Source organism: Abramis brama (genome assembly GCF_963993115.1).
Source record: "Abramis brama genome assembly, chromosome: 19".
In the NCBI taxonomy this organism is placed as follows: domain Eukaryota; kingdom Metazoa; phylum Chordata; class Actinopteri; order Cypriniformes; family Leuciscidae; genus Abramis; species Abramis brama.
In genome coordinates, this window is record NC_139981.1 from 29897128 (window position 1) to 29958075 (window position 60948).

At 38.6% G+C, this 60948-nt stretch overlaps 1 protein-coding gene across 3 annotated transcripts; it reads left to right on the forward strand.

Moving 5' to 3' along the window:
• Positions 1-44962: 44962 nt before the first annotated feature.
• On the forward strand, positions 44963-60137 carry lrrc73 (leucine rich repeat containing 73). Of its 3 annotated transcripts, XM_084093415.1 has the most exons (7): positions 44963-45553; positions 49911-50071; positions 50468-50590; positions 50971-51071; positions 57723-57918; positions 58032-58058; positions 59931-60098. In XM_084093415.1, exons 1-7 carry the CDS (start codon positions 45282-45284, stop codon positions 59957-59959), a joined length of 909 nt encoding a protein of 302 aa, XP_083949541.1. In that variant the 5' UTR covers positions 44963-45281; the 3' UTR covers positions 59960-60098. The 3 variants fall into 3 exon arrangements, with proteins under 3 accessions (XP_083949541.1, XP_083949540.1, XP_083949542.1); XM_084093414.1 differs by lacking the exon at positions 59931-60098 and having other exon boundaries at positions 58032-58264; XM_084093416.1 differs by lacking the exon at positions 58032-58058 and having other exon boundaries at positions 45263-45553; positions 59933-60137.
• Positions 60138-60948: the final 811 nt, after the last annotated feature.

The window sequence follows — 60948 nt, forward strand, 5'->3', positions numbered from 1 at the left end:
GTTTTCTGAGGAGAATTGTGTTTTATTGTATTTTTTGTATTTTGTATTGTATTTGTATTGTTTTTATTACAGTTTGAAGGAGGATGCCAGGCCCCAGCCAGGCACAGAGCCAGGAGCTTATTCCTGGATATTTAACACCTCTGTCTTGTGAGTTTGTTTCTGTGTCCACAGGTCCGGCTCAGAGGAAGAGAGAGTTGCAGAGGCCAGATGATGGACGTCCGTCCACTTCATCCAAACGCAGAGGTCAGAATAGGCTTTTATTAAAGTTCATAAATTATTTGTCATTGAAAATAGAAAGTTGCATTTTTTTGGGGTGTAACCACTGACATTGGTTATTAATATTATTAGAAATGTTCCCAGAGTGGATGTGTCTTCCACTGCCTGGTCAAGTTCCCGTCGAGCCAATGAAGACTTCAGACGTCCCGACTGCTCCGGGTGCCATGGAGGATGTGAACAAGAGCTCCACAGGTGAGACTGAAATAAGGCAGAATGATGACTGCTTAAAATGGAAAGTTGCATTTTTTTTTTTGGTGTGAGCAATGACATTGATTATTAATATTATTAAAAATGTCTGGAATATTCCAGCCTCAGGCGGATCCAGTGGAGCTGCTTCCACAGATTCTCCACCGGGCATCTTTGTCCCGCTCCTCACGCTCGAGTCCACACCATCTTTGTCCCGCTCTGTGGGGAATGTGAAGAGGTGGTTTTGTGGGTTGTCGTCGAGCTTGAGCAGCACAGGCACGTACATCGTCGAGAAGAGGAGCAGTAACAACAGATCTGAGAGCCAACATGAACAGGGCAGTGGCGGAAACAGAAGTTTGTCCAGATCCGACAGCTTCCAAGAGTGGATGTGTCCTCCACTGCCTGGTCAAGTTCCCGTCGAGACTTCAGATGTCCCGACTGCTCCGGGTGCCATGGAGGATGAGAACAAGAGCTCCACAGGTGAGACTGAAATAAGGCAGAATGATGACTGCTTAAAATGTTTGACAAGTTAAGGTCTGGTCACATTTACTGTTTCTTAGCGAAATTTTTCTGAAATATTTTAGTTGGACAAAACGTTCTTTGAATATATTTTTGTTAAGCCAATTAGCCATGAACTCACTTGCGCTGTCTGACACACACCCGAACACACACGCACGATCCTGAATAGAGTTCTGTATTGCGTTTGTATGGTCAAATACTGACAAAATTGTGACCAGTATTCATGTAAACAGAGTCGGTTAAGTTATGTCTTTAATAAGACATTGCTGTATTTAATAAAATCAATGTTTATTTAAATATATTATATTTCATAAAAAATAAATGTGAAATATATTTTAAGACATGATGGCTCATATGACCTTTACCATTGCCAGAACTGTGCCAAATGAGGCCTGGAAATGTATGCTCTCTTTTTAATAAAAGATCAAATAAAATAAAAATAAAAATAACTAGCATTATCGTGAAATAAAATAAAATGATTATTACTTAATATTGTGAAAAAAAAGTTGGTCACCGCTAAGGGACGTTTCTGCAGGTATTAAGCAGAAACAGGGCGTCGTCAGGCGGATAGCTTGGAAATATTTGCATTACTTTGGATTTGTGACATTAAAGATAAGAATTTAACAGTAAAATGGAAGTTATATCATTGTTAAATGTGAGGTCAGAGATGTTTCTAATTATTATTTTTTTTCAGAAAAACCTACAAAACGTAAGAAGATGGGAAGATTTTGCTCGTTCATCAGGAACTTGTGGACGAGTCTGTCCTGCTGCTGTTCTGACAGTAAAGCTGTGGATGTTGTGGAGCCTTTCGTTCCTCCACTAGATCTGGACTCAGAGCCAGATTCTGATCCAGATCACTCCGGCGTCGAGCCAGATCATGGTAAATCTGCAGTCATTATTGTTTTAAACAGTATTATCGTCTTGTTTTCCACTAAAGATATCTTGAGGCTTGTTTTCAGAGAATATTAATATTATTTTTTTGACCTGCACTGATATTTTTAATATAAAACAAAGGATCTAGCAAGCTCATATATTTCTCATATTTTTCTGTTTGTTTTTCAGACTCCTTTGAGTCTCTCTATAACGCGGGAGAGATGATTGGATCCGGAGGATTCGGAAGAGTGTTCGAGGGAACACGCAAATTTGACGGCAAAAAGGTTTTTGCTGATTTTGCTGAATTGTATAAACATTTTGCTCTTGCATGCATCAAAACATATTTAATAACACATGGTTTAATACTTAGATGCTCAAATCGTAAATGTTATGTGCAAGGTCAGGCGCTTGAATGCTGTTACTGTTATTGAATAGTGTGTTTCTTTGTCATTTTTGCAGGTTGCCATCAAGCGGATGCGCAAGACTTGCGCCGATCGTTATCTTGCTATTGTAAGTTGGCCAAAAGCTGAATGTGTATTTAGTTGTTTAAGTGCTGATTACTGTAGTCAATACACCTGTAGGAAGCATTAGGTGTAAATGTAATGGACAAATAAGCCTGGAAAGGCTCTGTTGATCGGATCTACAAAGATCAAAGAAAAGTACCTTTAAAAATGAAGTTTTCTTCAGATTTTTACCCAGCTAATCTTCTGTCTTCTTTTCTTTTCTCTAGCCTGGGCGTCCCGAACCTCTCATTACAGAAGTGGCTCTGCTGCTAATGATGAGGCAAGAACCCATAAGCCCCTACGTCATACAACTACACGATTGGTTTGAGCACCCTCGAAAATTCACCCTGGTGATGGAGTATCCCGAACCCTGCGAGAGCTTGCTGGAGTTTATCGTTTGTAATCCTCAACTGGACGAAACGACCGCACGGGTCATCATGCGACAGGCTGTGCTGGCAGTGCAACACTGCATTGATCATGACGTTTTTCACAATGATGTTCATTCGCACAATTTCCTGTTGAAGAAAGACACGTTAGAGCTCAAGCTGATAGACTTCGGCTCTGGTCAGCTGCTTAGTAGTGATGGCTATGACAGCGACATTTACATTGGTGAGCATTTTGGGAGTGTGTGGAAACCTGGATGTAATGACTTGCTGATTATTTGACACTTTGAAAGAATTGCTCAACAACGCACAAATGTCTTGCTTACAGGAGTACTGGATTACTGCCCTCCTGAAGTCTTCACAGAACCTCGATTTCACGCCGTCCCAGCAAATGTCTGGGCTCTAGGAGTGTTGCTGTACGAGATGGTGAACGCATATCCTCCTTTTGACAATTCAACGGAAATCAAAGAAGCCAAAGTTACATTTCAGAACACCAGCTTATCCAACGGTGAGTGAATGATATTAATAACATTGATAAACACACACATAAAGCAAAAGGCTCAGTACAGACACAGTTAAAGGTGAAGTGTGTAACATTTTTGATATATAGTTAAATACTATAAGAAATGTACCAAAATTCACTGCATTTCTACTTTCGGAGATTAAACAGGTCATTAACTCGTCAAAGTGAACAGATCATTGTGATGCTACACGCTATAAAGCATGCTTTAATACCATACAGCATCATCATGCATCCGTTCAGAAAGACAAATGCAACACAGCTAAAAGTATTCCTAATATGTTGGACCTGAAACATGCCTTCACAAGAACCAGTAAGAGCTGCGTTTGTGATGTTTGAGTTGGGGATGACGTGATGACGTAGGTTTTTTAAAATATGCTTTATTTTGTAATTTCGCAATGTGCCACTAGTGCAGAAGACAATACATACTTCACCTTTAAAGTAAAGATAAAGAACACTTTACCTTATATTAATCATGTTTCAGATGCTGTTTTCATAGATGCCAACATTAGTGTCACATGGTCATGACTAACCAGCTCTCTCCTTGATAAAATGTGTACAGAATGCAGTGATCTGATTAGCCAGTGCCTAACCCTGGATCCAACTAAACGCCCGACGTTAGAGCAGATCTTACAGCATAAGTGGATTAGAAATGATCTACTGTAGGATGGAGAACTTCAGGAGATTCAGGAGATCAGTGATTTCAGGAGTGAGGAAGAGTAACAGAGAGAGTAGATTATTAGCATTTGTCTTCAATTCTGGATTATTTGTAGTGAGGTTTTCAAATTTTTGTTCATTGTAATGTTCTTTTTTTAGTCAAGTCACCTTCATTTATATATATATATATTAGTATATTATTTTGTGCCACTTAATGATTTTTTTTTTTTTTCAGTAGTTTCTGACTCTAAACACGCTGAAGAAGAGAAGGCTGAGTTCAGAAGGAAGCTCCAGGCCTGGTTTCCTGGCATTGAAGGTAAGAAATTCAGCCAGCGCCACAACAACAAAAGATACTGTTTTCTTTTAGATTATTAATATATTATTTCCACCAATTGTATCTTATTATTTTTCATTTCACCAGTATCTGAATCTAAACCAAGTGAAGAAGAGAAGGCTGCCGTTTTATAATACTCGAAGGTGAGAGGCTTTCTAAGCGAAACCCCATTCGTCGTCACAACGTAACGTCTCCGTTCCCTACTCAGGGAACGAGGGTTACATACATAACCGAGACGATTTCTCTTAAACATTTAGGATACTCGTTAATTTGTTTTTTTCCCCAGAAATAAATTCTTGAACGTAAACATTTGTTCTCTCTTAATATTGATTATTTCCATCAATTGTGTCTTAATGATTTTTTATTCCTCCAGTATCTGACTCTAAACCAAGTGAAGAAGAGAAAGCTGAATTGAAGAGAAAACGCAAGACTTGGTTTCCTGTCCTCCAAGGTAGAAACTTCAGCTAAGGCTGCAAACACCATAGACATTGAGAGGGACCCACATTTCCCCCAGATATTCAGGATAATTGTCGAAAATGATCTCTTATTATGATAAATTATTTTCAGATTTATTAAAAACAAACAAACAACTACCTTCAACTAAGCTACTTTGTTTGTTATCCTCAGTTTAGAATACTTTGTATATTTCAGTAAAATTCATAGACCCCTCATGGTAAAACAAGTTAAGTGATCTTTTTTACCTCCTTCCAGCTTATTAAACCTGATTATGTTTATTTCCTGTCACGGTTGGTAGATCCACTGTCTCATTCTGGTCGTGTGTGTGTGTGTGTGTGTGTGTGTGTGTGTGTGTGTGTCTCGTTTGCGCTGATTGTTTCTTGTGGGCGTTACCGCTTATTATCATCATCAGCCAGCTTACTTAATAATAATACTTAATACTTAATGCCCTGTCTTTCGTCTTGTGTTTGTCAGATCGTTGTTGAAGCTTCCTGTGTTCGTGCCTGTTTCCTGTATTCCTCGTGTTTCCCGTCTCACTGGATACCGGATTGCTTCACTCCCGTTCTCACCTCTGGATTATCTTCTCTGCTTCACTCACCCCTGGATCGCCCATCTCAGTCCCTGCGTCACCGCTCTCCTGCTGTCTGTGTTCCTGGTCTGACTTTCGTCATCAAGCGATCATCTGCCTCTTCTGAGTTTTCCTGTGTGAACATCTGTTCAATAAATCATCATTTTACTTGCTATTGCTTCCGTCTTACTTATCATTACATTTCCTCAAAAGGAAAATGTAGGTGCAAGTCAGCGAAGTCCATGTAAAAAGCGGAGCATGCCTAAGGATACCAGCGAATGAACAAGGGAACGAAGCATCACCAACATTTGTACTTTGTAAAATGAACTGAATAAAAAAATGAAACTATTTATTTATTAGGATGATTCACATGAATGTTTACATTTACATTTTCATGTATAAATATACTATATTCTCTGTATTATAAATATACATTGAAGATAAACAGAGTATGCATGTATTTCCTAATTCGGTTTTATTTGATTTATATCATATTTTGTTTAATTATAAATATGCATAAAGTGAAGATAATCATAGTATGCACGTGTTGCCTGAACAACATATTAAAGTCACCATGAAATGGACAATTGGACAATTCTTGTTTTTATTGAATACTGCAATAAAGAAATAATAATTTATTATAAATGATTTATCCATGCACATCATATATATATATATATAAATTAACGTGCCCTCGTCCCAGGGACGCAATTCTGAGAACCGCTTGGAGAAAACTGCATTATACACACATAGGACCACTCCCACCATCACAATGTTTTTGTCCAAATTAATCAAGGCTAGAAATTATGAGAAAAAAGTCAGAATTGCAGGATATAAGGAGGTTAGAAATGTGAATTGTGAGATAAAAAGGCGCAATTACCTTTTATTCTGTGGCGAAACAAGCTTCTATACATCACTGAATTAAAACGGCTGAAGTGGATCCTGTAAAATCTTTTATTAGCTTTATTATAATATCATCATCAACATTATATTCTGAGAGTAGAAAACCAGCTACAATCTCAGAGTCTTGCTCACATGAGGCTTTCTTAAAAATCAATTAGTGGTAAAAAAAAAAACATTCAAATCAGACCATCTCAAAATCTGTCTCTTAAATTGCAATGTCCCTCAACCTGTGACAGACCGGCTTATTGTTTTATAAATGAGCTACCATGCAATGCATTTGGCCTATTTCTAAACACAGCTGACTGTTTTATTCCATCCAAATACAAATGGAAAGAAACACAGTTTCCCATTGCCTAACTGTTGATCAAACTAAACTTAAAACTGGAGCACCGGTGTATGAGAGTTCAGATGCAAAAGCCTCTAAGTGCCATCTGAAAATTTCTTCTAGAATGATCATTTTTATCAAGCTTGCATATTTAAGTTCAAAAATATACATTTATAAGAAATATTTATTTAAAACAGTACTCTTCTTTTTAATATTTTTAAATCAATGTAATATTTTTGCGTTGTGATCATATAGTGAGTACAATTTTGCAGATTGACATTTATAATTCATTTTATTTTCAGTGAATTAAATCACAAATCAACTCAATGAAATGCTGAACAACTCAATTAAACTAAATGTGAAGGGAAACATCCCCACCTAGTGGTGATGAATATGCACAATACTACATTAATAAAACAATTAATCCATTAAACACATTAAATAACAACATATTTTATACATATTACATGCACAATGGAGATATAAAACGTGGAAATAGGGGTTTCACTTCATAGACAATTAATCAGTTCTACATAAAACACAAGACAATGCACAAATTAATCACGGTTGTGCCTGGTCATACAAAGTCAAAATAACTCGATATAAAATAACACACTCGACGCCAAACACATGTCAAAAGTTGCCTAACAAGTTCATTGCAGGATAAATCCACAATAGAGCAGTTATTTATGTGTTTTAGACACTTTTAACAGATAATTCTCCGACTGCTCAAAACGTATAATTTAGCCTGCCCAACTTCATGTCTCGTTATCTCTGCTGTGGGCGGCGCCTATTCCGGACACTAAATGCCATCACGCATCAGACAGATCATGGCGCTGTCCCCATTTATGCAGTAATTTAACATTTTACACTCCGTTACCATTATATTTTTGTTAGCAAGGAAGTGCAATAAGCCATGAACTCACTCGCACTGTCTGACACACACCTGAAACACACACGAGCACAGAAAGCCGAGTTCAGTTTCGAGACTTATTGCTTGAATTGTCAAATACACACAAAATTATGTCAAAATGGCTGTTGTGGCCAGAGTTCATTTTAATGTTCTTGTTATAGTCGAGTCACCTTCATTTATATAGGCTATGGCGCTTTATACAATAGGCCTTTTACAATAGGTTTCAAAGCAGCTTCACGGTAATAAACAGGAAAATAACAGAATCATTTAGTAAAACAGAATTCAGTTCGGCTAAAGAAGCTCTAAAAGAGACATGAGTTACATGTTCATAAAATCTTTGTATTGGATGTGAAATCACAGCTTTGGCTTGCTGAAGTCCAGCGCAAAGACTGGGATGTAATAGACTGTCAGAGTTAAGAATTCTTTTGCTTTTCTTCTCCAGGGTTGGACACACACTATCCAGTCTACAAAAAACACACTGGATTAAACACAGGATTGGATGGATATCATCCTGACGGGAAACTCAAACCTGTCCACGTCTGAGCAAGAACATGAGAGACTGAAAACTGGAAAGAAGTCCTTAAGTCATCACAGACACATTTGCTTTGTTTTCAAAGTCATGTCAAGTTATTTCTATAGCGCTTTATACAATTCAGATTGTTCAAAGCAGCTTTACAGTGATAAACAGGAGGATAATGATCAATGACTCAAACAGAAGTCAGTTGTGCTGTAAAGCAGCTCTAAGACAGTAGTGAAGACAGTTTAATGTTGATTCAGTCCAGTTCAAAAACAGTGTAAAGTTCATCATATGATTATGAAATGACCTGCCAGTGGCCGGTGGCTTAAGAAAATTTACCAGCCATGAAACTTTTTTTGCAAAAACAGACAGTGTGACAGGTATGACACCAAAATTTAGAAAATTCACTATTTTCAATTTAATAAATTATTCAAATGTAAAAGAACACTGCATTAATTAATAAGTTAAACAGATTAATCTTCATTAAAGTTACAAAAGTTTTTCAGTCAAGAGCAGTGAGTGATTTATTTATTTATTCTGCCTTTTGTTGTTCGAGGATTATTAGGCTGCTGTCACTTTAAGACCTAATGCACTGATGCAATATAGCCTACTTATACTGTACATGTGTGTTTTCTTTCTCAGCTGTTTAACTGACTATGATGACCTGACCTGATGTACTCGTAACATCATAAGAAGAATGGCATCTACGCTAATGTTAGCTTGTCCTCTTCCTGTTTATTCCGAGGTTTACTGCAGTCAGCCAGATCCGGGCCGTATCCAGATCAGATGGTGGACCTGCGCCAAGACACGACCACAACGCCTTCCTCAAGGGTCAGCCTCATCAGCCCTGTGAAGGCCTCATCGACACGACAGCCATCGGCACCGATCCTCAACAAACTCGTCTCCATACCGGCGTGACTCCGATCTTCAACCAGATGGAACTGGATAAATATTCTCAATGTTCTGACCCAATCTGACTTCTGACCAGTAATGCTGCCTGAATCATAATCATACACTGTTCGTTCATTGGCCAGAGAAGAACAGTATTCGCGCGCTGTCTGAGTCTCAGCGTTCTGGGCGCACGCTTTTGCGCACAGAAACTTCCCACACCACTTGCGAATAACAAATTGAGTTCAGACTTTTGCTTCTTGCGCTTGCATGTTTAAATTGGCACGCATTAAACTTTCGATGCAGCGCTGGTCCATCAATCCAAGCGTCGTTCATGTTTGTTCTCATGATCTCACAACATTGCATTGTTAGAATTCATAAAAATGTTACTGGTGACTGACACCGTTTCATACTCGGCAACATTGATTTTTACTCGTGTTAATTTAGTGTTAATTTTAGGCCGTATTAATCATTCAGCTTAATTAAAAAAAATTAAAAAATTCTTGAACATTATAAGTGGATCTTAGTGGGCTTCTGAAAAATTATTGACATGGTCCCTTTAAATAAATCCTTCTTTAATATAATCTTTGTGGTTATGTAAAAAAAGAAGAAGAAAAGAAACGTGCATGCAGAGTCAGTCTCTGTTCTCATTTCCTTTCTTGTATTATTGCAAATATTCAGGTAAATCTTGAAACTTGAAGGAACAGTTACCCAAAAACAAATTCAATAATCTAAAGAATTCTATCATCATTATTTACTCACCCTCATGTTGGGTATTGGGGTTTTAAAAAAAATATGATGTGACCCCTTTAAATAAATGCTTTCAAAGAATAAAAAAGAATAAATGCTTTTAAATATTCCCGATCTATGACAAAACTTAGAAGTGAAAATGCAAGGGCCTACTTGTAAAGTTCAAGGAAGACGATGATGAAGGTATACAAGGTTTATTAGATAAATATTTCAAGGATAATAGCCAATGTGCGATACATAACAATACAGGAGCAAGAACTGAACTCAAGCACGAACTTAAATACACAAAGATAATTAGCTAAAAGAGAACAAAGGAACACACGTGACGAGTGAAAACCAAAACAAACTGAACATGACGGTGACACTATTGTGCTTCCTGAAATAAACTGTTTAAAATCTCTATCATGGTTGACTAGACTAGAGCCAGCATATGGACAATAATAATAATAATAATAAAATTAGGTGCATGACACCCCTATTCATGGATATTTAGCTGAAAGAAGCTATTCTTGTATTATTAGAAAGATTTAGGTCAATCTTAAAACTTACAGAAACTTAGAAATAGTTCCCTAAAACAGATTCTATTACTCACCCTCATGTCGGTCCAAACAAAGTCATATAAACTGCTATTTTTACAGTGGAACACAAAAGGACAATTTTGAAGAATCTTTATGCAGCTGTTTTCCATACAATGTCTTTTCATAGTCATCATGAAAGCTCCAAAAAGTAACATAAGTAGTCCATATGTGCGATAAATTCAAGACTTCTGGAGTATCTTTGGATGTTAAACACTTGTTTTTACTCACTGATACCATTTCCATAGACTGAAGTTATGAAATGTCTGAAAATACTGCAGCAAAATGTTGTTGACACTACAATGCCATTGATGTGCAGGATGGAAAATGTTTTTAAGTAGCAGAGGGGAACAACACAAACCACTGTCACTCGGAACTTACATCTTACACACACACACACACAAAAAAAAATCGTTTTAATTTTTAAATGTACACTCTTTCTGTGCCTGGTTGCGGTTTCATTGTGATTGCGATGATCAGGGTAAGCTGAGGTGAGTACATACACATTTTGGTGTGACATTTGAGTGATTTTATCAAATGTTCTGTGAATCCTAACTTTTAATTTACATATAGAAATGTCATTTTGGGTTTTCATGAATGTGAATGTTTTCACTCCCATTATAAAGCTTGGAAGAGCCAGGATATTTTTTTTAAATATAACTCTGATTGTGTTTAGCTGAAAGAAGAAAGAGGAGGAGGAGGAAGAGGAGGAGGAAGAGGAGGAGGAGACGGAAGAGGACGAGGAAGAGGAGGAGACGGAAGAGGAGGAGGAGGAGGAGGAAGAGGAGGAGGAGACGGAAGAGGAGGAGGAAGAGGAGGAGACGGAAGAGGAGGAGGAGGAGGAGGAAGAGGAGGAGGAGGAGACGGAAGAGGAGAAGGAGGAGGAGGAAGAGGAGGAGGAGACGGAAGAGGAGGAGGAAGAAGAGGAAGAGGAGGAGGAGGAGGAAGAGGAGGAGGAGACGGAAGAGGAGGAGGAGGAGGAGGAGGAGGAGGAGGAGGACGTGACGGAAGAGGACATCAGAGAATATGGAGAGTTCCTCGGGATGAAGGGCTTGAAGGGACAGTTGGGCAGACATGTTGCTGATGAGGTGAGCCAGAGGGAGGGCTAGGAACCTGATTGACCTGTTTACACCTGGTGTTAAGATGCGTTTTGGTCGATCAGATCACAAGTGGACAACGCTAAATACAGGTGTAAACGGGGTCTAAAACTTTTTGAGCTTGTCCACTTTTAACCACTTCCAGAGGAAGAAAACACATTCAGCCGGATTGCTTTCGTAGTGTAAACGCTCATGTGATCAAATGTGTTGAAACAGCCACAAAAGACCGTCTACTCTGCGCCTACTGGCCTAATGCGTGAACATTATGGGAAGCGCACTAGCCTGACGGGATTCAAACTTTATCGGCTGAAGACCCAAGTTTGGTTTGAAGATGAAAAATGTATCAAGCACAATGTTCTCTCACCATCATCGTTATTTGTTCATCGTTCTATCATTTGCATCATTTATTTGTTGCAAACACACATTAAATGTTCGACTCGTCGGAGTCTGGCTTTAACAACAGCATAAACTGTGTGCAAGTCCCTTATGGAACAAAAATATATGGGAATATACTGCAAATTATAATGCGATATATTACATAACGTTATGAATTCTCTTGAATAAAGACCCTGACCTTGGTCCAAATCTCTCAGCAGATCAGCCTGGGATGCTTTCAACACAGCCATTGTGCGCAAGGCATCACCAGCCAGACCGGCCGTTGCGTATGCCCTGCCATTAAAGCGTGATGTTTGTTTAAAAGGCAGGGCCGGAGCACTTAGTGTCGGTGCCTCTCCCGCCGCGAGATAGTTCGCGAACCTCGCGTCAATTGGGGCATCGACACATACCCATGTTCGCGCATCCCCTCAAAATAAGCGTAGTTTGCTCGAACAAACAAAACAGTCCCTGAAGACGAAAAGAGGATCACATGTTCTCTAGGCGCCCCTTTTATACTTACAGGTTGGACTAGTAGTGACGTCATAGGCTGTCGCCGGTCAATAACGATTGCTGTGATTGGATCAGGGGGCCAATGTTTCAGAAAACACTGAAGCTTCCCCGGGCGCCGCCATTGATTAGCGGACCCTCACCTGCTGTTAGCATTCCATTGACTCCCATTCATTTTGGCATCACTTTGACAGCGAATAACTTTACATCTGAGGCGTTTAAAGACTCCATTTGTCCACTATTTATTTCTAAAGACACACGAAAATGTATAAAAGGCTCCATTACCTTGTATCTTACGTTATGGCTCCGTAGAAGCAGTTTTTGTAAAAATAGGCTAACGATTGCGTCATAACCACGCGACTCTCTGTCGCACAGTAGAGAGATTACCGTATGGACAGGAGGAGAAGCTCGCGGGCAATCGGGGGGATGTGGAGGCAAAATGACAAAATAATTAATCAGAATACTTAGCAAAAGTTGCTCCTGCTCCTAGCTCATGGACACCTCCTACTCACACTCTCCGTCTCTGCAAGTTTCTGAAGGGAATGATTCAGATTTCTCTACTAGCACAGCTACTAGAAGACAGACAGGTTGCTCACGTCACATCTACGTCGTCAAGCTCAGTTTGAGTCTGCGCAGTACAGTCAGCCATCAGGAAGTGAGAGCTTCTAATTGACTTCACTTTTCTCCGTTGAATCCATTGGGGTCGCTGTGTCCATTTCTTTTACTGTCTATGGATTGGATAAGCTTTCAGACACCGGTTCACGTGGAGGAGGGTGTTCCCCAGAGCATCATCGACGCAGTGCAAGTTCCCTTTCAAAAGCGAACTACAGGGTTCGACATTAACGCTTGTCTAGAACAAGTGGATTTTTTTGAAGGGGAAGTGAAAGAGAATTTTACTCGGCCGACCGGATAAGTAGCCTGATTAAAACTTCAGTGACAAGACATAACTAGGGAGGCATCTTAACACAAGAATGATTTTGATTTTATTACATTCAGTGTAAACAAAGATTGATAATGGATAGTGTAGGCCAGGGATAGGCAACTCCGGTCCTGGAGGGCCACTGTCCTGCAGAGTTTAGCTCCAACCCTAATTAAACACACCCGAACAAAGCAATTAATGTTTTCAGGATTACTAGATAGATACAGGCAGGTGAGTTTTTATCAGGGCTGAAGCTAAACTCTGCAGGACCGAAGTTGCCTATCCCTGGTGTAGGCCATCTCCGGTAACAAGGTGGCGCTGTTGAGGCTCGCTGAGACACTGCTTTCCAATATGTATATAACAAACATGCATATAATTTGCAGCCGTCAGAGAGCCTCTATCAATATGCAGGAGACTCCCGGTGTTAGGTTAGAACACAGACTCAAACTGCAGGCAACAAAAGGTTTTATTCTTCTTCAAAAGGGGAAACACAAAAGTCTGTCAACGACCCTGACAGGAGCTCAATATAGGCTTAACAAATTTAGAGGGAGTCCCAGGGTAGCATCCTCAGTAGATCGACACAACGTCTGAAGAACCAGAACCAGGCGGTGTAGCGCAGCGACGGTCTGAAGCGGCAGGAGAATGGCGACTCTCAGGTAGTATGTGAAGGAAGGCAGTGAAGGAGACGATCCACAAGCAGAGACTGAGAGCAAGGCCAGGGCTGAATGCAGCTGAACCGCCTGAGAAAGTCAGGAGGAGGTAGAGAAAAAATAAAACTAAAAAATGAAACAAAAGGCTAACAAAAGGTCCAACACAAAACAGAGGCACACAAGACAAGGCAACCGGAGCAATAATCACACATAGCTCAAACAACGATCTGGCACAAGACAACACACACAAGGGGACTAAATAGGAGACAGAAGGAATTAATTGATACAGGATCAGGTGAGGGGAGTGAAACAATAACGAGGTAATGAATGGGATAACAAGGGGGCGGGGAGAGACACCGCAATGACAGAGAAGCACATGGTGAACTGCCAAAACAGACCCACATGCTCCAAACAAACACAAAACCACAACAGAGACCGGGAAGAACGGACAGATCAGCCCAGGGACGTGACACCCGGACCATAAAGATGTCCTGAAACTTCTCGCTGTAGTCCCTGGCTGAATCCGAAATCGCTCCCTATACCCTCAAATACGTTATTTGAGAGGACAGCCATTTGTAGTGTCCGAAACCATAGTGGACATTATTGAGTGCACTTATTCAATCCCACATTGCACTGCAACAACGAGTGTGAAACCGATGTACGCTCAACGGCTGTCCGAAATCCTCCGTTATGAGGTTTGATCGACAGTTTGAGGATCCAATGGAGTTATGAGGTTTAGTCACAAGCTCTTTTCAGTAGGTTTAATTGGTTAATATTCACAAGAGAGGTAAAGGCTCAACAATAGTAATTAAAGGGATAGTTCACCCAAAAATGAAAATTCTGTCAGTAATTACTCACCCTCATGTTGTTCCAACCCCGTAAGACTTTCGTTCATCTTCGGAACACAAATTAAGATATTTTTTATTAAATCTGAGAGCTGGATCACTCCTTCATAGGCTTCTAAGGGAATGAAACTTGCCGGCCCAGAAAAGTTATTAAAGACATTGTTAAAATAGTCTTAGTGACTACAGTGGCTCAATCTTAAGTTTATCAAGCGACGAGAATACTTTTTGTGCGCAAAAAAGAAAAGAAAAAAAAAAGACTTTATTCCACACTATTCATTTCCTTCTCTCTGGGCCTCGAGTGAGTTCACGTAGTAAAACAGCGCAGCGCTTCTGTGTTGTATGTCACAAGTAGGCTCACTATTGGCCAACGCTGGTCATGTGTGTGATGCGTGTGACGTACATGACAACATGAGGGTGAGTAATTACTGACAGAATTTTCATTTTTGGGTGAACTATCCCTTTAATTATGATGGGGGGGGGGGGTTGAGTGGGTTCTTTACCTCTTTACTTATTTATCTGTAAATGAAAACTTGCCTAATAATACAAGGCGTTTTTCATTTCCAGCTTTCATGAACAATATATCACTTATAAATGATTCAAAATGAAATAGTAGTTATTAAGATTAATGTGGTTTGGAATTGGTAAAATGTGCCTGGAGAAAAAAAAATACGATCAGAAAATCAACGTGCCTAATTATTCTGGGCCGTATTTTATTTTATTTTAACGCATGTGACTTGAGGCCGAGTTTTAATTGGTTTGTTTCAGATTGGCCTTGTGCCAGTTGTTTTTTAATATTTTGGCCGTGTGTGATTGGACCATTCTCGACTTTCAAGGTAAAGCCAGCCGCAATATCTCTTTCAAGATGAATTTAAAATCGGTTTTATCTTTACAAAAATCCTTTCTCAGGGCGTTCAAACGAAGAAAAAATAAGGATGATGGAGCTTGGACGGAGTTGGCTAGCTGGATGCGATGTAAGTCATGCCTTTGATTGTTTTAGCTGTTTGCCGTTTCAAAGTCCTGTCACGTAAGCGTTGTGGGCAATGACACAGAAGGTAAATGAAACAACAACTTGAGGCGATCGTCGGTGTTCAAGCACAATGGCTTGTGTTGATGATATAGCCTATAGTTATACAATGGACATGTCTCTTTTCAAATAAAATACGAGTTTTTAAGTGTCTCTTTATGGAAGTATTAATATAGGTACTATATAAAAGTAGACAATTAATATAGTGCCTCTTCAATTGGACATACATTCTGTCATGTCTGCAACTTGACAAATATGTTGTCAATATCATTAAAATTAAATTAAAAAAATTCATGGTCTGTAAGTTTTTGCAAACTCATTATTGGGCTTTATTTAACTTTAACTATAATGAATGTATAAGCTATTTTGACTACAAGTTATTGAACAAATTTAGTCATTTTAGTTTTTTAACTTGCTATTCTGTGGCTCCCTCTGGTGGACAACATTAGTATTCGTCTCTGTCTAATACTTTTTTTGAACGATTACACATTTTTTTATATAATTTTATTACTGATATAATAATATACCCACATCAAACTCAAATTCACTGATTCGTGGTACCTTATTTCATGCTTTAACATATCAAATTTTTAGCTAAGCAGTTATGACACATTATTATATCACTTGTTAAATAGTTATTTAACAATAACATTCAGTCCTGATTCAGTGCTCACGCGCGCGACTTCAGGTATTTCGAATAATACTTTAACTGTAATGCTTCAATTTTTGTTGCTATACCGACGCGTGTTATGAATTTGTTATTGCGACGCATGTTATGAATTCTGTCTGCAAATATCAACAGGCTAGATCGCTTTCTGCTTGTTGAGACGAGGCGAATATTTTGCTGAGACTTTTGCTGAATATTTTCTCTGCTGATCTTGCGATTTTGAAGCTGTTTGGAGGATTTCAGAGAGGAGACTTTTATTCTAGAAGGAGATCGGAGGATATAATCATTTACATAGTTTTATTTATAGTTTTATCATATTTTTTCTTGGGACACTTCTGTTTGATTGTTCTTTTCTAGTTGTAGAGGGAGTTTGGAGTTTTATTTTATTTTTTATTTTATTTTTGGGGGAGGGGGGTTTTCTGAGGAGAATTGTATTTTATTGTATTGTTTGTATTTTGTATTGTATTTGTATTGTTTTTATTACAGTTTGAAGGAGGATGCCAGGCCCCAGCCAGACACAGAGCCAGGAGCTTATTCCTGGATATTTAACACCTCTGTCTTGTGAGTTTGTTTCTGTGTCCACAGGTCCGGCTCAGAGGAAGAGAGAGTTGCAGAGGCCAGATGATGGACGTCCGTCCACTTCATCCAAACACTCTCGCAGAGGTCAGAATAGGCTTTTATTAAAGTTCATAAATTATTTGTCATTGAAATTAGAAAGTTGCATTTTTTGGGGGTGTAACCACTGACATTGGTTATTAATATTATTAGAAATGTTCCCAGAGTGGATGTGTCTTCCACTGCCTGGTCAAGTTCCCGTCGAGCCAATGAAGACTTCAGACGTCCCGACTGCTCCGGGTGCCATGGAGGATGTGAACAAGAGCTCCACAGGTGAGACTGAAATAAGGCAGAATGATGACTGCTTAAAATGGAAAGTTGCATTTTTTTTTTTGGTGTGAGCAATGACATTGATTATTAATATTATTAAAAATGTCTGGAATATTCCAGCCTCAGGCGGATCCAGTGGAGCTGCTTCCACAGATTCTCCACCGGGCATCTTTGTCCCGCTCCTCACGCTCGAGTCCACACCATCTTTGTCCCGCTCTGTGGGGAATGTGAAGAGGTGGTTTTGTGGGTTGTCGTCGAGCTTGAGCAGCACAGGCACGTACATCGTCGAGAAGAGGAGCAGTAACAACAGATCTGAGAGCCAACATGAACAGGGCAGTGGCGGAAACAGAAGTTTGTCCAGATCCGACAGCTTCCAAGAGTGGATGTGTCCTCCACTGCCTGGTCAAGTTCCCGTCGAGACTTCAGATGTCCCGACTGCTCCGGGTGCCATGGAGGATGAGAACAAGAGCTCCACAGGTGAGACTGAAATAAGGCAGAATGATGACTGCTTAAAATGTTTGACAAGTTAAGGTCTGGTCACATTTACTGTTTCTTAGCGAAATTTTTCTGAAATATTTTAGTTGGACAAAACGTTCTTTGAATATATTTTTGTTAAGCCAATTAGCCATGAACTCACTTGCGCTGTCTGACACACACCCGAACACACACGCACGATCCTGAATAGAGTTCTGTATTGCGTTTGTATGGTCAAATACTGACAAAATTGTGACCAGTATTCATGTAAACAGAGTCGGTTAAGTTATGTCTTTAATAAGACATTGCTGTATTTAATAAAATCAATGTTTATTTAAATATATTATATTTCATAAAAAATAAATGTGAAATATATTTTAAGACATGATGGCTCATATGACCTTTACCATTGCCAGAACTGTGCCAAATGAGGCCTGGAAATGTATGCTCTCTTTTTAATAAAAGATCAAATAAAATAAAAATAAAAATAACTAGCATTATCGTGAAATAAAATAAAATGATTATTACTTAATATTGTGAAAAAAAAGTTGGTCACCGCTAAGGGACGTTTCTGCAGGTATTAAGCAGAAACAGGGCGTCGTCAGGCGGATAGCTTGGAAATATTTGCATTACTTTGGATTTGTGACATTAAAGATAAGAATTTAACAGTAAAATGGAAGTTATATCATTGTTAAATGTGAGGTCAGAGATGTTTCTAATTATTATTTTTTTTCAGAAAAACCTACAAAACGTAAGAAGATGGGAAGATTTTGCTCGTTCATCAGGAACTTGTGGACGAGTCTGTCCTGCTGCTGTTCTGACAGTAAAGCTGTGGATGTTGTGGAGCCTTTCGTTCCTCCACTAGATCTGGACTCAGAGCCAGATTCTGATCCAGATCACTCCGGCGTCGAGCCAGATCATGGTAAATCTGCAGTCATTATTGTTTTAAACAGTATTATCGTCTTGTTTTCCACTAAAGATATCTTGAGGCTTGTTTTCAGAGAATATTAATATTATTTTTTTGACCTGCACTGATATTTTTAATATAAAACAAAGGATCTAGCAAGCTCATATATTTCTCATATTTTTCTGTTTGTTTTTCAGACTCCTTTGAGTCTCTCTATAACGCGGGAGAGATGATTGGATCCGGAGGATTCGGAAGAGTGTTCGAGGGAACACGCAAATTTGACGGCAAAAAGGTTTTTGCTGATTTTGCTGAATTGTATAAACATTTTGCTCTTGCATGCATCAAAACATATTTAATAACACATGGTTTAATACTTAGATGCTCAAATCGTAAATGTTATGTGCAAGGTCAGGCGCTTGAATGCTGTTACTGTTATTGAATAGTGTGTTTCTTTGTCATTTTTGCAGGTTGCCATCAAGCGGATGCGCAAGACTTGCGCCGATCGTTATCTTGCTATTGTAAGTTGGCCAAAAGCTGAATGTGTATTTAGTTGTTTAAGTGCTGATTACTGTAGTCAATACACCTGTAGGAAGCATTAGGTGTAAATGTAATGGACAAATAAGCCTGGAAAGGCTCTGTTGATCGGATCTACAAAGATCAAAGAAAAGTACCTTTAAAAATGAAGTTTTCTTCAGATTTTTACCCAGCTAATCTTCTGTCTTCTTTTCTTTTCTCTAGCCTGGGCGTCCCGAACCTCTCATTACAGAAGTGGCTCTGCTGCTAATGATGAGGCAAGAACCCATAAGCCCCTACGTCATACAACTACACGATTGGTTTGAGCACCCTCGAAAATTCACCCTGGTGATGGAGTATCCCGAACCCTGCGAGAGCTTGCTGGAGTTTATCGTTTGTAATCCTCAACTGGACGAAACGACCGCACGGGTCATCATGCGACAGGCTGTGCTGGCAGTGCAACACTGCATTGATCATGACGTTTTTCACAATGATGTTCATTCGCACAATTTCCTGTTGAAGAAAGACACGTTAGAGCTCAAGCTGATAGACTTCGGCTCTGGTCAGCTGCTTAGTAGTGATGGCTATGACAGCGACATTTACATTGGTGAGCATTTTGGGAGTGTGTGGAAACCTGGATGTAATGACTTGCTGATTATTTGACACTTTGAAAGAATTGTTCAACAACGCACAAATGTCTTGCTTACAGGAGTACTGGATTACTGCCCTCCTGAAGTCTTCACAGAACCTCGATTTCACGCCGTCCCAGCAAATGTCTGGGCTCTAGGAGTGTTGCTGTACGAGATGGTGAACGCATGTCCTCCTTTTGACAATTCAACGGAAATCAAAGAAGCCAAAGTTACATTTCAGAACACCAGCTTATCCAACGGTGAGTGAATGATATTAATAACATTGATAAACACACACATAAAGCAAAAGGCTCAGTACAGACACAGTTAAAGGTGAAGTGTGTAACATTTTTGATATATAGTTAAATACTATAAGAAATGTACCAAAATTCACTGCATTTCTACTTTCGGAGATTAAACAGGTCATTAACTCGTCAAAGTGAACAGATCATTGTGATGCTACACGCTATAAAGCATGCTTTAATACCATACAGCATCATCATGCATCCGTTCAGAAAGACAAATGCAACACAGCTAAAAGTATTCCTAATATGTTGGACCTGAAACATGCCTTCACAAGAACCAGTAAGAGCTGCGTTTGTGATGTTTGAGTTGGGGATGACGTGATGACGTAGGTTTTTTAAAATATGCTTTATTTTGTAATTTCGCAATGTGCCACTAGTGCAGAAGACAATACATACTTCACCTTTAAAGTAAAGATAAAGAACACTTTACCTTATATTAATCATGTTTCAGATGCTGTTTTCATAGATGCCAACATTAGTGTCACATGGTCATGACTAACCAGCTCTCTCCTTGATAAAATGTGTACAGAATGCAGTGATCTGATTAGCCAGTGCCTAACCCTGGATCCAACTAAACGCCCGACGTTAGAGCAGATCTTACAGCATAAGTGGATTAGAAATGATCTACTGTAGGATGGAGAACTTCAGGAGATTCAGGAGATCAGTGATTTCAGGTGTGAGGAAGAGTAACAGAGAGAGTAGATTATTAGCATTTGTCTTCAATTCTGGATTATTTGTAGTGAGGTTTTCAAATTTTTGTTCATTGTAATGTTCTTTTTTTAGTCAAGTCACCTTCATTTATATATATATATATATATATATATATATATATATATATATATTAGTATATTATTTTGTGCCACTTAATGATTTTTTTTTTTTTTCAGTAGTTTCTGACTCTAAACACGCTGAAGAAGAGAAGGCTGAGTTCAGAAGGAAGCTCCAGGCCTGGTTTCCTGGCATTGAAGGTAAGAAATTCAGCCAGCGCCACAACAACAAAAGATACTGTTTCCTTTTAGATTATTAATATATTATTTCCACCAATTGTATCTTATTATTTTTCATTTCACCAGTATCTGAATCTAAACCAAGTGAAGAAGAGAAGGCTGCCGTTTTATAATACTCGAAGGTGAGAGGCTTTCTAAGCGAAACCCCATTCGTCGTCACAACGTAACGTCTCCGTTCCCTACTCAGGGAACGAGGGTTACATACATAACCGAGACGATTTCTCTTAAACATTTAGGATACTCGTTCATTTGTTTTTTTCCCCAGAAATAAGTTCTTGAACGTAAACATTTGTTCTCTCTTAATATTGATTATTTCCATCAATTGTGTCTTAATGATTTTTTATTCCTCCAGTATCTGACTCTAAACCAAGTGAAGAAGAGAAAGCTGAATTGAAGAGAAAACGCAAGACTTGGTTTCCTGTCCTCCAAGGTAGAAACTTCAGCTAAGGCTGCAAACACCATAGACATTGAGAGGGACCCACATTTCCCCCAGATATTCAGGATAATTGTCGAAAATGATCTCTTATTATGATAAATTATTTTCAGATTTATTAAAAACAAACAAACACGGTCTTCAACTAAGCTACTTTGTTTGTTATCCTCAGTTTAGAATACTTTGTATATTTCAGTAAAATTCATAGACCCCTCATGGTAAAACAAGTTAAGTGATCTTTTTTACCTCCTTCCAGCTTATTAAACCTGATTATGTTTATTTCCTGTCACGGTTGGTAGATCCACTGTCTCATTCTGGTCGTGTGTGTGTGTCTCGTTTGCGCTGATTGTTTCTTGTGGGCGTTACCGCTTATTATCATCATCAGCCAGCTTACTTAATAATAATACTTAATACTTAATGCCCTGTCTTTCGTCTTGTGTTTGTCAGATCGTTGTTGAAGCTTCCTGTGTTCGTGCCTGTTTCCTGTATTCCTCGTGTTTCCCGTCTCACTGGATACCGGATTGCTTCACTCCCGTTCTCACCTCTGGATTATCTTCTCTGCTTCACTCACCCCTGGATCGCCCATCTCAGTCCCTGCGTCACCGCTCTCCTGCTGTCTGTGTTCCTGGTCTGACTTTCGTCATCAAGCGATCATCTGCCTCTTCTGAGTTTTCCTGTGTGAACATCTGTTCAATAAATCATCATTTTACTTGCTATTGCTTCCGTCTTACTTATCATTACATTTCCTCAAAAGGAAAATGTAGGTGCAAGTCAGCGAAGTCCATGTAAAAAGCGGAGCATGCCTAAGGATACCAGCGAATGAACAAGGGAACGAAGCATCACCAACATTTGTACTTTGTAAAATGAACTGAATAAAAAAAGAAACTATTTATTTATTAGGACGATTCACATGAATTAACAATGGTGTTTACATTTACATTTTCATGTATAAATATACTATATTCTCTGTATTATAAATATACATTGAAGATAAACAGAGTATGCATGTATTTCCTAATTCGGTTTTATTTGATTTATATCATATTTTGTTTAATTATAAATATGCATAAACTGAAGATAATCATAGTATGCACGTGTTGCCTGAACAACATATTAAAGTCACCATGAAATGGACAATTGGACAATTCTTGTTTTTATTGAATATTGCAATAAAGTAATAATAATTTGTTATAAATGATTTATCCATGCACATCATATATATATATAAATTAACGTGCCCTCGTCCCAAGGACGCAATTCTGAGAACCGCTTGGAGAAAACTGCATTATACACACATAGGACCACTCCCACCATCACAATGTTTTTGTCCAAATTAATCAAGGCTAGAAATTATGAGAAAAAAGTCAGAATTGCAGGATATAAGGAGTTTAGAAATGTGAATTGTGAGATAAAAAGGCGCAATTACCTTTTATTCTGTGGCGAAACAAGCTTCTATACATCACTGAATTAAAACGGCTGAAGTGGATCCTGTAAAATCTTTTATTAGCTTTATTATAATATCATCATCAACATTATATTCTGAGAGTAGAAAACCAGCTACAATCTCAGAGTCTTGCTCACATGAGGCTTTCTTAAAAATCAATTAGTGGTAAAAAAAAAAACATTCAAATCAGACCATCTCAAAATCTGTCTCTTAAATTGCAATGTCCCTCAACCTGTGACAGACCGGCTTATTGTTTTATAAATGAGCTACCATGCAATGCATTTGGCCTATTTCTAAACACAGCTGACTGTTTTATTCCATCCTAATACAAATGGAAAGAAACACAGTTTCCCATTGCCTAACTGTTGATCAAACTAAACTTAAAACTGGAGCACCGGTGTATGAGAGTTCAGATGCAAAAGCCTCAAAATGCCATCTGAAATTTTCTTCTAGAATGATCATTTTTATCAAGCTTGCATATTTAAGTTAAAAAATATACCTTTATTAGAAATATTTATTTAAAACAGTACTCTTCTTTTTAATATTTTTAAATCAATGTAATATTTTTGCGTTGTGATCATATAGTGAGTACAATTTTGCAGATTGACATTTATAATTCATTTTATTTTCAGTGAATTAAATCACAAATCAATTCAATGAAATGCTGAACAACTCAATTAAACTAAATGTGAAGGGAAACATCCCCACCTAGTGGTGATGAATATGCACAATACTACATTAATAAAACAATTAATCCATTAAACACATTAAATAACAACATATTTTATACATATTACATGCACAATGGAGATATAAAACGTGGAAATAGGGGTTTCACTTCATAGAGAATTAATCAGTTCTACATAAAACACAAGACAATGCACAAATTAATCACGGTTGTGCCTGGTCATACAAAGTCAAAATAACTCGATATAAAATAACACACTCGACGCCAAACACATGTCAAAAGTTGCCTAACAAGTTCATTGCAGGATAAATCCACAATAGAGCAGTTATTTATGTGTTTTAGACACTTTTAACTGATAATTCTCCGACTGCTCAAAACGTATAATTTAGCCTGCCCAACTTCATGTCTCGTTATCTCTGCTGTGGGCGGCGCCTATTCCGGACACTAAATGCCATCACGCATCAGACAGATCATGGCGCTGTCCCCATTTATGCAGTAATTTAACATTTTACACTCCGTTACCATTATATTTTTGTTAGCAAGGAAGTGCAATAAGCCATGAACTCACTCGCACTGTCTGACACACACCTGAAACACACACGAGCACAGAAAGCCGAGTTCAGTTTCGAGACTTATTGCTTGAATTGTCAAATACACACAAAATTATGTCAAAATGGCTGTTGTGGCCAGAGTTCATTTTAATGTTCTTGTTATAGTCGAGTCACCTTCATTTATATAGCGCTTTATACAATACTTATTGTTTCAAAGCAGCTTCACGGTAATACACAGGAAAATAACAGAATCATTTAGTAAAACAGAATTCAGTTCGGCTAAAGAAGCTCTAAAAGAGACATTTATGAGTAACATGTTCATAAAATCTTTGTATTGGATGTGAAATCACAGCTTTGGCTTGCTGAAGTCCAGCCCAAAGACTGGGATGTAATAGACTGTCAGAGTTAAGAATTCTTTTGCTTTTCTTCTCCAGGGTTGGACACACACAATCCAGTCTACAAAAAACACACTGGATTAAACACAGGATTGGATGGATATCATCCTGACGGGAAACTCAAACCTGTCCACGTCTGAGCAAGAACATGAGAGACTGTCTGAAAACTGGAAAGAAGTCCTCAAGTCATCACAGACACATTTGCTTTGTTTTCAAAGTCATGTCAAGTTATTTCTATAGCGCTTTATACAATTCAGATTGTTCAAATCAGCTTTACAGTGATAAACAGGAGGATAATGATCAATGACTCAAACAGAAGTCAGTTGTGCTGTAAAGCAGCTCTAAGACAGTAGTGAAGACAGTTTAATGTTGATTCAGTCCAGTTCAAAAACAGTGTAAAGTTCATCATATGATTATGAAATGACCTGCCAGTGGCCGGTGGCTTAAGAAAATTTACCAGCCATGAAACTTTTTTTGCAAAAACAGACAGTGTGACACCAAAATTTAGAAAATTCACTATTTTCAATTTAATAAATTATTCAAATGTAAAAGAACACTGCATTAATTAATTAATTAAACAGATTAACCTTCATTAAAGTTACAAAAGTTTTTTTTCTTTGTCCTTTGTTGTTCGAGGATTATTAGGCTGCTGTCACTTTAAGACCTAATGCACTGATGCAATATAGCCTACTTATACTGTACATGTGTGTTTTCTTTCTCAGCTGTTTAACTGACGATGATGACCTGACCTGATGTACTTGTAACATCATAAGAAGAATGGCATCTACGCTAATGTTAGTCTTCCTGTTTATTCCGAGGTTTACTGCAGTCAGCCAGATCCGGGCCGTATCCAGATCAGATGGTGGACCTGCGCCTAGACACGACCACAACGCCTTCCTCAAGGGTCAGCCTCATCAGCCCTGTGAAGGCCTCATCGACACGACAGCCATCGGCACCGATCCTCAACAAACCCGTCTCCATACCGGCGTGACTCCGATCTATATATATATACACCTCTTACCATTGATTGCTGAGTGCTCTCCACTTGTGTTAATTATCTGAACGTGCTCCTCCCGAACCTTGTTAATAAAACATCATTAGAATTCATAAAAATGTTACTGGTGACTGACACCGTTTCATACTCGCCGACTTTGATTTTTACTCGTGTTAATTTAGTGTTAATTTTAGGCCGTATTAATCATTCAGCTTAATAAAAAAAATTAAAACAATTCTTGAACATTATAAGTGGATCTTAGTGGGCTTCTGAAAAATTATTGACATGGTCCCTTTAAATAAATCCTTATGTAATATAATCTTTGTGGTTATGTAAAAAAAGAAGAAGAAAAGAAACGTGCATGCAGAGTCAGTCTCTGTTCTCATTTCCTTTCTTGTATTATTGCAAATATTCAGGTAAATCTTGAAACTTGAAGGAACAGTTACCCAAAAACAAATTCTATCATCATTATTTACTCACCCTCATGTTGGGTATTGGGGTTTTAAAAAAAATATGATGTGACCCCTTTAAATAAATGCTTTCAAAGAATAAAAAAGAATAAATGCTTTTAAATATTCCCGATCTATGACAAAACTTAGAAGTGAAAATGCAAGGGCCTACTTGTAAAGTTCAAGGAAGACGATGATGAAGGTATACAAGGTTTATTAGATAAATATTACAAGGATAATAGCCAACGTGCGATACATAACAATACAGGAGCAAGAACTGAACTCAAGCACGAACTTAAATACACAAAGATAATTAACTAAAAGAGAACAAAGGAACACACGTGACGAGTGAAAACCAAAACAAACTGAACATGACGGTGACACTATTGTGCTTCCTGAAATAAACTGTTTAAAATCTCTATCATGGTTGACTAGACTAGAGCCAGCATATGGACAATAATAATAATAATAATAAAATTAGGTGTATGACACCCCTATTCATGGATATTTAGCTGAAAGAAGCTATTCTTGTATTATTAGAAAGATTTAGGTCAATCTTAAAACTTACAGAAACTTAGAAATAGTTCGCTAAAACAGATTCTATTACTCACCCTCATGTCGGTCCAAACAAAGTCATATAAACTGCTATTTTTACAGTCGAACACAAAAGGACAATTTTGAAGAATCTTTATGCAGCTGTTTTCCATACAATGTCTTTTCATAGTCATCATGAAAGCTCCAAAAAGTAACATAAGTAGTCCATATGGCCATATGTGCGATAAATTCAAGACTTCTGGAGTAGCTTTGGATGTTAAACACTTGTTTTTACTCACTGATACCATTTCCATAGACTGAAGTTATGAAATGTCTGAAAATACTGCAGCAAAATGTTGTTGACACTACAATGCCATTGATGTGCAGGATGGAAAATGTTTTTAAGTAGCAGAGGGGAACAACACAAACCACTGTCACTCGGAACTTACATCTTACACACACACACACACACACACACACACACACACACACACACACACACACACACACACACACACACACACAAAAAAAATTCATTTTAATTTTTAAATGTACACTCTTTCTGTGGGTATCAGGGTAAGCTGAGGTGAGTACATACACATTTTGGTGTGACATTTGAGTGATTTTATCAAATGTTATGTGAATCCTAACTTTTAATTTACGTATAGAAATGTCATTTTGGGTTTTCATGAATGTGAAAAGAAAAGTGATATTTATTTTATAAACCTTATTTTTCTGTTATCTAAATTTCACATTCAAAAATGTAAATTTTCTAAATGCAATCCTCTTTTTTGATTTAAGATTTAAACTTGAAATAAAAATGTATTTTGAATCTATTGAGTTCTCTAAAAACTTAAAAGCTATAAGAACAGTGGCTGTGTTTAAGGACTTGAAAGACTGAAGGAACTCAATATGGACTGAAGGACTCTGGAGTATTGCTGTATTATGTTGACAATGACAATAATTGTTGTTAATGTTTTTGTGTGTTTTTTTTTTTCTTTTTTCTTCTACAAGCAGTTAATAAATAAAGAAAAAAGAAAACAAGCGCTGTACAGCTGGCAAAACAATTCACACAAACCATTTTTAATATCAAACTAAAATGAGCACCAGAATTAAACTATAGATTGTAGCGTTTTAATATTCTAAAAGCTAACGTTTTTGCTTATTCTTCGATATTCAATGTCGGCATCACAAGGAAGCAAAAACACAAATATGGAACCATTGATGACAACATTATCCAGGTAATTTACCTCAACTCAACTCAGCATTATACAGTCACATAACGTATGAAAACACATGATTTTTCTGTGAAACAAGCCGTTTGCTCAGTCTGACATCACCGTTGTGATGGTACTATCTTTATTTCTATTGTATCTTGCTCACTAATTACCATATTCATGCACCATTTGTGTACTATTCAAAGCTGCTTGAAATACAGTAAGCGAAACTGTGATGTAAACAATTATGTACATATAATATGTAGGTTAGTATAAGTGGAGGAGATAAATGATCGCCATGTTATTGTTATTATACCATGTTACATGCTCAGAAACATGCTATTAGCTTGACATATGTACAAATAACCATGTTATTACCATTGTACCATGTCCAAAAACATTATTATTGCACTTTAGCATCCACAATCATTTGCCTACCCCTTTAAATGGTAGTTCACCCAAAAATGAAATGTACCCCATCATTTACTCACCCTCAAGCCATCCAAGGTGTTTACGGTAAATTTTGAAGACCAAAAAAGCACATCCATCCATCATAAAAGTGAGTTATTAACCCCTCGGAGCAGTATGAATTACTTTTTATGATGGATGGATGTGCTTTTTTAGGCTTCAAAATTTCAGGTACCGTTCACTCCCATTATAAAGCTTGGAAGAGCCAGGATATTTTTTTTAAATATAACTCTGATTGTGTTTAGCTGAAAGAAAGTTATATACACCTAGAATGGCTTGAGGGTGGGTAAATTATGGGATCATTTTTGGGTGAACTAATCCTTTAATACTTTCTATATATTTGCAGTATTCAGAAAAGTTTAGCAAATGATACAGAAATAAAGGGAAAATAAACCTGTCCTGCTCCATCACATTTTCTAACTTATTGTGGAATGTGAAAATTGGCTTTATGAGTGTTTTACAGACTTTGTGACAGAACTTTCTCTCTTTCTCGTGACCGACCCCAGGGCAGCGGCTCGGCAGTGGTGGACATGGAGAATATGGACGACACCTCGGGCTCCAGCTTCAAGGAAATGGGAGAGATGCATCAGCGCATGGAGGAGGAAGAGGAGGAGGAAGAGGAGGAGGAAGAGAAAGAGGAGGAGGAGGAGGAGGAGGAAGAGAAAGAAGAGACGGAAGAGGAGGAAGAGGAGGAGGAAGAGGAGGAGGAAGAGAAAGAGGAGACGGAAGAGGAGGAGGTGGAGGAAGAGGAGGAGGAGGAGGAGGAAGAGGAGACGGAAGAGGAAGAGGAGGAGGAGGAGACGGAAGAGGAGGAGGAGGAAGAGGAGGAGGAAGAGGAGGAGGAAGAGGAGGAGGACGTGACGGAAGAGGCAGCCACTACGGAAGAGGACATCAGAGAATATGGAGAGTTCCTCGGGATGAAGGGCTTGAAGGGACAGTTGGGCAGACATGTTGCTGATGAGGTGAGCCAGAGGGAGGGCTAGGAACCTGATTGACCTGTTTACACCTGGTGTTAAGATGCGTTTTGGTCGATCGGATCACAAGTGGACAACGCTAAATACAGGTGTAAACGGGGTCTAAAACTTTTTGAGCTTGTCCACTTTTAACCACTTCCAGAGGAAGAAAACACATTCAACCGGATTGCTTTCGTAGTGTAAACGCTCATGATCAAATGTGTTGAAACAGCCTCAAAAGACCGTCTACTCTGCGCCTACTGGCCTAATGCGTGAACATTATGGGAAGCGCACTAGCCTGACGGGATTCAAACTTTATCGGATGAAGACCCAAGTTTGGTTTGAAGATGAAAAATGTATCAAGCACAATGTTCTCTCACCATCATCGTTATTTGTTCATCGTTCTATCATTTGCATCATTTATTTGTTGCAAACACACATTAAATGTTCGACTCGTCGGAGTCTGGCTTTAACAACAGCATAAACTGTGTGCAAGTCCCTTATGGAACAAAAATATATGGGAATATACTGCAAATTATAATGCGATATATTACATAACGTTATGAATTCTCTTGAATAAAGACCCTGACCTTGGTCCAAATCTCTCAGCAGATCAGCCTGGGATGCTTTCAACACAGCCATTGTGCGCAAGGCATCACCAGCCAGACCGGCCATTGCGTATGCCCTGCCATTAAAGCGTGATGTTTGTTTAAAAGGCAGGGCCGGAGCACTTAGTGTCGGTGCCTCTCGCGCCGCAAGATAGTTCGTGAACCTCGCGTCAATTGGGGCATCGACACATACCCGTGTTCGCGCATCCCCTCAACATAAGCGTAGTTTGCTCGAACAAACAAAACAGTCCCTGAAGACGAAAAGAGGATCACATGTTCTCTAGGCGCCCCTTTTATACTTACAGGTTGGACTAGTAGTGACGTCATAGGCTGTCGCCGGTCAATAACGATTGCTGTGATTGGATCAGGGGGCCAATGTTTCAGAAAACACTGAAGCTTCCCCGGGCGCCGCCATTGATTAGCGGACCCTCACCTGCTGTTAGCATTCCATTGACTCCCATTCATTTTGGCATCACTTTGACAGCGAATAACTTTACATCTGAGGCGTTTAAAGACTCCATTTGTCCACTATTTATTTCTAAAGACACACGAAAATGTATAAAAGGCTCCATTACCTTGTATCTTACGTTATGGCCCCGTAGAAGCAGTTTTTGTAAAAATAGGCTAACGATTGCGTCATAACCACGCGACTCTCTGTCGCACAGTAGAGAGATTACCGTATGGACAGGAGGAGAAGCTCGCGGGCAATCGGGGGGATGTGGAGGCAAAATGACAAAATAATTCATCAGAATACTTAGCAAAAGTTGCTCCTGCTCCTAGCTCATGGACACCTCCTACTCACACTCAAGTTTCTGAAGGGAATGATTCAGATTTCTCTACTAGCACAGCTACTAGAAGACAGACAGGTTGCTCACGTCACATCTACGTCGTCAAGCTCAGTTTGAGTCTGCGCAGTACGGTCAGCCATCAGGAAGTGAGAGCTTCTAATTGACTTCACTTTTCTCCGTTGAATCCATTGGGGTCGCTGTGTCCATTTCTTTTACTGTCTATGGATTGGATAAGCTTTCAGACACCGGTTCACGTGGAGGAGGGTGTTCCCCAGAGCGTCATCGACGCAGTGCGAGTTCCCTTTCGAAAGCGAACTACAGGGTTCGACATTAACGCTTGTCTAGGACAAGTGGATTTTTTTGAAGGGGAAGTGAAAGAGAATTTTACTCGGCCGACCGGATAAGTAGCCTGATTAAAACTTCAGTGACAAAACATAACTAGGGAGGCATCTTAACACAAGAATGATTTTGATTTTATTACATTCAGTGTAAACAAAGATTGATAATGGATAGTGTAGGCCAGGGATAGGCAACTCCGGTCCTGGAGGGCCACTGTCCTGCAGAGTTTAGCTCCAACCCTAATTAAACACACCTGAACAAAGCAATTAATGTTTTCAGGATTACTAGATAGATACAGGCAGGTGAGTTTTTATCAGGGCTGAAGCTAAACTCTGCAGGACCGAAGTTGCCTATCCCTGGTGTAGGCCATCTCCGGTAACAAGGTGGCGCTGTTGAGGCTCGCTGAGACACTGCTTTCCAATATGTATATAACAAACATGCATATAATTTGCAGCCGTCAGAGAGCCTCTCTCAATATGCAGGAGACTCCCGGACCATAAAGATGTCCTGAAACCTCTCGCTGTAGTCCCTGGCTGAATCCGAAATCGCTCCCTATACCCTCAAATAGGGCGTTATTTGAGAGGACAGCCATTTGTAGTGTCCGAAACCAAAGTGGACATTATTGAGTGCACTTATTCAATCCCACATTGCACTGCAACAACGAGTGTGAAACCGATGTACGCTCAACGGCTGTCCGAAATCCTCCGTTATGAGGTTTGATCGACAGTTTGAGGATCCAATGGAGTTATGAGGTTTAGTCACAAGCTCTTTTCAGTAGGTTTAATTGGTTAATATTCACAAGAGAGGTAAAGGCTCAACAATAGTAATTAAAGGGATAGTTCACCCAAAAATGAAAATTCTGTCAGTAATTACTCACCCTCATGTTGTTCCAACCCCGTAAGACTTTCGTTCATCTTCGGAACACAAATTAAGATATTTGTTTATCAAGCAACGAGAATACTTTTTGTGCGCAAAAAAAAAAAGAAAAAAAAAAGACTTTATTCCACACTATTCATTTCCTTCTCTCTGGGCCTCGAGTGAGTTCACGTAGTAAAACAGCGCAGCGCTTCTGTGTTGTACGTCACAAGTAGGCTCACTATTGGCCGACGCTGGTCATGTGTGTGATGCGTGTGACGTACATGACAACATGAGGGTGAGTAATTACTGACAGAATTTTCATTTTTGGGTGAACTATCCCTTTAATTATGATGGGGGGGGGGGGGGGGGTTGAGTGGGTTCTTTACCTCTTTACTTATTTATCTGTAAATGAAAACTTGCCTAATAATACAAGGCGTTTTTCATTTCCAGCTTTCATGAACAATATATCACTTATAAATGATTCAAAATGAAATAGTAGTTATTAAGATTAATGTGGTTTGGAATTGGTAAAATGTGCCTGGAGAAAAAAAAATACGATCAGAAAATCAACGTGCCTAATTATTCTGGGCCGTATTTTATTTTATTTTAACGCATGTGACTTGAGGCCGAGTTTTAATTGGTTTGTTTCAGATTGGCCTTGTGCCAGTTGTTTTTTAATATTTTGGCCGTGTGTAATTGGACCATTCTCGACTTTCAAGGTAAAGCCAGCCGCAATATCTCTTTCAAGATGAATTTAAAATCGGTTTTATCTTTACAAAAATCCTTTCTCAGGGCGTTCAAACGAAGAAAAAATAAGGATGATGGAGCTTGGACGGAGTTGGCTAGCTGGATGCGATGTAAGTCATGCCTTTGATTGTTTTAGCTGTTTGCCGTTTCAAAGTCCTGTCACGTAAGCGTTGTGGGCAATGACACAGAAGGTAAATGAAACAACTTGAGGCGATCGTCGGTGTTCAAGCACAATGACTTGTGTTGATGATATAGCCTATAGTTATACAATGGACATGTCTCTTTTCAAATAAAATACGAGTTTTTAAGTGTCTCTTTATGGAAGTATTAATATAGGTACTATATAAAAGTAGACAATTAATATAGTGCCTCTTCAATTGGACATACATTCTGTCATGTCTGCAACTTGACAAATATGTTGTCAATATCATTAAAATTAAATTAAAAAAATTCATGGTCTGTAGGTTTTTGCAAACTCATTATTGGGCTTTATTTAACTTTAACTATAATGAATGTATATGCTATTTTGACTACAAGTTATTGAACAAATTTAGTCATTTTAGTTTTTTAACTTGCTATTCTGTGGCTCCCTCTGGTGGACAACATTAGTATTCGTCTCTGTCTAATACTTTTTTGAACGATTACACATTTTTTTATATAATTTTATTACTGATATAATAATATACCCACATCAAACTCAAATTCACTGATTCGTGGTACCTTATTTCATGCTTTAACATATCAAATTTTTAGCTAAGCAGTTATGACACATTATTATATCACTTGTTAAATAGTTATTTAACAATAACATTCAGTCCTGATTCAGTGCTCACGCGCGCGACTTCAGGTATTTCGAATAATACTGTAACTGTAATGCTTCAATTTTTGTTGCTATACCGACGCGTGTTATGAATTTGTTATAGCGACGCATGTTATGAATTCTGTCTGCAAATATCAACAGGCTAGATCGCTTTCTGCTTGTTGAGACGAGGCGAATATTTTGCTGAGACTTTTGCTGAATATTTTCTCTGCTGATCTTGCGATTTTGAAGCTGTTTGGAGGATTTCAGAGAGGAGACTTTTATTCTAGAAGGAGATCGGAGGATATAATCATTTACATAGTTTTATCATATTTTTTCTTGGGACACTTCTGTTTGATTGTTCTTTTCTAGTTGTAGAGGGAGTTTGGAGTTTTATTTTATTATTTAATTTATTTTATTTTTGGGGGAGGGGGGTTTTCTGAGGAGAATTGTGTTTTATTGTATTTTTTGTATTTTGTATTGTATTTGTATTGTTTTTATTACAGTTTGAAGGAGGATGCCAGGCCCCAGCCAGGCACAGAGCCAGGAGCTTATTCCTGGATATTTAACACCTCTGTCTTGTGAGTTTGTTTCTGTGTCCACAGGTCCGGCTCAGAGGAAGAGAGAGTTGCAGAGGCCAGATGATGGACGTCCGTCCACTTCATCCAAACGCTCTCGCAGAGGTCAGAATAGGCTTTTATTAAAGTTCATAAATTATTTGTCATTGAAAATAGAAAGTTGCATTTTTTTGGGGTGTAACCACTGACATTGGTTATTAATATTATTAGAAATGTTCCCAGAGTGGATGTGTCTTCCACTGCCTGGTCAAGTTCCCGTCGAGCCAATGAAGACTTCCGACGTCCCGACTGCTCCGGGTGCCATGGAGGATGTGAACAAGAGCTCCACAGGTGAGACTGAAATAAGGCAGAATGATGACTGCTTAAAATGGAAAGTTGCATTTTTTTTTTTTGGTGTGAGCAATGACATTGATTATTAATATTATTAAAAATGTCTGGAATATTCCAGCCTCAGGCGGATCCAGTGGAGCTGCTTCCACAGATTCTCCACCGGGCATCTTTGTCCCGCTCCTCACGCTCGAGTCCACACCATCTTTGTCCCGCTCTGTGGGGAATGTGAAGAGGTGGTTTTGTGGGTTGTCGTCGAGCTTGAGCAGCACAGGCACGTACATCGTCGAGAAGAGGAGCAGTAACAACAGATCTGAGAGCCAACATGAACAGGGCAGTGGCGGAAACAGAAGTTTGTCCAGATCCGACAGCTTCCAAGAGTGGATGTGTCCTCCACTGCCTGGTCAAGTTCCCGTCGAGACTTCAGATGTCCCGACTGCTCCGGGTGCCATGGAGGATGAGAACAAGAGCTCCACAGGTGAGACTGAAATAAGGCAGAATGATGACTGCTTAAAATGTTTGACAAGTTAAGGTCTGGTCACATTTACTGTTTCTTAGCGAAATTTTTCTGAAATATTTTAGTTGGACAAAACGTTCTTTGAATATATTTTTGTTAAGCCAATTAGCCATGAACTCACTTGCGCTGTCTGACACACACCCGAACACACACGCACGATCCTGAATAGAGTTCTGTATTGCGTTTGTATGGTCAAATACTGACAAAATTGTGACCAGTATTCATGTAAACAGAGTCGGTTAAGTTATGTCTTTAATAAGACGTTGCTGTATTTAATAAAATCAATGTTTATTTAAATATATTATATTTCATAAAAAATAAATGTGAAATATATTTTAAGACATGATGGCTCATATGACCTTTACCATTGCCAGAACTGTGCCAAATGAGGCCTGGAAATGTATGCTCTCTTTTTAATAAAAGATCAAATAAAATAACAAAAAAATAACTAGCATTATCGTGAAATAAAATAAAATGATTATTACTTAATATTGTGAAATAAAAGTTGGTCACCGCTAAGGGACGTTTCTGCAGGTATTAAGCAGAAACAGGGCGTCGTCAGGCGGATAGCTTGGAAATATTTGCATTACTTTGGATTTGTGACATTAAAGATAAGAATTTAACAGTAAAATGGAAGTTATATCATTGTTAAATGTGAGGTCAGAGATGTTTCTAATTATTTATTTTTTTCAGAAAAACCTACAAAACGTAAGAAGATGGGAAGATTTTGCTCGTTCATCAGGAACTTGTGGACGAGTCTGTCCTGCTGCTGTTCTGACAGTAAAGCTGTGGATGTTGTGGAGCCTTTCGTTCCTCCACTAGATCTGGACTCAGAGCCAGATTCTGATCCAGATCACTCCGGCGTCGAGCCAGATCATGGTAAATCTGCAGTCATTATTGTTTTAAACAGTATTATTGTCTTGTTTTCCACTAAAGATATCTTGAGGCTTGTTTTCAGAGAATATTAATATTATTTTTTTGACCTGCACTGATATTTTTAATATAAAACAAAGGATCTAGCAAGCTCATATATTTCTCATATTTTCCTGTTTGTTTTTCAGACTCCTTTGAGTCTCTCTATAACGCGGGAGAGATGATTGGATCCGGAGGATTCGGAAGAGTGTTCGAGGGAACACGCAAATTTGACGGCAAAAAGGTTTTTGCTGATTTTGCTGAATTGTATAAACATTTTGCTCTTGCATGCATCAAAACATATTTAATAACACATGGTTTAATACTTAGATGCTCAAATCGTAAATGTTATGTGCAAGGTCAGGCGCTTGAATGCTGTTACTGTTATTGAATAGTGTGTTTCTTTGTCATTTTTGCAGGTTGCCATCAAGCGGATGCGCAAGACTTGCGCCGATCGTTATCTTGCTATTGTAAGTTGGCCAAAAGCTGAATGTGTATTTAGTTGTTTAAGTGCTGATTACTGTAGTCAATACACCTGTAGGAAGCATTAGGTGTAAATGTAATGGACAAATAAGCCTGGAAAGGCTCTGTTGATCGGATCTACAAAGATCAAAGAAAAGTACCTTTAAAAATGAAGTTTTCTTCAGATTTTTACCCAGCTAATCTTCTGTCTTCTTTTCTTTTCTCTAGCCTGGGCGTCCCGAACCTCTCATTACAGAAGTGGCTCTGCTGCTAATGATGAGGCAAGAACCCATAAGCCCCTACGTCATACAACTACACGATTGGTTTGAGCACCCTCGAAAATTCACCCTGGTGATGGAGTATCCCGAACCCTGCGAGAGCTTGCTGGAGTTTATCGTTCGTAATCCTCAACTGGACGAAACGACCGCACGGGTCATCATGCGACAGGCTGTGCTGGCAGTGCAACACTGCATTGATCATGACGTTTTTCACAATGATGTTCATTCGCACAATTTCCTGTTGAAGAAAGACACGTTAGAGCTCAAGCTGATAGACTTCGGCTCTGGTCAGCTGCTTAGTAGTGATGGCTATGACAGCGACATTTACATTGGTGAGCATTTTGGGAGTGTGTGGAAACCTGGATGTAATGACTTGCTGATTATTTGACACTTTGAAAGAATTGCTCAACAACGCACAAATGTCTTGCTTACAGGAGTACTGGATTACTGCCCTCCTGAAGTCTTCACAGAACCTCGATTTCACGCCGTCCCAGCAAATGTCTGGGCTCTAGGAGTGTTGCTGTACGAGATGGTGAACGCATATCCTCCTTTTGACAATGCAACGGAAATCAAAGAAGCCAAAGTTACATTTCAGAACACCAGCTTATCCAACGGTGAGTGAATGATATTAATAACATTGATAAACACACACATAAAGCAAAAGGCTCAGTACAGACACAGTTAAAGGTGAAGTGTGTAACATTTTTGATATATAGTTAAATACTATAAGAAATGTACCAAAATTCACTGCATTTCTACTTTCGGAGATTAAACAGGTCATTAACTCGTCAAAGTGAACAGATCATTGTGATGCTACACGCTATAAAGCATGCTTTAATACCATACAGCATCATCATGCATCCGTTCAGAAAGACAAATGCAACACAGCTAAAAGTATTCCTAATATGTTGGACCTGAAACATGCCTTCACAAGAACCAGTAAGAGCTGCGTTTGTGATGTTTGAGTTGGGGATGACGTGATGACGTAGGTTTTTTAAAATATGCTTTATTTTGTAATTTCGCAATGTGCCACTAGTGCAGAAGACAATACATACTTCACCTTTAAAGTAAAGATAAAGAACACTTTACCTTATATTAATCATGTTTCAGATGCTGTTTTCATAGATGCCAACATTAGTGTCACATGGTCATGACTAACCAGCTCTCTCCTTGATAAAATGTGTACAGAATGCAGTGATCTGATTAGCCAGTGCCTAACCCTGGATCCAACTAAACGCCCGACGTTAGAGCAGATCTTACAGCATAAGTGGATTAGAAATGATCTACTGTAGGATGGAGAACTTCAGGAGATTCAGGAGATCAGTGATTTCAGGAGTGAGGAAGAGTAACAGAGAGAGTAGATTATTAGCATTTGTCTTCAATTCTGGATTATTTGTAGTGAGGTTTTCAAATTTTTGTTCATTGTAATGTTCTTTTTTTAGTCAAGTCACCTTCATTTATATATATATATATATATATATTAGTATATTATTTTGTGCCACTTAATGATTTTTTTTTTTTTTTCAGTAGTTTCTGACTCTAAACACGCTGAAGAAGAGAAGGCTGAGTTCAGAAGGAAGCTCCAGGCCTGGTTTCCTGGCATTGAAGGTAAGAAATTCAGCCAGCGCCACAACAACAAAAGATACTGTTTTCTTTTAGATTATTAATATATTATTTCCACCAATTGTATCTTATTATTTTTCATTTCACCAGTATCTGAATCTAAACCAAGTGAAGAAGAGAAGGCTGCCGTTTTATAATACTCGAAGGTGAGAGGCTTTCTAAGCGAAACCCCATTCGTCGTCACAACGTAACGTCTCCGTTCCCTACTCAGGGAACGAGGGTTACATACATAACCGAGACGATTTCTCTTAAACATTTAGGATACTCGTTCATTTGTTTTTTTCCCCAGAAATAAGTTCTTGAACGTAAACATTTGTTCTCTCTTAATATTGATTATTTCCATCAATTGTGTCTTAATGATTTTTTATTCCTCCAGTATCTGACTCTAAACCAAGTGAAGAAGAGAAAGCTGAATTGAAGAGAAAACGCAAGACTTGGTTTCCTGTCCTCCAAGGTAGAAACTTCAGCTAAGGCTGCAAACACCATAGACATTGAGAGGGACCCACATTTCCCCCAGATATTCAGGATAATTGTCGAAAATGATCTCTTATTATGATAAATTATTTTCAGATTTATTAAAAACAAACAAACACGGTCTTCAACTAAGCTACTTTGTTTGTTATCCTCAATTTAGAATACTTTGTATATTTCAGTAAAATTCATAGACCCCTCATGGTAAAACAAGTTAAGTGATATATGTCTTTTTTACCTCCTTCCAGCTTATTAAACCTGATTATGTTTATTTCCTGTCACGGTTGGTAGATCCACTGTCTCATTCTGGTCGTGTGTGTGTGTGTGTGTGTGTGTGTCTCGTTTGCGCTGATTGTTTCTTGTGGGCGTTACCGCTTATTATCATCATCAGCCAGCTTACTTAATAATAATACTTAATACTTAATGCCCTGTCTTTCGTCTTGTGTTTGTCAGATCGTTGTTGAAGCTTCCTGTGTTCGTGCCTGTTTCCTGTATTCCTCGTGTTTCCCGTCTCACTGGATACCGGATTGCTTCACTCCCGTTCTCACCTCTGGATTATCTTCTCTGCTTCACTCAGCCCTGGATCGCCCATCTCAGTCCCTGCGTCACCGCTCTCCTGCTGTCTGTGTTCCTGGTCTGACTTTCGTCATCAAGCGATCATCTGCCTCTTCTGAGTTTTCCTGTGTGAACATCTGTTCAATAAATCATCATTTTACTTGCTATTGCTTCCGTCTTACTTATCATTACATTTCCTCAAAAGGAAAATGTAGGTGCAAGTCAGCGAAGTCCATGTAAAAAGCGGAGCATGCCTAAGGATACCAGCGAATGAACAAGGGAACGAAGCATCACCAACATTTGTACTTTGTAAAATGAACTGAATAAAAAAAGAAACTATTTATTTATTAGGACGATTCACATGAATTAACAATGGTGTTTACATTTACATTTTCATGTATAAATATACTATATTCTCTGTATTATAAATATACATTGAAGATAAACAGAGTATGCATGTATTTCCTAATTCGGTTTTATTTGATTTATATCATATTTTGTTTAATTATAAATATGCATAAACTGAAGATAATCATAGTATGCACGTGTTGCCTGAACAACATATTAAAGTCACCATGAAATGGACAATTGGACAATTCTTGTTTTTATTGAATATTGCAATAAAGTAATAATAATTTATTATAAATGATTTATCCATGCACATCATATATATAAATTAACGTGCCCTCGTCCCAAGGACGCAATTCTGAGAACCGCTTGGAGAAAACTGCATTATACACACATAGGACCACTCCCACCATCACAATGTTTTTGTCCAAATTAATCAAGGCTAGAAATTATGAGAAAAAAGTCAGAATTGCAGGATATAAGGAGTTTAGAAATGTGAATTGTGAGATAAAAAGGCGCAATTACCTTTTATTCTGTGGCGAAACAAGCTTCTATACATCACTGAATTAAAACGGCTGAAGAAACTAAGAGGTGGATCCTGTAAAATCTTTTATTAGCTTTATTATAATATCATCATCAACATTATATTCTGAGAGTAGAAAACCAGCTACAATCTCAGAGTCTTGCTCACATGAGGCTTTCTTAAAAATCAATTAGTGGTAAAAAACAACAACATTCAAATCAGACCATCTCAAAATCTGTCTCTTAAATTGCAATGTCCCTCAACCTGTGACAGACCGGCTTATTGTTTTATAAATGAGCTACCACGCAATGCATTTGGCCTATTTCTAAACACAGCTGACTGTTTTATTCCATCCTAATACAAATGGAAAGAAACACAGTTTCCCATTGCCTAACTGTTGATCAAACTAAACTTAAAACTGGAGCACCGGTGTATGAGAGTTCAGATGCAAAAGCCTCTAAATGCAATCTGAAATTTTCTTCTAGAATGATCATTTTTATCAAGCTTGCATATTTAAGTTCAAAATATACCTTTATTAGAAATATTTATTTAAAACAGTACTCTTCTTTTTAATATTTTTAAATCAATGTAATATTTTTGCGTTGTGATCATATAGTGAGTACAATTTTGCAGATTGACATTTATAATTCATTTTATTTTCAGTGAATTAAATCACAAATCAATTCAATGAAATGCTGAACAACTCAATTAAACTAAATGTGAAGGGAAACATCCCCACCTAGTGGTGATGAATATGCACAATACTACATTAATAAAACAATTAATCCATTAAACACATTAAATAACAACATATTTTATACATATTACATGCACAATGGAGATATAAAACGTGGAAATAGGGGTTTCACTTCATAGAGAATTAATCAGTTCTACATAAAACACAAGACAATGCACAAATTAATCACGGTTGTGCCTGGTCATACAAAGTCAAAATAACTCGATATAAAATAACACACTCGACGCCAAACACATGTCAAAAGTTGCCTAACAAGTTCATTGCAGGATAAATCCACAATAGAGCAGTTATTTATGTGTTTTAGACACTTTTAACTGATAATTCTCCGACTGCTCAAAACGTATAATTTAGCCTGCCCAACTTCATGTCTCGTTATCTCTGCTGTGGGCGGCGCCTATTCCGGACACTAAATGCCATCACGCATCAGACAGATCATGGCGCTGTCCCCATTTATGCAGTAATTTAACATTTTACACTCCGTTACCATTATATTTTTGTTAGCAAGGAAGTGCAATAAGCCATGAACTCACTCGCACTGTCTGACACACACCTGAAACACACACGAGCACAGAAAGCCGAGTTCAGTTTCGAGACTTATTGCTTGAATTGTCAAATACACACAAAATTATGTCAAAATGGCTGTTGTGGCCAGAGTTCATTTTAATGTTCTTGTTATAGTCGAGTCACCTTCATTTATATAGCGCTTTATACAATACTTATTGTTTCAAAGCAGCTTCACGGTAATACACAGGAAAATAACAGAATCATTTAGTAAAACAGAATTCAGTTCGGCTAAAGAAGCTCTAATAGAGACATTTATGAGTTACATGTTCATAAAATCTTTGTATTGGATGTGAAATCACAGCTTTGGCTTGCTGAAGTCCAGCCCAAAGACTGGGATGTAATAGACTGTCAGAGTTAAGAATTCTTTTGCTTTTCTTCTCCAGGGTTGGACACACACTATCCAGTCTACAAAAAACACACTGGATTAAACACAGGATTGGATGGATATCATCCTGACGGGAAACTCAAACCTGTCCACGTCTGAGCAAGAACATGAGAGACTGTCTGAAAACTGGAAAGAAGTCCTTAAGTCATCACAGACACATTTGCTTTGTTTTCAAAGTCATGTCAAGTTATTTCTATAGCGCTTTATACAATTCAGATTGTTCAAAGCAGCTTTACAGTGATAAACAGGAGGATAATGATCAATGACTCAAACAGAAGTCAGTTGTGCTGTAAAGCAGCTCTAAGACAGTAGTGAAGACAGTTTAATGTTGATTCAGTCCAGTTCAAAAACAGTGTAAAGTTCATCATATGATTATGAAATGACCTGCCAGTGGCCGGTGGCTTAAGAAAATTTACCAGCCATGAAACTTTTTTTGCAAAAACAGACAGTGTGACAGGTATGACACCAAAATTTAGAAAATTCACTATTTTCAATTTAATAAATTATTCAAATGTAAAAGAACACTGCATTAATTAATTAATTAAACAGATTAACCTTCATTAAAGTTACAAAAGTTTTTTTTCTTTGTCCTTTGTTGTTCGAGGATTATTAGGCTGCTGTCACTTTAAGACCTAATGCACTGATGCAATATAGCCTACTTATACTGTACATGTGTGTTTTCTTTCTCAGCTGTTTAACTGACGATGATGACCTGACCTGATGTACTTGTAACATCATAAGAAGAATGGCATCTACGCTAATGTTAGTCTTCCTGTTTATTCCGAGGTTTACTGCAGTCAGCCAGATCCGGGCCGTATCCAGATCAGATGGTGGACCTGCGCCTAGACACGACCACAACGCCTTCCTCAAGGGTCAGCCTCATCAGCCCTGTGAAGGCCTCATCGACACGACAGCCATCGGCACCGATCCCCAACAAACCCGTCTCCATACCGGCGTGACTCCGATCTATATATATATACACCTCTTACCATTGATTGCTGAGTGCTCTCCACTTGTGTTAATTATCTGAACGTGCTCCTCCCGAACCTTGTTAATAAAACATCATTAGAATTCATAAAAATGTTACTGGTGACTGACACCGTTTCATACTCGCCGACTTTGATTTTTACTCGTGTTAATTTAGTGTTAATTTTAGGCCGTATTAATCATTCAGCTTAATAAAAAAAATTAAAACAATTCTTGAACATTATAAGTGGATCTTAGTGGGCTTCTGAAAAATTATTGACATGGTCCCTTTAAATAAATCCTTATGTAATATAATCTTTGTGGTTATGTAAAAAAAGAAGAAGAAAAGAAACGTGCATGCAGAGTCAGTCTCTGTTCTCATTTCCTTTCTTGTATTATTGCAAATATTCAGGTAAATCTTGAAACTTGAAGGAACAGTTACCCAAAAACAAATTCTATCATCATTATTTACTCACCCTCATGTTGGGTATTGGGGTTTTAAAAAAAAATATGATGTGACCCCTTTAAATAAATGCTTTCAAAGAATAAAAAAGAATAAATGCTTTTAAACATTCCCGATCTATGACAAAACTTAGAAGTGAAAATGCAAGGGCCTACTTGTAAAGTTCAAGGAAGACGATGATGAAGGTATACAAGGTTTATTAGATAAATATTACAAGGATAATAGCCAACGTGCGATACATAATACAGGAGCAAGAACTGAACTCAAGCACGAACTTAAATACACAAAGATAATTAACTAAAAGAGAACAAAGGAACACACGTGACGAGTGAAAACCAAAACAAACTGAACATGACGGTGACACTATTGTGCTTCCTGAAATAAACTGTTTAAAATCTCTATCATGGTTGACTAGACTAGAGCCAGCATATGGACAATAATAATAATAATAATAAAATTAGGTGCATGACACCCCTATTCATGGATATTTAGCTGAAAGAAGCTATTCTTGTATTATTAGAAAGATTTAGGTCAATCTTAAAACTTACAGAAACTTAGAAATAGTTCGCTAAAACAGATTCTATTACTCACCCTCATGTTGGTCCAAACAAAGTCATATAAACTGCTATTTTTACAGTGGAACACAAAAGGACAATTTTGAAGAATCTTTATGCAGCTGTTTTCCATACAATGTCTTTTCATAGTCATCATGAAAGCTCCAAAAAGTAACATAAGTAGTCCATATGGCCATATGTGCGATAAATTCAAGACTTCTGGAGTAGCTTTGGATGTTAAACACTTGTTTTTACTCACTGATACCATTTCCATAGACTGAAGTTATGAAATGTCTGAAAATACTGCAGCAAAATGTTGTTGACACTACAATGCCATTGATGTGCAGGATGGAAAATGTTTTTAAGTAGCAGAGGGGAACAACACAAACCACTGTCACTCGGAACTTACATCTTACATCTTACACACACACACACACACACACACACACACACACACACACAAATTTGTAATTTTTAAATGTACACTCTTTCTGTGCATGGTTGCAGTTTCATTGTGATTGCCATGATCAGGGTAAGCTGAGGTGAGTCCATACACTGGGCTGCATTAGGAATTAATTGTGTTTGTTTAATTCAGGGCTCACGTTTCCCTGCTCTCACTGAGACTGTCACAGAGATAGGGTCATGCAACCAGAAACGCTGTGGGTACAATTGGTTATACTATCCACCTTCACATGCTCAGACTGTTGTTGAGGGAAAGACAAGTGACATTCATGTGGATCCATTCAATATATTATTCAAAAGTCTCATGTGTGCCACAGAGCTGCAGTTGGATGAAGCTTATTTGTGCGTACGCATGAACGATTAAATGCACCTTCTAATAAGCAGTTGCAACATGTGGACACAATAAACCTACACTGACACATTCAGAGAACAGTCTGAAACACAATGAAGGTAGTGGTTGAACTGTAGCCTATTCTGTATTATCTCTTCACAGGTAATAACAGTGAAAATATATTTTTATCTATTTATTATTGCTGTCAAATCGATTAATCGCATCTAACATAAGTTTGTCTTTATATAATATTTGCGTGCATATAAAGTAGGCTATATAGGCTACAATATATATGTGTGTGTGTGTGTGTGTGTACACATATAGCTTATTATGTTAGATGCGATTAATCAATTTGACATTGCAATTTATAAATATTTATTTATTTGTCGGTATGTGTCTATACAGAAATTCACTTTCAAAAATAAAAACCTACACACAGACAATTATTCACTGGGGTACAATGTGTGACAACTTGTCCCAGTGATCTATTTCCTAATGCAGTATATGCAACCTACTTCCACGACCCAAGTTATAATCGGTACAGTGGAATAGATGTAGAGGCAACACTCGTCACCTCAAGAGCGCGCGCACCATTTTCCGTTCACGCGCGCGCGTCCACACAGACACACGTTCCTCTCTCCTTGTGGCCAATCCCACCATCATCAGCTGTCAGGCGGATTACCTCAAGCCTGAAGTCGCCTAATGCCTGAATGGTGGTGTTAGTGAGATGGGAACCATCTAATGCGAGCGACCTTTAGTGCATGCACAGTAACCGACAGCACCAGCATCGCCATCATCGTTCACGCTGCAGAGACCGAAGCCTTGAGGATCCCCAAGCATCATGTCGGGAGGCAGACACAGGGGAAGCACAAAACGCTGAAACAGCAGCACCACCTTCCGCGTTATCCCGAGCCTGTCGCTGGTGCTCTGGCGTCGGCTGGATACATTGCGGATCCATAATGCGCGTTAGTCAAGCCTGACACCACCGAGATGCTGCCGGGCTCGATCCAGATAACCGGAGAGGCGCTGTCCTGTGCGGAGGTGAAAGACATCTGCGACAGCCTGAAGGAGAACAGCGTGCGTCTGCTGTCCGTGCGCGGCTGTCAGCTGTCGGACCGAGACTTCGGCCGTGTGTGTCGCGGCGTCGCAGAGTCACACTCCCTCGCTCAGCTCAACCTGAACCTCGGCGTGGTGTCCACCATCGGCCGGACCAAGCATCTGGCAGATGCGCTGAAGGCCAACAGATCCATTCAGACCCTCTTGTGAGTGTTTCCGAAAGGAATCTTTATTTAGGCAAGCGAACGACAATGTTATTATCGCGCATACTCACGCGATATTATCGGGAAGTGTGCTAATTGTGTACTTTTCTGTAAGCGAGCAGGCTTTACGACTTAAGAGACTTGATCGAAGAAAGGCCATTTCGAGAGACTTTGACAAGTGAAGTAGACTTAAATGGTTAGTTCAATTCCGTCATTAATTACTCACCCTCATGTTGTTCCAAACTCGTAAGACTTGCGCTCATCTTCGAAACATAAATGAAGATATTTTTGATTGAAATCTGAGAGCTGTCCCTCCATTGGCAGCTCCGCGACTGACACTTTGACGCATTAAAAAGTTCATAAAGAGATTTACTAACTAAACTAATCCACATGAATTTAGCGGTTTATTCCAACATTTTCCGAAGAGACACTATTGCTTTATATGATGAACAGATTGAATTTAGGCTTTTATTCACAAACATTCATCAACTCACAGTAAGTTGATTTGTGGTAAATGCAAGCTAGCTCAAGCATGTTTACTTGATGTGTGAGAACCAATAAAGTTCATTCTCTAGTTTAAGCTTTTTCAAGAACCAATGAGGTTCATTCTCGTGTTTTGCAAGAACCAATGAGCTTCATTCTCGTGTTGCAGCGGCTTCTGTAAGAACCAATGAGGTTTGTTCTCACGAGTCAAGCAGGGGCACGTTCAAGTTCAAAACGGTGCGCAACGTTTTGCTACGGTTTCCGGGTTGACCGTCATGTTTCCTGGAAACGGCGTACACCGGTGTGCAACGGGGTTTGAGATACGTTTTCTCTTGTTTGGTGGGTGTGTCAGAACTGCAGTCCAATCAGCAGCAACATGTATATAAAGCACGCGGTATTAAAGTGAACTCGCACAATGGGTTCAAGGAAAGTAATTTACAAATGTGTTCATGCAGTTCGGTATACGCAACAACTGAGTACATTAGAAGACATGTTTGTCGTAAGTTTTATTGTAAAAATATAGGATATCAACATAATGATGTAGTTGTTTATATTTTTAGCTTCATTGCAAGTGTATGACATTTGGTATAGAAATAAACAATGGTAATTAAGTGCTTTCCCTAAAAATGAGAAAGAAAATACAGGGTATTAAAACAGTATGAACTACAAATAAAGTCAGTATGTGAGGCTAAATAGATGTGTTTTAGTCTGAATTAGGTAAGATGTGTGCTTCCATTTCAGTTCAGCAATCCCTTCACTCGATTGGGATGTTCTCTTTTGTTCTGGGCGGCAAGTGCAGTAACTGTAACATCGGGCATATTTTGTAGTATTAAACACATATTTATACCGACTTCATCAGGCTCCGAAAATTCTTCACAAAGAATGGCCTTCTCAGCTGCCATAGTTGCAACTCTTGCGTCATCAGAACAGTGTGTTCAACGCATCACCGTTTCTGTTTAAAAAACGTTGTGCAACGTTTTGTCGGGGCTGAACGCAGCCCAGGTTCGGTGGGTTGAGCTTCTGTTTATGTTCGCTGATCAATGTTTAAATGTGAATAAAAGTCTAAATTCAAGTTTTAAATTCAGTTTTATGATCTCTTTATGAACTTTGTAAAGTGTCAGAGTGTCAGTTGCGTAGCTGTCAGTGGAGGAACAGAAAGTTTTCAGATTTCATAAAAAAATTATTTGTTAGGCTACAAATCCAAAAAGGATTACCCTATATGCAGAGATACTTGCAATCTTCTTTATTTATACAAGTGCAAAAAAGTGCTCAGTGCATTTTAAAAATTCAACAAACATTCTAAATATTTCAAAAATAAGTTTATGGAATTATTCTATAAATAAAATCCACTTTTGTTGTACAAATTAACTCCATGATGTAATGAATCATATGTTTGGCAGCAACATATTAAAGTCCACATGAAATCAAAATTGACCATATTTACTTTGTTTGCCTAAATTGATCGTTTTGTGGTGAACAATTCATCCATGCATGTCAATCCACACAAAACAATTTTTTGGCTTCGTAATCTTTAATCAGAATCTGAAAATGCCCCTCCCCTCTGCATTGGAGGACCTTCCCTGATGACGTAGGTTTGAGGACTTGGGTTGGGAAACGCTTAACCACTCCCCTCAAACCATTAGTCTGTTATGAGCGAGAGATGGAGAGGAGGAGCGCTAGAGTAAAACCCTGCCCTCTGTTCAATATTCCTTTTCACTGGGAAATACGTCACAACACTGGAGAAAAGTCGTTTGCAACTTCCGGTTCACGCGGACTTTAATTACCGCTCTGCAGTTAAGTGCATACATCATCTACTCTGGCAGACAGCTGCAGGTGTCACTACTGGAGGAGGTGCCACAACATAAGGAGACATGTCAGTTTTAGTGACACATGCCAACTGGCATGTGCCAGTGGATAGTGGCATGTGTCACTGAAACTTGAGATGTGCCATTGGATTGCGTCATGTGCCACTTGCAGAACAATTGGGGAACAATTGAACACTTGCAGAACAATGCTTTATGCTGTCAAACATATGATTTATTATTTCGCTGAGTTAATGTGTATAACAAAAATTTATTTTATTTATTATTCATAATTCCATAAAATTATTATTGAAATATTAAAGCCATGGATGAGAAACTTGTGCTGGCCAGTGTTACACTTAGGCCTACTTATACTGACACCTACCAGCGTGTCCTGCGTCCGTGCAGCATCATGCAAAAAATGATGTTTCATTAACAAAGTTCGGGAGGAGCACGTTCAAATAATCAATCAATCAACTCGTCATCAAACAATTACCATGTCTACCCTATCAGCATGAGAGGAAGCATATTTATTCACTCTGTCAACTCACCTAACATTCCTTGACAGTTTTCAGCATCCCTCCACCACCCCGACTCCTCACTCTCGGCTTGTTCTTTCACAGCCAGGAATACGGGGGGAGTACTTTGGGTTCGGGCCGAATACCGAGCCCGAGCCCTCTCCTCGGACAGCACGCCAAATACGCATTTATTCTATCTGACTTATTTGTAAGTGTGAACTCGTGAATAAAGGTTTACAGTAACGGATGCGACTGTTAATGAGTTATTCGTAGTGACCTATGAGAGATTTATTTCGTGTCTTTCCTAGAATGGGTGAGATAAACAACATAAAGTAGCACGGGTATTACAAAACATTCAGTGGCACATGCCACTCAAATACAGACGTGACACAAATAACATGTTTGAAAAGAATATGCATTAATGCATTTAATTGATATTTAAAATATCACTAAATTAGGCTATTTATTTAGGATTTTGTGTCACAATTACGTCAGCTGCTCAATTCATCTGTCACTGTCAGTCACTACTGGAGGTGTCACAACATACAGCAACATGTTCTGCGACTCGGTGTCAGTCAGGTGTCGTGTCAGTGACCGGATGTGTCATAGCGTCAAGCATAGCGACATGTGCCATTGGCTTCTGTGTGTCAGATGTCATGTCACTTAATGTTAATACCGCTACTGAGTTAAGTTTTTATTAGTTTATATCATTTATTTTACATGGTGTATTTTAACAGTGTTGTTCAATATAACCCATATGATTACTTACTTTGATACTTTATTTGAACCAATTATTATAGCTTGTTATTATATATTTGTATTTTAAGACATTTTAAAGGCTGTTGTTCACTTGGATCTATTTTTATTACCACGTTTCCCCCCCCCAATTACACGATTAATCGAGGGAATAATCGTTAGAATGCTCAATTACTAAAATAATCGACAGCTGCAGCCCTAGTTTCCATCACTTCCATCCAAATTACAGTAGTCAAGGCGTGAACGCAGCATTAGGCCGTGTGTCCACCAAAGCGTTTTCAGCTGGCTAAAAGGCGCTCTGCTGAAAACGGCTAGCTGTGTGCGCTTGAGAGCGCTTTTTTTATTTGAGAAAATGCTTTGGTGGACACAGGGCCTAAGCTCGTTGTTTTGGTTTAAGAAAAGGCGGCTGCTGTTTCGTTTGTGGTGCTCAGTGACTGACGTCTGTCTAACTCTGCATAGCATGAAACACGCAGATGAAGTGTGATGTCTGTGTGAGCAGGTGCGCATGTTGACAGGCAGATAGGACATTGTATCATTGCATTCAAACCTAAAGCAATGGTTGGACAAACATTTTATGGTTCTACGCCTTCCACAGACGATATAAATAGATTTAGACCACTTAACCTAGTGATTGCTATCAGGATGTGAAGAGACTTTCAACCAGCATAACAAAAAACAAATCACCTACCCTGCCTTTAAAACCTAAATGTAAAACTCTAATGTTTTGCCGCCATTTTCTTCAGGGAATGCAAATTTAGCACAGACCGTAATGTCCATCTCTGTTCACTTTGCCCCTTATAGTCTCCACGGAAGTCCACTTTTAGATGCAGGACTGGTCACCCTGAATGGAGCCCTCTCCACTCACCCTTCTCTGGTGTCCTTGGATTTGGGGGACTGCATGCTGGGAGATGAGGCCATTCGCATCATTTGTGGCATGCTTCCTCCGGATGGCGCTAAATCGGGTAAAACATCACAGCTTTCCATACAAAAACCCGTGATACATTGAGATTAACTAAGCAGTTATATATGTTATGTTAAGTGGAGTATATTACAGCACTTTTACGTTGGCTGAATAAATATGCCAATAAATATGTCAGAAATATACAGCGTTTGTGCAAAACTGATATACATGTATTGTAGTTCTGCTGCACTCTCTCAGTAACTCTCAGTAGCTGCACTCTCTCAGATAACTGAAGGAACATTCTATTAATGTTACTGGAAGAAAGTTTGTTCATTACTTTGAGAGAATGTTAGGGAAGTTTTAAGAACATTCCCTGTTAGCTGGGAAAGTAGCTCTAGATCTAGAAGCATGCTGGGAGCTCTTATGAATCAACAGTGCGATCAATAATACTGCGCAGGGCTTAAAGAGCTGACACTGAGTGCTAACCCAGCCATCAGCAGCCAGGGCTGGGCTCGACTGGCCATCGCCGTGGCTCACAGCTCACAGTTACGGGTCCTCAACCTCGACTACAATCCCTTAGGTGAGTGATCTTCTGCGGTTTTGAGGTATGGATATGTGCTGGCCATGATACACAGATATCGCTAAACTGACAGTAAGTTCGATCAGGAATTTGTTTTCAGGCAATTTTACTGTATAGCATTTTTAATCATTTATACGCTTGACAAATAAATACATTTAACAATTAATTCAAAGACGCAAGTATTTTTCTGAAGTATAGTGGAAGGTGTAGATGTTACAGTGTATATATTGAGACATTTATTTTGCTGACCGTGAATGAAACTGCTAGCCAAGCGTACAAATGTTACTGCTGGAGAAACGCAGGGTTTGCTCTTTGAAAAGCGCTAGGTTTGCACGTCCCAGTCCCCTGTCTCAGCTTTTCCCTCTGCTTGTGGTTTCCAGGGGATCACATCGCTGGGATGTTGGCTGTCTCTGTCGCATCCAGTCGAACTCTTGAAGTTCTGGACCTGGAGGGAACCGGACTCACCAATCAGTCAGCACAGGTACCTTCCAAACTCAGAACTGCTTCATAAAACAAGTCAAGTCCCCTTTATTTATATAGCACTTTTTACAATACAGATTGTTTCAAAGCAGCTTTACTGTGATAACAGGAAAATAATGCAACAAAGATGGTTTCTGCTGTAAAATACCGCATAGTCCAGCTTAAGTAAAGTTCAGTGATGGTTCATTTATGTTGTAAAGAAAACAATTTACTCACCCTCCATATTTCAACAGCTGTATGACTTTCTTTCATCTGTGGAACATAAACGTTACACTAATGTTCAAAGGTTTGATGTCAGTACCCTTAAAAAAAAAACCTTTTATTCAGCAAGGATGCTTTAAATTGATCAAAAGTGACAGTGAAGACATTTCTAATTTTGCTACATTTTTCTATTTCAAATAAATGCTGTTCTTTTGAACTTTCTATTCATCAAAGAAACCAGAAAAACAATGATATGAAGCAGCATGATGATAATAATCAGAAATTTTTCTGAAGACTGGAGTAATAATGCTGAAAATCCAGCTTTGATCACAGGAATACATTACCTTTTACAATATATTTAAATGAAAAGAAGGTTATTTTAAACTGTAATAATATTTTACAATATTAGGCTACTGTATTGTTCAATGAAATGCAACCTTGGTGAGCACAATTTTTTTTTTTAATATAACCGACTCCAAACTTTTGAATGGTATAGTGAAAATGTCTTAAGAATATCCTGATGAAAGATTATTTTTCACAATTCCACTGAAGATAGAAATGATGAGAGTAAATAATGAGGATTTTCATGTGTGGGTAAATTATTCCATAAAGCTAGAACTTCGTAAGATATTTAGTTGCACTCCAAAACGTGTATTAATGCCTATTAGATTGGAATTCTTTAAAAAAAAACTTATATATATAAAAGACCCTGCCATGGAGTTCACTTTGATTTCTGCAAGAATAAACCCTATTCTTTTTCTACTTCAGACATTTTCTAAATGAAATCAGTGATGAATTATGCGTCATGCATACAAGGTAATCTGTGCAGTGGCTACATTAATTTTGCAATTGAAAGGAGATTGGGCATGTAGATCAGATATGCACTTCATAAACCAGATGAGTAATCCTATCACCTGCTGAAAAATAGCACTGTGGAGGAAAATAATGGATTAAGCACAACTTTAAGCCATAATACCTCTGTCATCCTCGTGTCATTGCAGCCTCATGTTATTATCTTTCTTATGAAGCACAGAATGAGATGTTATCTGTGTTCATGGAAGAAAGAAAACACCACAGGGTCAATACAACATGACCTATGACATCAGTAAATGGATGAACCATTCCTTAGTTTATAAAATCCTTCTCTTCATCCTTTGGGACTGTAGAAAGGAGGTATAATTAGAGGGTTTTTGTCTTCATAATTCTCCACTAGAGGGCAAGGTTGTACCGAACATTTCTTATTTGTGATCTGAGTGTTTGTTCTCCAGTGTGTGTGGTCCTCTCATGAAGGCTGTAATTACAACGTTTGGACCTTTGTCCTGAAAAGACACCATGAAGTCTTTGATAGAGAACTTGATAGCTCCTCATCTCTCTTGATGCCACTGGATGGTAAAGTGCTGCAGAATCTCAGCAGGTGTCATGGCTGGACTGGCCATTGGGCATACCGGGCATTTTCCCGGTGGGCCGACGTGCTTTTCGGGCCTATACATCTCATACTCATATACATAATTTTTTTTTTTTTTTTAACGGCCCATAAAATTTCTACATCGGTGGCCCATTCGTTTGGTTTTGTTTTGCTTAATTTGTTTCGCTGGGTTTGTGCCGGTGTAATGCATTGGTCCAAAAAAGTCCGTGTTAGTTTTTTTTTCTTTTTCTGACAGACCAGCACATGAAACACGTAGATCAGCGGCCCATTGGTTCTTTTCTTGATTGACACTGGGCTGGCCCAATCACAACTTTAGACGAGTGAGCGAGCATGCAGCAGTGTCAGTGTGTATCTGTCAAAATAGTCAGCGAGATGGAGAAGAAATGCAAGGAATGTGCAGAGAAATAGCGTGAAAAAATAGAACCAGGCCCTTAAAGCAGACGCTTTATGTGTCAAAATATATGTTTTCTGACCTTCATCAGCTCCTGTGATGATGATGATAGTGATGAGGATCAGGAGAGAGACGAGAGAGTGTAGAGCCTGCGGTAAGCAGAACTACTTTCAAAACACTTAGGCTATGTCATGAGTGTAGGAACCCATTACCCAGTTACAGATTATTTCCACATCTGCATAGTTGACGATTACCGCAATTCACTAGAAATCTAATGAGAGGCGTTTGTAAACCATGTTTTCCGCCAAAATAAAAGCTTGATGCAGTTTGCGTCAAAATAAAAGATCATGTGCTTATCTCTTTCAAGTATAGAAATTGGTACAAAACTAATTATGAAAGTTTCCTTTATTTTTTAGTGCATTTGTTTTACAAAATATGGCAATTACTGTCATTGGATTAATATTATAACTATTATTATGTAGTAGGTGTAATGTAAATAGACACTGTAACCAGGGGCGTCATGCAAGCCAAAATTCTGGGGGGGCACAATCTGAGACGTTGCAATTGTTTTCTGACGGGTGATATGGATCATGTTAGGAGGGGTAAGGGGGTTTCTCCCCCTGAAAATTTTTAAATTCTGGCTGCTAAACATACCATTTCAATGCAGTTTGGGAGGGACAGAAATACCTTAACGGAGCTGAGAACTAAGTTAAAGTATCTATTTTGTAAGTTTATGTAAAAGACAGGTTGATGAAAGAACTGTAAGCTCAAATTCAAAAGCTTTTGAAGTCTGCTTCATTAAAGCATGTTTACACACACACTTACTGTACACTTAGGCCTACTACACATGATTTTAAAAACAGTACCATTGCAGTTTTTATGTTATGATTTTAAATTGGTATGTGACCTAAGAACGATCTTACATTAAAGGTACATAAAGGTGCTGAGGTCTGACTTTGTGGTGCTCTGAAATTAAGTTATTTTAATATTAATATGTGATGAAGGACTTTGAAAGAAGTTTGACAGATATCAGTGCTGAATAAGGTTAACACTACCCCGTTTATTTGAAAATGGTTAATATTTGACAGAAATGTAAAAAAGTAATCAAATCAAATGTAATATGTAACATTACTTTAGTAAAATCATTGAAATACTGTAGTTACACTGCTCATTATTATGTTTCAAAACCGATCAGATAACGTTACTATGGCTTTGTATGGCAGTAACGTTAGCCAACTAGTTTACGGTTAGACTAGGCTAGCTATCGATAATGTTACACTGACACAACTTAAGTTAATGCTCTGAATTCGCAGCTAATATCAAATCCATAACTTTTTGATCAAGTTAAAATTTCCAGGTCAACCACAAATAATCCCACTACCTTTTAATATCATCCGATAACTAATTCAATGCCGATTTGTTGCTTTGCCCACTTACCACTTCAAGACCATCTGTAAAACATTGCCAGCTCAACGTGCGTTCCTATCGAAAGACGCGCGTAGCGCTCTAGATTTGATATACACAGACACCATATTAGGAAAAAGGGGCGGGCTGATGCTGACCGGTTTATTACACATCCAGAAGAATACATTTGAGTCGTTATAGGCTCTGGTATATTATGGAGCATAATAGGAATAAAGTTGTGACAAAAAAATTATCAGGGAGGAAAAATCTGAGGGGGCACGTGCCCCCTCACTTTGAATGGGCATGACGCCACTGACTGTAACTAAAAGAGGTTTGAATTTTTCTTTGTTTAATTTGCACACTGAATATGGGTTGGAGCTTTTAATTTTTAACTCTCAAAGTGCACCAGATTGATGAATTTAACATTAAAATGCACAAAATTTTCTCACGGGGGGGCATGCCCCCGAACCGCCCTAGAAGGACCAAGGTCCACCCACCACATTTTTAACAAAAATCCTGTAAGAAAAACTTTTTTCTTGCTATGCTAATGCAGATTATAGCTTGTTTTAGGATTCACCACTGTGAAGTATAGTTCAGCTGTATTAATAAATGTCAAATTTTTACTTACCGTATTTTCCGGACTATAAGTCGCACTTTTTTTCATAGTTTGGCTGGTCCTGCGACTTATATTCAGGTGCGACTTATATATCAAAATTAATTCAGACTGAGATGAACCAAGAGAAAACATTACCGTCTACAGCCGCGAGAGGGCGCTCTAGTTGGCGGAGTTATTCAGAAGCGACACCATATGAAGAAAATTCAATGGATTCAGTGATGTGGAATGAGATCGCGGGAGCTTGGTGAACTTGTTTACTGGTAACTTGCTTGTTGGACTCGCTGGCTTATGTTAATTTAGCCTATTCAGCCTCCCAGGTATATGTTCTTTATGCTATTGTGTAGCTGAATAACTGTTAATGTGTTGCGTTAACATACCGGACACCTACTCAGCCTGTTGTTCTGTGTGCTACTGTGTAACTTAGTTAAATAACTTGCCTTTCCAGATTAAATGTCTGTTCTTGGTCTTGGATTTTGTGAAATAAATTTCTAAATAAATGCGACTTATACTCCAGTGCGACTTATATATGTTTTTTTCCTCTTCATGACGCATTTTTTGACTGATGCGACTTATACTCCGGAGCGACTTATAGTCCGGAAAATACGGTATTTCATCTGTTAACTCTCACTCGTTCCTATACTCACTCATTACATGGCATTAGTGGTTTTAATGAATAGGAGTTGGTATGCATATAATTAAGGGCGTGCAAAGATGGGGGGTGTTTATGATCATAGTGGGCCGGTCTGGGCCAAAATGCCAGGGCCGATTTTTTGTCCCAGTCCAGCCCTGGCAGGTGTAGTAGGTTGTCCGGGTATTTGTGCTTAAAATTCAGCTTTGATCACAGGAATACATTACATTTTACAATATATTCAAATGAAAAGAAGGTTATTTTAAACTGTAACAATATTTCAGTCATAATAATCTGAAATTATAATATTTCAGTCATAATAATCTGTATCATGATTATTAAGTATTCGAACATTGCACTGTTTTGATGATAATGTGTGACAATCTATTATACTAATGACTGCAGAAAAGCTACAGCTTAAAGGCGCAGTGTCGTTTACTGTTGCTCAGTGAATTTTCACCGGAAAAACCAAGTCAATTCAATAGTGATCCACGCGTTCGGGATTTCTTGACAGAAAGCGTTGACAGAACCCATACACAAAAGAAATATATTTGAAATATATTTTCAGAGTATATTTTGGAATATATGCAAATATTTGAAATTGGCCCAATAAATATATTTCACACTTAACATCATATATTTTTGTTATATTTCAGAATATATTTCAATTAGCATTTTTTGACTTGACATTTTTAGAAAAAAAGGTTATCTCTGCGCAAACCTCAAAAACGCAGACGGCGTGCACGTGCGCATCACGTGTTTAGTCTATAGTTATGCGCGTTTGAATATATATGTGTGCAGGCGTGTAGTCCTTCTTTACAAACCAACCCTCAACAAACTACTTGTCTGGCCTTAAAAATGTATAATAAAGAATTATTTATCGCTTTCGCATAGCCATCTTCACAGGGGAGAGACTAGTTGACACTTCAGGACTGCGTTGTTGTCGTGTCCAGGTGCAGGTCAGATCCGGATACGGCCTGGATCCGGCGGATCATTGTTATAATGTAACAAGTACATCAGGATTTATGGGAAGTGTTCCCGGTTCCGGCTGATCTAATCTATGCAGCCTAACATTATAGATGTGGTGTGGACTCCTCTTGAAACTATTATTAAAGTGCCCCAATTATGCTTTTTCAGATATTCCCTTTCATGCAGTGTGTAATAAAGCTGTCTATGAATGTAAAAGGCCTGCAAAGTTTCAAAGATCAAAGTAGATAAATGGAGTTATTGTCTCCCGAAAGAAGGAACCGATTCTGAACTGCTGAAAATGAGTCGTCAGTAAGTCCATTGGTGGCCTTGGTGTGATCAGGGCTTTTCACCTCATCTTTTTGATGGAATCCAAAAAAACTCCCACTGAGCTAACTTTTTCCTCCGACATGATTTTGTATGGCAGCTACACAATATGACTTCTTTTTTCCATTTTATGACGAGTAGCAATACTGCCACCTACCATGTTGGAGTGTCAACCAGAGAGTTGCTGCCACCGGATTGCTTATGATATGATTGTATGAGATTTAGGGGCTGTTTACACGACACCGTTTTCAACTAAAAACATTAAACTTTTTATGCGCTTTGGACGTTCATTTAGACGACAACAATGGCTGAAAACGGAAACTTTTGAAAATAGGTTTCAAAGTGCAAATTTTTAAAAACGGTCTCCGTGTGAACAACAAAAAAGCGAATCTTTGAAGACGATGACGTCATACACATGCGTATTACGTGTTCAGTCTATAGTGTTTCATCGCCATCTATACTGTCCTGGCAGAAGAATACAGGGTTTTTAGTCGTTTTCGCGGATCCGTGTGAATGGAGATCGTTCTGACAATGGTGTCGTCTGTGCGCGGAAAACTCAAAGGAAAAACTTCTCAGTTTTAAGCATATCGTTGTCATGTAAACGTACCCGTATTTGCTTTTAAAGTATTTATTTCCTCCCAGTTTTGGGCACATTCATTTTCCTCATGCCTTTCCTTGTTCCTCTGTGGTCAGATCTTCCTAGACATGGTGGAGAACTACCCCACCAGCCTGCGTGCCCTGGTTCTGGCGGAGAACGACATCAGCCCGGAGCTGCAGCAGCAGATCTCGGATCTCCTCTCCGAAGGCGAGGAAGAGGAAGAGAAGGACGGAGAGGCTCGCGGGAGCTCGGTGACCCCCAGGGAGAAACCCAACTGGGTTCCCCACAGCAGTAAGGGCTGACCCAGCCTCTCTCTCTCAGCCTGTTCTCTTTGCTTCAAGACTGTTTCACTTAGATTTCCCGCTTTCTCTTCCTCTCTTTGTTTGTGGATGACTTTCCTGCAGTAACTGGTTCTAAGAGGCTGGGGCAAAAGGGAAGTACAGAAATTCACATTTCTCATGCATTATTTAGGAGAGATCATTTACTACTTACGAAATAGAAATGTTAATTTCTTAAATTTGCCAAGTTGTGAGTTCTCTGTCCTGTATGTACTGAAGTCTTTAGACTTAGTGGTTATTATTAGTAAAGATACATTTTAAAGGAAGGATTCAGCCAGAAATGATCATTCTGTCATCGCTCAGCTTCATGCTGCTTTAAGCCTGTATGACTTTTTGCGCAAAAGGTGAATTTTGGATGCATATCCTGACCATTCCTTTCCATATAATGAAAGTTAATGGGCACTGGAGATGTCAAGCTTCAAAATGACACAAAAAAAAACCCACCTTAAAAGTGTCAAACAAGTACTCCATATCAGTACAATCAGTAGGCCCGTTTACACCTGGTATTAATATGTGTATTGGTCGATCGGATCACAAGTGGACAACGCTAAATACAGGTGTAAACGGTGTCCACTTTCAACCACTTCCAGAGGTAGAAAACACAATCGACCGGATTGCTTTCGTAGTGTAAACGCTCATGTGATCAAATGCGTTCAAACAGCCACAAAAGACCGTCTACTCTAGCACTAGCCAGGCGGGATTTAAACTTTATCGGCTGAAGACCCAAGTTTGGTTTGAAGTGGAAAAACATACCAAGCACAATGTTCTCTCACCATTCCTGATTTCTAACACACAGTCACAGCGTTCGGCTGGTCTTGCGGCTGTCAGAGCCGAAACTAAAGCTGATGTTCTCTGTGTGTTTTTCCGTCGTTTCCGGTCACGTTCATATGTAAATTGCGTGAGCTTATTTCATCCATTAGATTGAAAGATCTGAAAAAGCCCAAACATTTACCCGCCCATAGACCCTCCCCTCGAAGAAATCAGGACAGAAGTGGTTGAAAGTGGACAAAAGAGACGGATTAAAACACCACATGTAAACGGGAATGTGTCTCCCTCGTCTACTTGTGATCCGATCGACCAAAACACATCTTAATACCAGGTGTAAACAGGGCCAGTGATGTCAATGCCCCATTTTTATAGTCCACAAGACTTTTATAGTCAATTTGGCTTGGGCAAAGATGATCTTCAGAAGGAAAGCTGAAATTTTTGTTCCACACTGATTTGGCATATGGTACACAAGATGCAGGGACTACTTTTATTGTACTTATGTTTTGTTTTTGTGTGTGTGTGTGTGTGATTTTGGAGCCTGAAAGACCTAGTCTCCTCTCATTTCCATTGGGGTCAGTAAGAAATGAATACATGACTTTTACATTGTAACAAAACAATTATTTCAAATAAATGCTGTTCTTTTGCACTTTCTATTCATCAAAGAATCCTGAAAACATTAATCATGGTTTCCACAAAAATATTAAGCAGCACAAATGTTTCAACATTGATAATGATAAGAAATATTTCTTGAGCATCAAATCATCATATTAGAATGATTTCTGAAGGATCATGTGACACTGAAGACTGGAGTAATGATGCTGAAAATTCAGCTTTGATCACAGAAATAAATTACATTCTACAATATATTAAAATAGAAAACAGTTATTTTAAATTGCAATAATATTTACAACATAACTGTTTTTTTACTGTATTTTGATCAAATAAATGCAGCCTTAGTATGATACTTTCAAAAACATAAAAAAAAATCTTACTGACCCCAAACTTTGCTAGTGTATATGAGGAAGCGCGGCCAGGATATTCTCCCAAAAATACACCGGACAAAAGAGATGTCTCTCAAATGAGAGAATGTGAACTATCCCTGCAAGGAAGAATCTTTAGTAGACTAAGAACTGGAGTAGCCTTTTCCTGTCCTCTTCATACATCTCAAACATTTACCAAATTGTCTCTGACCCTTCCAGACTCTTCCAGCTCCCAGATGGTCCTGATGACATCAGGCCTGGGCGAGAGCTTTCTGGCAGAGACAGAGATGTGATTCTGGAGCTGCCTATGTTTTGTGCTCGACCACTGCAAGAGCGCGACCTCTCGCACCGCATGACCTGTAGCAATTAGCGCAAGACAGTTCCAAGCTGGAACAAAAACCTTAAACACCAAGTGACTTATAATACGCAATAGTGAATTATTTATTTTACAGATGTACAGTCTATTTATAAATGAGTATTTAACCGATAACAGTATACTCTGTTAGATGAGCTGTATAGGGTTGATGTGATGGCCTGATGCCTGAATAAATCAGTTTACATCTTTTTAAATGCTTTTTCCTCTGATTTTGTTTTGTTTGTTCTTGTTGTGTCTGACCCGACAATTCAAATATTGTGATAAGAACTACATTAAAGAGATATACATGGTTGGTATTGAATGGCCATCATTTGCAGTGGAATGGTTTAGTTATCACACATCCCAGACAGCAACATAGTGTCGGCCCAGATCCGGGTACATGTGGATTTCACGCGTACAAGCCCACACTATTTAATTGTGTTTTAGAGCAGAATTTCTGGTGGAAAACTACATTATCCTTGAGTCTGCAAAGAAATCTCTACCAAATCAGAGAATTGAAACAAACAAACTGTGCCAAAAGAGCTCTTTAACTCCCATGAAGCACTGTGAATAACCCAGTCAATCTCCTTAAGATTTAAAACTACAGTACTTAAATATTTGTTCATATGTGCATATTTTGCTATAAAAAAATAAGTGTTATTTCAAAGTGCACAGTTAACATCTTTTAGTTCGTCCCTTCATTAAAGCCATCATTTGAAAATCAGACAAAGGCGCAAGACTGTAATTAACGTCTTTAATGAGGGAAAAACTACAATCACATGAAACACTGCGAATGACAATCAAATTAAAAAAAGATGGACAATATAAAACTTAATTTCAAGTTGCTGATTATATTTATAGAAACAATATATTTTAAGTG

Coding starts and splice junctions, on each gene's coding strand:
- lrrc73 (XM_084093414.1), top strand. CDS start 45,282: ATGCTGCCGGGCTCGATCCAGATAACCGGAGAGGCGCTGTCCTGTGCG. Junction 51,072..57,722: donor TCACCAATCAGTCAGCACAG/GTACCTTCCAAA, acceptor CTCTGTGGTCAG/ATCTTCCTAGACATGGTGGA. Junction 57,919..58,031: donor CAACTGGGTTCCCCACAGCA/GTAAGGGCTGAC, acceptor ACTTTCCTGCAG/TAACTGGTTCTAAGAGGCTG.